Consider the following 70,739-nt stretch of genomic DNA (forward strand, 5'->3'; position numbering starts at 1 on the left):
TTTGTTGAACTATTTTTTTCCCTAGACACCGTATGTTTTTACAGGACAGATCCATACTACCCAAACTATTTTATAACTTGGTCTTTCTTATTTTTATTCTTAAAATTTTACCCTGGGTACGTGAAAAGAAACTTGTAGAGATTACGGCATGTTGTAGTACTGCAATGTTCAAAGACGCCATCTGTAGTGTGGTGTGTGCGCTCTGGTGGGAATCTTGCTAGGCCATACCAACCACTCTCCCGACCCAGAGACCTCTCCACATGCCCTTGGCGATCTGGGCCCAGCGGGAGTGCCAGGGCGGGGGAGTAAGCAGAGGGCGTTCAGGGTGACTGCGAGCACGAGATCCCCGCGCGGTCCAGATCTGCCCTGGGCGAGTCCCGCTGGCCCCCACCCCGGAGGGGACCGAGGGCGAGAGGGCAGTCCGCGTTGCGCACGGCTTGGGTCCAGACCTCTAGCCCCAGCCCCCAGGACTGGCGCCACTCTCGAGCGGAGGAGTGAGATAAAGTCCGGCAAGGTTCTGCATTTCCAAATCAGGGAGGCGCAACTCGGTTACCGGCGCCTCTGCCGGGTCTCCAGGCGTGTTTGTTCCAACTGTTTAAACTGTTTCAAAGCGCCCGAATCCGAGCGACCTTCGGCAAACAACTCTTAATCTCGCGGGCCGAAAGCCTAGGTTTTACTTGCGGGGGGAGAAGGGTTTGAGCTCAGGAGGCGGAGAGCTAATACAACCCTCTTCCGGGCACCCCGCCCGCCCGTGGCCACCCATGGCTGCCCCCGGCCACCCACGGCCGACCCCAAGGACACCCCCACCCCTCGCCACCCGCGGCCAGCGAGCTTCTTGCGTCAGCTGGAGCGGGGGTGGGGGATTTTCGGAAACTCGGCCTACGCCGCCAGCCCGGGAAGGAAGGACCCGGGCTCTCGCCCCGCCCTCGGGGGGGCGGGAGGCGGAGCGGGGCAACATCCCGACTGGCCTCTCGGGCCGTGTCGCGGAATAGCGAGTGCCGGGGATCCTGGAGGAGCTACGGCCGCTGCCGCCGCCGCCGCCGCCGCCGCCGCCCGGTCCGCGCCGCGCCTCGGCAACTGGGACACAGCCGCCGTCGGGAAGCGCCAGAGCACGGTCACCAGCTCATCATGATGGACTTGGAGCTACCGCCGCCCGGACTGCCGTCCCAGCAGGTGCTGCCCAGACCCTGGGAGCCCCGCGGTGGTGCCCGGACGGGGGCAGGGAAGTGAGGGAGCCGCGGACCGGGCGGGGACAGCCGCAGCCGGTGTCTCCCGTCTACCGCCGGAGTCCGGATTGCAGCGGCCGCACAGTAGAGCCGCTGCGTTTGCGCCGGGCCCGGGTCAGGAGAGGAGCGAGACCTCCGAGGGCCACGAGGACCCAAGGGGCAGCGAGGGGAGTAGGGGGTGCGGCCCCCGAAGGGTGGATGGGTGGAGGCCTGGAGGCTTCGTTCTCGGGCGTAGGGGCCTCGCTAGCCGCGCGTCCCCAGCTTCCGAAGCTGGGACTCCGGAGCCCCAGCTGGCCCCCGGAGTTAGAGGTGGCTGGGCTGGAGGAGGGGGCGGACGCCGGCGGTCTGAGCCGGCGCGGCCCGGCCCTTCCGGGGCTGCGCTGCTCCTCCGCCTCGGAGCCGGCAAAAATGTGCCTAGTCACGGGGCCGCTCTCGGGGGAGTTGAGGTCCCCTCCGGACTGGGACCCGGAGCCCCCGCTCTGCCGCCGCCCCCATCCACGGCCTCGGTGGGAGCGGACTGTGACGCTGCGCGCCCACTCGCTGAGCCGTCCAAGAGCGCTCCTTTCCAGAGCAATCCGTCGGTCTGTCTGTCGGATCGCTGGTAGGCAGCCTAGCGAGAAAGCCCAGCCCCCAGGGTGGGGGAGGGAAGAGGTCACAAAGTGCCGGGCGCGCTCTGATGCCCCGACGTGCGGCGGCCGTAGCGGCCCTGCGCGCTCGCTCGAGTAGTGGAAAAAGTTCGGACTCGCAGATCCGAGGTCATCCCCTGGCAACGGGGCGGTAAATGGGGGGCGAGGCGGCGGACTGAGGTCGGATGCCGCCGCGCCCCAGCTCGATCCCCGCGCGGTGCCTCCCAGTGGCGCACGCCGCGTGCGTGGACTCGGCCTCCATGAGAGTGGCCGGTTGGCTGTCACGGCGGCCCTTGGTTGGCCCTTTCCTGCTTTATAGCGTGCAAACCTTTCCGCGCCAGGGCCAAGGGACAAGTTGGAGCTGTTGATCTGTTGCGCAATTGTTATTTTCCCCAGGGCGGCTTTGTCTTTGGATTTAACGTTTCAGAATTGCAGTTACAAAATGTGTAAAGCAGGATATTCTGTTCTGTGCTGTCAAGGGTAAGAGTTTCAAGTGTAGATTAGAAATTCTCTTGATTTTAGGTTGTTAGTAAAATTTCTGCTATCATAAACTATTTCTTCCTTGGATGCTTTATGTAGTTTCTCTGTTTTTTAATAATTTGCCTCGATTTCTTAGCATGTTGCTTCTTTCGCTAAGGCAGAGGGAAGGGACACTTGTGTTTCATAGTGTTTTCCTAACAAGTTTTGTAAATTGTTGTAAAAGTGAAAAGTTTCTGTTCATACTTTGTAGGGACTTTTAAAGGAGTAGATAATTTATACTTGAAACTGTTTTTGGTAATTGGTTCCTTAGGAAAAAATACTTGGTTCAAGGAAATGTGTAACGTAAAAAGTGCAGTAAGAGCGTATGTTTATATTATTATCTGTGAAGCTTTACATTTATCTTGAAGATTTAAAGTAAGATTTTAAGTTTTTGATAATTTATTGTGCTTTTTTCTTTGAAGCTGTTTACCTTGAACTTTCTCCCAGTAATGATTAGGATCGTATTCCCCCAACTCCCACGAGTATGAAGTAAATTGTGCTTTTCAATTTAGCTACTATTCAACAGTATTCATATAGCTGTGTAGCCGTTTATATAGTAGTCTTCAGGATCAGAGGATATGAGGCTAATGGACTTTTGCTTTTCTAAACTGTAGCCTAGAGTCCTCTGTTATTCTTAAATAATGTGGTAAAGAACTGTGTGATTTAATATTCCACGCATACAAAAGCTCAAAAAGCATGTGTACTGCTTTCTCTTTTAAAAGTGAATATACAGTTTTATTTGATAAGGTAACTACTTTTCCACCTTTAATCAGACATAATTTTCATATCTGAAGGCTATGAAAAAAATGGAGTAAAATTTAGAATCTGTTTGATCTTAAATAATTTTTGGTATTCTGGAAAGATTTCCATGGAGTCAAAATAGATTCTGACCTCTGTCAAAGAAATTGCAGGTGTGAGGTGGTATTAGGATACAATCTCTCATTCTGGGAGGAGATGTTGATAAACAGGGTAGTATGGAGAGCCTTAGATTCTGTATTTCCATTAAGTGGAAGGAACCATCCATTACCCTTTCCAAGGGTGTCTTGGGGAGTTAAAGTACTTTTAAGAAGGGATGAAGTTGATCTTGGACTAGACTGATAAGATTATTTTTAAAAAGAAAAATAGGACAGGCCTCTCATCTGAATGAATGTTGAGCAAAGAACACCTTGACTTTTTAAAATACGACTTTTTAGACTTTTGAGAGATTATAAAAGCCGCATGTTGGAGAATAAATACACAGTTCACAATAGTTTTTCTGCATTAAAAATAACTTGGGCCTTTTGGCATGTTTCTTTCTCATTAACTTGGGTTTTTATAAACAATACTGAGAAAAAGAACTGTCTTTAAGATTACCGGGATGAGTTGAAAGCCAAATAGACTATTTTTTTTCAATACTGACTTTCATTCAGGATGAAATATCCTTCAGAGCTATGTAGAAAAGAACCCCTCTGTGGACTGTAAGCACATCTTTCTGGAAATTGCCTACCTACTGGCTGGGCATAATTTAAAGGGGGTTTTGCATAAATAATATTTTCTCTTTAATTTGTCCTTGATCTGGGGTTAATTTTTCAGTGCAAACTCCTGGGTGCAGGAAGAATTTGGCATTAAGATGATACTAGATGAATTATTGGGCACTTCGTTCGTGCCAGGCGCTGCAATAATTGCTTCACATGCATAATTCCGCACTAACCCCATGGGAAATACTATTATCTCAAGTTTCCAGGGGGAGTAAATGGGCCAAGAGTCCTGCTTAAAGTGCCCCAACTATTTTTTAAAATTAATTCATCTGTTTATTTACATAATCCCTGCTCCCAGTATGGGGCTCAAACTCATGATCCCGAAATCAAGAGTCACACGCTCCTCTGACTGAGCCAGCCAGACACCAGAGGTGCCCCAACTGTTATCGAGTGGTGAAGATGGGAATCAAACCTACATAGTCTGACTCCAGTGGCTTTTACTCACCGCTTCCAAAGTAGACCAGGACCACTTAAACTTTAAACAGAAGGAAAAGCTCCTACTTTATTTTAAAAGTGGATTAATTGAGGAAAAACCCAGGTAAGGAAAGGCAGGAATCAAAAAGATTGATCTCTGCACCTTTTCCACTTAACAAGAAATTCAGTAACTGTGTGTGTATTAGGGCAGGTGGACCTTAAATACAGTGAGAGTAAGTATAGCCTGTCAATGGAATTGCTGCATGGGGGCCTTTTAAGGAAGGTACAGTCCTAGAGGGGTTTAATTTAGAGAGGCAAGACCTTTTTGTTGTTGTTGTTGTTCTAGATTTATTTTTAAGTTCTCTCTGTGCTCAGCTTGGGGTCAAACTCAAAACTCCGGGCTCAAGAGTCTCATGCTATAGTGAACCAGCCAGGCACCCCAGGACCACCCCAAAATTCTGGGATCTCAGCAGTGTTCCAGATTAAGGATAGGATTGGCGTTAAGACATCACATTCTTCAGGGACCATTTTCCTTTTTCTTAACTAAACCTGTTAGCTCCAGACTTTTTGTTTACCTTTATTCGTCTAGTTAGTTGGTATATTCTCCTGTTCCATTGGCTTTTTTTGTTTTCAAGTAGTAGTCAAAAATAAATTTGATAGTGAAGATACATAGTATGGCGAAGAGTGGGAGAGACAGGGTTGAGCTAGGTTGAAGGTCAGTGGGTAGGATGGGGAGAATCTGAGTGGAAAATGTCTAGGAGAAACTTGTTGGCTCAAGTTAAGCACGGGTCTCTTGTTTGGGGCATTTCTGAACTGAAGCAAGCATAAGAGCTCCCATCTGTCTTGTTGAAGCTTAAATTAGGGTTTTGAGTTAGTACATTTCAAAATTAAATATATTATTTCTTAGTCTTTATTGTTAAACAAGGGACTTTCAGAATTATTGTCTTATTCATCTAATTAAGGATGCTGCTGCCATTGAGTGGATCATGGTCCAGGCACTATGAAGGTTTGCTGAAATCTGCTGCACACCAAGATACAGGAACAGAGGTTTCCTAAATGCAGTATTTGGCCTGCCTCCTTTACCTTTGGCTGTATGTTTGTTTTAAATTTACTGTAATATGGAGAAAAGAATTTATATTTTGGTAATACTATTTCTAGGGGTTACTAAGATTTCACTGCCACCTGCTTTTAGTTTTTTTTTTTTTAAGATTTTATTTATTTGACAGAGAGAGATCACAGGTAGGCAAAGCAGTAGGCAGGGGATGGGGAAGGGGAGGCGGGGAAGCAGGCTCCCTGCTGAGCAGAGAGCCTGATGTGGGGCTGGTTCCCAGGACTCTGAGATCATGACCTGAGCGGAAGGCAGAGCTTAACCCACTGGGCCACCCAGGCGCCCCTGTCACCTGCTTTTAAATATGCTCCAACAAATGTTTAAACAGCTCTAAGATACAGGCCAAGGCTTTTTCAATTGCTCAGTTGGTAATGGTATGTTTTCTTGTTTGAAACAAAAGCAAAAATACATTCAAGTTAATAATATTTACATTCTCAAACAGTATTGGAGGGGGTAAATGGTGTTCTTACACTAACCTCCCATACACATGGACACCCCCCTCAAAAAATCAAGACTGCTAAACAGAATTCCATTCTGCCTAAAGTTGGGAGTTTTCTGTGGGTCAGCCCCTGCTACAAAAAACTGTTTAACTATTAAAAATTTTAGGAAGAGGGCACCTGGCTGCCTCAGTTGGTAGAGCATACAACTCTGGCTCTCAGGGTCATGAGTTTGATCCCTACGTTGGGTGTAGAGATTACTTTATAAAAAAGAAGAAGAAGAAGAAGAAGATGAAGAAAAAGAAGGATTTTAGGAACTCTTAGTGTAGAAGGCACTTTTAACCAGTCATCTTTGTTGCATGTGACCTATAATACCTTTGTGTCATAAAGCCACATATATGAGAGTTGCTGTGTATGTAAGCATGTAAATTTATTTGGCCTAAACTCTGGTGGTAAAGAGAAATCTAGGACAGGAGAAGGATTTAGATCACCAAGTCCATCTTTCAATGGTCCTGTTGATAACTGACTCTTGAGACTCATTATAATCCCATCAAGAGCCTGTGTTCTGGAGGATTAAAAAAAATTCCTTGGCAAAGCTAAGTAGTCACTCCTTTCTCACAAGCCTGGAAATGGAGACTTTGGGGCCGGAGGAACAGTATAGTGGCCAGATCTGAGCTCTCCATTGCCTTTGTTTTATTTTGTTTTTTTTAAGTAAGTGAAGAATGATTGTATAAGAAAAGAAAAAAATCGAATCATTTTGGCTTTGAAGCCTGAACCTAGACTTCTTATTTTCTGTTAGCAATTTTATTAAATTGCTTTTAAAAATCTCTGATACTTGTCTTGACTGTGTTTCTTTTTCTTTCCCCTGTACACCTAGATTGTAAATTCATTAAAAGCTGGGCATAGAATTTATATTTGTGTCCTTTTTTTTTTTAAGAACAGCGTTTTGAGCTAGAATTCCCATGCCGTATATTCCACCCATTATAACAAATTCAGTGACTTAGTGTGTTCAGAGTTGTGGAGCCATCACCACAGTCAATTTTAGAACATTCTCATCACCCTAGAAAGAAAGCCTGTACTTACTAGCAGTAACTCCCCATTTCTCTTCAGCTCCCTTAGTCCCGGGTAACCATGCAGCCATCCCAGTCTCAGTGGAGTCGTCTATTCTGGATATAGCGTATAAATGAAATCATACCATTTTGTGTGATTGGCTTCTTTCAGTTGATGTGTTTATAAAGTCCGACCATGGGGTTGCACAGGACTTCATTTCTTTCTGTTGCAGAGTACTATTCTACTGTATGGATACCCCCCATTTAATTTATCTAATCATCAGTTGATGGGCTTTTGGGTTGTTTCTACTTTACCTGTTTCTTTTTGTTCCCTGCAACAGTGGTTCTTAAATTCTGTTGTCTGGTAGAATCACCATCAGTATTTCAAAATACTGACATCCAGGCCTTATCCCTCTTTTTTTTTTAAAAGATTTTATTTATTTATTTGACAGAGAGAGTTCACAGTAGACAGAGAGGCAGGCAGAGAGAGAGAGAGGGAAGCAGGCTCCCTGCTGAGCAGAGAGCCTGATGTGGGACCCTGAGATCATGACCTGAGCCGAAGGCAGCGGCTTAACCCACTGAGCCACCCAGGCGCCCCCAGGCCTTATCCCTCATTAAATGAAAAGTCTGTGATGATGGGACCCAGGCAGCAAGTTTTTGTTTCGTTTTTGTTTTTAAAGCTTCTGAAAAGGGATTCCAGTATGCAGTCAGGTTTATGAACCAATGCCCTAGAGCCCCAAGCTCAGGTCTTGGTACCCATCGAAGATAGGGTATTCGAATGTCTGTCTTAAATCCATGAAAAGAAGTGGTTTTATATTTGATCACTGACCTTCACAACCTAAGGTTACACCTAAATCTGGGAACTCTTTTAAGATGCCTGGCAAAATGTTTGAAATTCAGTATATATAACTTGAGCTCTTTAAGCTCTTGAAGTTGATTTGGGTGGCGATTTTGTTATCAAAACGTTTTCTCCAAGTGGGTCAGAATTTTCCTGTCCTTGGTGGGGAACGTGACCTGTGATTGGGACTCGCACAGAAAAGGCAGTGAGGGCTGTGTGCTTGGGTACATGCTGGGGAGCCTGGCGGTCAGGACAGACTTTGCTTTATTCCAGGAAGTTCCTTGCTCTGCATTCCTTGGCCTCATTATCCTATTTAAAAAGAACAAAAACCTTAAATCTACAAGGCAGCTTTTAGCAATTCATTTTTTTGACTCCCTGTGTTCTGCCTGGTGAAGTCTACTTTATATTTCTACCTCAGTGGCTGCAAGATGTACTTAGCTGAATAGCTTTCTGCTGTACGTCTTTGAAAACTGAGGCTAATTTCTGTATCATTTGCGAGTGTTAAATGGCACAGGAGTACCCCCTGGGAGAACTGAAGGTGGTTCGGGGCCTTCTGAAGCTGGCGTAGCCCCGCCTGGCGGACGGGGTGGGAACAGGCAGCGCGCTCCAGCCTCTGCACAAAATAACACACATGCATGTAGAAGCCGGCCTATTCCAGTCTGCGGAATTAGAATCCAGGGGAGAAGGAATATGGTGTTTTGTTGCTTTCTGTGAACAGAACTGGAACACAGGTATGACACACAGTGAACCGTAGTGTTCTGTAGAATGCTGCTGCTTCTATAGGAGCTTGAGGTTTGACCTTTTTGCTGCTCTGTTTTATAGTATTGAATTGATCGGGGAGTCTTGCTGCTGTGTCTGCAGTGTTGAGGAGCCTTGAATTTTTTGATACAGGGGAAAATAAAAAGTATTAACATTAAAATTCTGGTAATGAAAACCACCCAAAACAAAAACTGTATTTTTTAATTGAAGTAGGGAAAAATTTGAAGTTGTTTTTGTTCTTGGTAAGTCTCAATGAAACATAATTAAAATATACATTGAGAGAACAGCCCCAAAGGACAGGGGCTGGTTTACATTGTGCTAGCTGTGGGCCCTGGCCTGTGTGTTTTTCTGCTGGTTCCCAGGCTGAGATGAGGACCAAGAATAAGAACCATTCTGTGAATTCAGGCTTTTTTTTTTCCCCTCCTCCAGAGACAAAGGCTCACCCTGTGCTGGCAAATTCTTTTTTTTTTTTTTTTTTTTTAAGATTTTACCTATTCGACAGAGAGAGATCAAAAGCAGGCAGAGAGAGAGGAAAAAGCAGGCTCTCCCAGGAGCAGAGAGCCGGATGTGAGGCTCGATCCCAGGACCCTGGGATCATGACCTGAGCTGAAGGCAGAGGCTTTAACCCACTGAGCCACCCAGGCGCCCCCTGTGCTGGAAAATTCTTTACCCAGCTGCGTGTTTGAGAGAATCCTTGGGGCAGTGGATTGAGAATAGGATGATGACTCTGTGAAGGAAAATATCAGGTTCTATTTGACATGGGGGAAAGGTTCTATCATGAAAGGGAAAGAGATTGGGAGGAAAAAGAAAACTAGCTTAAGGGATTTCTTTTAATGAACCCAGGGAGAATATAATCCTTTTGGATTCTTCCTGAGGAATTTTTTTTTTTTTTTTTAAATTTATTTGACAGAGATCACAAGTAGGCAGAGAGGCCGACAGAGAGAGAGAGGAGGAAGTAGGCTCCCTGCCAAGTAGAGAGCCCGATGTGGGGCTCGATCCCAGGACCCCTGGGATCATGACCTTAGCCAAAGGCAGAGGCTTAACCCACTGAGCCACCCAGGCGTCCTGGACCTGGAATTTTTAACTGAAGATCTTCTAAATCTTACTACTTTGCAGCTTGCCCTTAGATTCTCTATGTGAGGACAGGGAGAGCATTTTCGAGTATTTACTTGTGCTGTTTACACTCATAACCTTTAGTTCTTGTAATGACCCTGATAATACAGGTTTGGGTCGTTCTTGAGAAAACTCTTTTTGGAGAAGTTAAGGAGTCCAGAGTTCAATTTAGGAAACCAGAAACCACATGATATTTCAAGCAGGGAATTTAATATAGGAAATTAGTTCTTTAGGTGATGGGCAGACAACCCAGAGATGAGCAGCCAGAAGTTGGCACCATGTCAGGAGCTGGCAGCCCTGAGATGAAAGCTCTCCCTCCCACCCCCCAGCACCCCTCCTGTACCCCTTCTAGTTAGCTGAGTGCACATATGTGACCACTGGGCAATTCAGTCATAATGTAGTCTTAGAAATTCCTGTGGAGGACAGACACAGTCTCCACTCAGGGAGTTCCCAGTTTGGGGGAGTGCCCCCATTGTTGCTGGGTCATGTGCTTCTTTCCCCTTTGAGGTGTCCCTGGGATGCAAGGGCAGGATAGATTACGCTTAGGGCTGCTTCTGGTGTTGCTGAAGGACTTTGGCCTCTGGGTCCTGAACTTGGGGAGTTCAGAAAGGAGGGGGAAAATATCTTGAGAGCTGGGGAACCTCACATCTTTTCTCATTGATCCTAATAAAGCCTTTTCTTGCGCAGAGAGATGGGAATAGAAATGACTCCCCTAGATAGCTCATCCTTCTCCCTTTCTTCAGCATTGCTGGTGAAGGTGGTAATGGGTGGGGGCGGGGAGGACAATTATTCTTTGCAGTTCGCCTTTTACCAACTCACTAACTCACTTCTGGTGTGAAAAAGAGTCAGCCTTTTGATGTTACAAGACATCTGAATAGAGACAGCTAGCGATTTTGTAGGGAAGGGAAGGAAGAGAAGCTAACGATCACTGAGCACCTGCTAGCACTGTAGTAAGTCTTGGGCATGTTCTCTTACTTGATCTTGACAATAAATCTATGGTGATAAGAGCCATTACCTCCATTTCACAGACGAGGAAACCTATTCAAAGAGGTTAATTAAGTAACTTCTCCAGGGCCATGGCCCTTCCAATGGCAGAACAGGAATTTAGAATGCCCATAGTCCCTGTCCTCCCCTCCCTGTTTTCCTCCTTCCTTCCATTTCTTCTTTGCTTGTCTAATGACTGTGAGTGTTGTGTTAGGTGCTCAAGAGTGAGGGGGACTCCTTTACAAAGATGAATCAAGGCAGTGTCCCTACCTCATGGATCTTGCTCAGTGTTTATCGGAAGGAGTGAGTGCTGCTGGCACAGGGGCTGGACTTCTCTTTGGTGTGGAGGACTGTCCCACATGCCAGGATGTTCAGCACCATTGTGACAACTAGAAAATCCGTTCTTCATCCCCATCCAGGATCAATTGCTCCACGGGGGTAGTCCCAGCCTCATTGGAACCACGGTGATCCGCCAACTTCTAGAGCTATTTTGAAGCTAGGACGTTACTGTTCCCAGGAAAGCTAAGGATATTACAGTAATCCCTTATTATCCGTGGGGATAAGTTCAGGACCCCCAGTGGATGCCTGAACCCAAGATAGTGCCAAACCCTATACATACTATGATTTTCCTATACCTACATACCTGGGACAAAGTTTAATTTATTATTTAGGCACAGTAAGAGATTAACAACAGCATGATATATGTGCTGCCGAAGCGAGCACGACAACAGCATGATAAAAATAGAACAATTGTAACAATGTAATGTAATAAAAGTTAAGAAGTGGTCTCTGAAAATACTATACTATACTCACTCTTCTTGTGAAGACGTCAGATGATAAAATGCCCACGTAATGAGATGAAATGAATGACGTAGGCCTTGCTATGGCTGCTGTTGACCCTGTGACAATACATCAAGAGAGGATCATCTGCCTCTGGACCTTGGTTGACTGCAGGTCACTGAAAGTGGTGGAGAATGAAACCGCGGATCAGGGGCCTCTCCATGGGTCCTTCCCTTGTTCTTTGTAGGGAAGCCCCCATCTCCTCAGATGGCAGCGTATTCACACCTTTTATTCCGAACTAGAAGGGAGTGATAGAGAAAGTGATGAAAGCTCCAGAAACGAGAAAGCCAAGTACATTTCATTTATTCCGGTCGAGTGTCGGGTCGAGTGTCGGGTCCAGTTCACTTAACACAGAGTTCAGTGTCATTTGATGCCCTAATCCTTCCCCTGCTGATAGTTACCATTTCTCAGGCCTACAGCTGCAGGGAACCTGTCCTCACAAGATAAACTACACATTGTTTCAAGTTTTCAAGATGAAGTTAAAGGTCATGTACCATTATCTCTCTGGGTCTTTACTGCCATTTCTACTGGGACTTCGTGAAGAAGTCTTGAATACTGCATATAGAATAGTTGAAGAGGTTAAGACCTTATGGTAATAGATCGATGCTTTGAAAAAAGTCAGAATATGGGGGCCAAGTGAGTTTGCCGTGTTTGACCGTCAGTCTGAGGGATATAACTGTTGTCCTGTAAGAACATACACTTAGCATTTATGTTGACTGATGTGTTACTCAGGTTGCAAGATTCTTTGGTGGATATTTGAAGATACTATCTTGTTGATTCCCACAAAAAATCAATTATATGGTTAACTTGAAGGGGGGAGGTGTTTATAGTTTTTAAGGTGTGATACATTGTTTTTAATAGAGCACCCAAGGAGTAATTTGAAGTATTGGTAACTATGAAGTGAATTTAATAATTAAATAATTTTTCTGTGGCTAGTAGTTGGGTCATAACTGATATCAAACATGGTATCTTTGTTATTTAATTATTTAAATAATTAGAATTCTTTGATCCCAGATGCCTTAGGTATTCAGTTAAAATACTGAATCCTGAGCCTAAATGAGTACTTAACTCATTCCACAAATATTTATTAGGTACTTACACACCCTAGGAACTTCCAGGGCATGAAATTAATAGATAATACAGTAAGATAATACCAAGATAATACAGCAAATGTGTTGTCTCTTCTTGAAGGACTTTTGCTGTTCAAATAGCCCTCCTCCCAATCAATCCCTTTGCTCTTTGTAAACCTAGATTGTACATGTTTCATATCCATGAGCATAAATTACTTTACATCTGTGTCCCCTCTGCTTATGGTATGACTTTCTCTAGGGCAGGGACAAAAAATGTGTGTTTGTTTGTTTGTTTAAGATTTTATTTATTTATTTGCCAGAGAGAGAGAGGGAGCGAGCACAGGCAGGCTGAGTGGCAGCAGAGGCAGAGGGAGAAGCAGGCTCCCTGCCGAGCAAGGAGCCCGATGTGGGACTCGATGTCAGGACGCTGGGATCATGACCTGAGCTGAAGGCAGCTGCTTAACCAACTGAGCCACCCAGGCATCCCAAAAAATGTTTTTTATTCATTTTTATAACTCTGGTGTCTGGCATCGTGCCTAGTGTCCATGTAGTAGTAGTTGCTCAGTAAAGTGAGGGCAAGCCTGTTCCTGCCCCCCATGAGCTTGGTATTTATACGAGCTCATGGTGACGTGTGACAGTTCTGTGACAGTACAGAGGAGAAAATGTTATTTCCAACTGGGGTACTCAGAGGCGACATCCTGGAGGAGGTAGCGTTTTAACTAGTTTTTGTTGTTTTAAGTCAGTCATATTTCTTTGGCTCACACTTCTGTTGGAAGCCTCAGGAAGGGTGCAGGCAGGAGCTATGCTCTGGCAACCGATTGGGTCACTAGGGGTGAAAAGGTTAATCTGGGGCTGACTGTAGAGAGTCCTACAGTTCCCACAGGTGCTGTTTCAGGTTTTTTGTACAGAGCTCAAAATCACAGGCTTTGAAAAGGGCAAGACACGTGAGTTGGATGTGGACAGGAAGTTGTTATGGCCCATGAATCAGAAGAGGGATGGGCTGGAGGCCCGTTTTTTTTTTTTTTCTGTTAAAGAGTTGCTTTATTAATACAAAACATACAAACTATTAAACGCTAAGTAGTTTAAATATCTAAGTCATAGCAAACAGGTGGCAATTCAACATCCAGGGTCGACAGAACATTTGGAGACTGCAACAGATTAGACTTCCATGGTGGAGAGGGTATCTTCAGAGGTGAAGGGGGGCCCAGGTGTAACAGCTTTTCAAGCTCCCTCTCCTCATCAAGGATCATGAGAGGCACTCCATTCAAGGGGAGGTGTGCAATCTGGTGTTCTTCAGGCAGGTCGAAACTCTCAAAATCTAAAGGATTGAAGGGAAAGAATTTTTCTATTTCTGGGTAGGTGTCATCAGAGGCAGGAACAGAGCTTTTTGCTTTGACAGTCTTCTCAGTCACCTTTTTGGCAGAGAAGGTTGGCTGCTTCTGTTTGAGAGGTCCACTAGTCTTTACTGAATTTTCTGTGGCTCTGTTGACCGTTCCCAAAGCCTTTCTGGCAACTCTAGGTACGGCTGCTTGAGCATCAAACATTTTGCCTACCCGTGGTGTTGAAACCTGAGATCTCCCATCTAAAGCTTTGACTGGAGGCCTCGACCCCAGCTTCAGCCCATCCTTGGGAGCCACACAGGTGCCTGGTTCTCCATTTTCCTTATCAACAAAGATCAGGGTAGCCATTCTGGACCAGCTTCCTCCTCGCGGGACCCGCGCGCCCAGCCAGTCACAAACCCATGGTCCACCCACGTCGGGACCAACAGCCAAACTCATCCAAACTCAAGCTCGCACACCCTGCTGTTCCAGTGTTGTAAGAGAAAGCGTTTGCCACTGTATTCATTCCCCTGATGGGAAGGGAGGGAGGAGGAGCCAGAAGTTGCAGCTTTGCTGGAGGGATGGCTCTGTTTTCTTCTCCAAGGTGGCACAGAGGGACTTTGTTTCTTCGGGCCCTCCTCTAAGATTGATTCACTCTTATGGCCTTTATTCAGCTGTTACAGTCTCATCCTTGGCTTCCAAGCCTAGTGATGAGCAGTAGTCACCCCAGAGAAGAAAAACAGACAATATCTTCCCTTTTGTCCTCCCCCCGCGTGTTTTGCTTGTGAGCCCCAAGCCAACAGAGGGGGCATCTAACAATACCAGTGGTGGCAGCTGCGGTCTTTCGGGCTCTCCCCAGTGCTGGGCAGGGTGCTCAAGCTTCAGCACACTGATCGCCTCCTGTGCACTCTTGATTCTGCCCTGTGAGGTGGACATGATCCCTGTCTTGCAGGCAGAGAACCGAGGCCTCAAGAGGCAAAGCTACGGGATATTCCAGTGGCACGTACTTCAGTTTCCTCATCAGTAGAACGGAGAGGACCCTGACCCTGGCGCTCTTACAGTTAAGCCAGAAAAGAACCAGCCCGAGAGCGAGCCCCCTGCACACCTTCAACAAACAGTGGCTGTGCTTGCTTACTGTTACCACGATTGTGTCTCTTCCCGGTCAGGGATGATTGATGTTGGGGGGGCTCAGATTTCTTGAGCACACCTGAAAGAAAAAAAAAAAAAACCCTCCTTGAATTCTAGCTGTGTAGTGGCATGAACATTCATGCCCCTTTTTGCTCTTTGCTGTAAACATTCTCCTGTGGTCTTCCTTGTGCATGTCCCTCATCTTGGGCACTGAAGTCTCAGAGACAGAAAACCAGTCCGTGGCAAGACCTCACAAGTGCCCTGGAACCATAGAGGGCCTCCTGCTGCCCTGGTCTCCCCTGGGGGACCCTGCAGCCTTTCTGCCAGATTCCCTGTAGTGATGCGGATAGATAAGCCATCTCATTGAACTCCTTGCCAGACCGACTCCTTCACTCGTGGCAGAATTGCTTACTCTGGGGTTCTGGGTCTGGAAAAGAAGCAGTGTCCACAGGCAAATTGAACGAACAGAAAGAGTTTGGGGAATAGAAGTGTATTAGTACAAGGCCATATGCAAACATGAACTGAGCTGATCCTGCAACCTTGTCCTCTTCCCAATCCTACTCCTTCTTTGAGTCTTTCAGGACTGAAATGTTGCTTTTGTAATAGCTACCCCTGAGTAACTGGCCTTAAGGAATAGAATGGTAAAGGGAAAGAAGACCTTCTAGAAAACCCTTGAGGGGAGATGACACAGCTGAAACTGTCTTATACTCACTACCCTTTGATGTTGCCATACAGATGTCTGTACATAAATAAATTATGACCTCACCTTCTATTTTTTATGTAGTAGTTAGACCCAGAAGCCTAAAAATTAGAGGCTTTTCATGTTCATTTGATATCGCAACAGGAGTTGAACTTATTAACAGCTTTAATGACTCAGCCCTGGTTGTCCTTTATATTTTTAAGGGGCATTACATACTTTTTTTTTTCTCCTACAGAAAACAACTCTGTGAGGCTAGTCTTAGTGTCCCAGTTACTCCTGATAGGGGTGGCACAGTGAGGCCAGGTGGCCAGGTCCAAGCTACTCTCTGCAGTTAGTTAACAGCAGAAGCCTAGCTTATTCTGACCTGGGTTGGATCTCATGGTCATCTAAGAGATGGGGGTCTTTTGCTTCAGTTTCCTTGCTCCAAAAGGGGATGATTATTATACTACCGACCTTGCAGCTTGGTGTGAGTAAATGAGATAATAGACACAAGTACTTGCAGAAGTGTCAAGTACATGGAAAGTGCACAGTAAAGGGTAGGCATCATCATTAGTATGACTTCGATTGCGTCATACCTCTCTTTATCTGGATTTGGAATCCTATGGCACAGTGATCTTTCATTCTCAAATCTTAATGTGGAGGCTCACCAGGTAACCCTTGACTTTACATATTCATTTAACAAGTTAATTGAAAAGATTTACATTAAGGAAGATAAAAGATTTCTGTACAGATCTTAAGAGCATGAAATAGGGTATGTACACTAATTACAATTTTTCTCCAAGAGGTCCAGCTTGCTGCCTGGCGGTTGGCAACAACAGTGGGTATTGTGCGTCCTCAAACGTTTGCATCTGAAAGTAGCTGAAATAGTTTGCCAGCTCAGCGGTAATTCATATCCTTAGTTGGAACAGATAGTGCTTCCCCATCACCTAAGCCCCCTGTGTCTCCCCCATTCTTCCGATGACCTTTGCAATAGTCTGGTATTTGTGTGGCATCTGGACTAGACAAGTGCTGAGGGACCATCAAGGTCCAGTCAGTCATTAAGAGCCCCGTTAGGCATTCAGAGTCACACTGGCGCTTGCAGGTCGCTGTAGTAGCTTTTTACAAATAATTGCTAGCGGCATAAGTACTACCTAGTGAAGTTTGGAAGACTTAATGCTCCCATTGTATCCTCAGGAAGAAATTTGCAAAACAGAAGAGTTGGCTCACTATAATTTTTCCCATAGGAGTGTGGAGGGCTGACTTTGTTAAGTTCCCTCTGAGCTGTGCCCCATCATTAACCAGCTTGTCACTTCTGAGCCCTTGAAATGGGACTAATGCAACGTAGAAACTGAATTTTTAATTTCAGTGGATTTTACTTTAAGCTTAACTAAAAAAAAAAATTTTAGAACAGAAATGGTGTTAAGATTTTTTGTTACTTTTATTCTGGGAGTGCACTACACGTGATGTGGTCATGACCATGAGATCTGTTGTAGTGGATATTGAGTGTGCTCTCCACGTCTGATACCTCACTGATAATTTTAAATTTTTGGTTATGTGTTAAAATGATTTTTTTAATTTATTGGATTAAATATCTTGTTAAAATTAAATTCACCTTTTTTTTTTGTCTTTTCACTAAGGCTACTAAAAATTTTTATTTTTTTTAATAAGATTCTTTTATTTATTTGACAGAGACAGATCACAAGTAGGCAGAGAGGCAGGCAGAGAGAGAGGGGGAAGCAGGCTTCCTGCTGAGCAGAGAGCCTGGATGCGGGGCTCTATCCCAGGACCCTGAGATCATGACCTGAGTTGAAGGCAGAGGCTTAACCCACTGAACTGCCCAGGTGCCCCCCCGCCGAGTTTTTAAATGATACAGGTGGCTTGCATTATTTTTCTGTTGGACAGTACTGCTTTAGAGCATCTATTACAGATAGCTAAAATTAGCTTGTCTTAAAATTCAAAATTAGATTTCAGACTTACATTTTGGACATCATACAGTCAGAGGTATTTAGAGGAAGGGATCTTAGGAGTTACCTAACCCAGGCTTGTCCTTTGTCAGAGGAAGAACCCGGGGCTAAAACATACGGTTAAATGGCAGGACTAGATGGGGACTGGAAACCGGTGTTCTTGATAGCCTACTTACTGCCTTGGGTCTGTGGTTTGGTTGGCCTTGGAAAGGGCTGCAAAGAACTTAAACTTCCCCAGCTGCAGTCTGAAGAAAAGGCTTTTCAGAAGAAATTATTTTCCATGGTAAGGAAAAATAATTTTTTTGCTTTGCCTACCAGTGGACAGGATGGTCGATTTCGGGTTTGACATGTGTTTTTGTTGGGCTGTATAATGATAGTCATGGGGGAATAGTAATAAGGTAAAAATAATTCCCATGCTTTGTGTGAACATTTACTTTGGAAACCTCCACACATCTAGCTTTCATACTTTAAGAAGTCCTGTTCCCAAAGCCAGAGGATTTTAAACCAGACCACAGCTTTTGTCCTTGAGAAAAAGGCTAAGAGCTTGACTTCATGTATTTATTCTTTAGGTAGGTTGTCTTAGGTCATTTGGTAAAAGTCTAGGTCTGTTTTATGGTATTGTTTTACAAGGGTAGAAAAACTGATTGAAAGAAAGAAGCCACCACAAACTACAAGGAACACTCTTAGAGCGAACCTGAATTTTATTTGTATTTTGAGGCATTATGATTTACCAGGTGGTGATTCGATTTATGAGTATGTCCATCAGATTAGAGGAGGCTGCTTCTGCCTAAAACACAGGTGACAAGTATGCAACCTTTGACATGCAGCCCTTCTCAACCTCAGTTTCTTCATCCCGCTGATGTTCACACAGAGTAACGTGAGGATTAAATGACGTAAGAACGCACGTGAGGGGTGCTTGGGAGACTCAGTTGGGGAGTCTTTCTGACTCTCGATTTCGGCTCCGGGTCATGATCTCAGGGCTGTGAGATCGAGAGCCCCGAGGTGGGCTCCACCCTGGGCATAGAGTCTGCTTAAGATTCTCCGTCTCCCTTTCCCTACCCCTTTGCCCCTCGCTGGCGTGCACATGTGCTCGTTCACTCACTCTCTCCCTCTTTGACATTAAAAAAAAAAAATGTTTGTGAAAGAGCTTTCTGATCTTAAAGCACTGTGTTATGGGCTGCTGTCTTCAATGGCTTTCTTTCTCATACATAGTATAGAACTAGCTCTTGGACTGCACTTGTTCTCAGTGAACCTTGATGATTCCATCAAGTTTGGAATGTGCATTTAGTGGGTCCATGGCCTTATCTCTGGGATTTGGGGATTTGGAACACTGTCCCCTCTGTCCACATTGATTCTGAGTTGCTTTTGTTGTGGTAGCAGAGACGATCTGCCTGAAGCGGCTTACCTCTCTTGTGTTGAACAGGGGCAGTCTTCAGGAAGCTATTTAGAGCTTGGGAGTGGCGGAAGGAAAGTCCTGCACAGAAAAAGGCATGTTAGACATTGGTCAAATAACAGGGTTTTATAGGCCATTAATTTGGCTGCATGAGTCAGTGCCACACAACAGTTTTGTGAAGGTCTGTTTTCAGAGTAATTCTTAATATTTCTTGTGTCCTAAGTAATAGACGTTGCAGTAGAAAGTCCCCCTTAAAATCTAATTTGTGTTAGGTTGACCATATGACCCCTCCTTGGTTCTGCTTCATCATATGAGACCTAGGGACAGTTACTCATTTAGCCTCTCATGGCTTCAGGAACCTCATTTATAAACCTGGGGTTTGGACTGTGGTCTCCCAAGATCACGGTCAGCTGTCCTTAGTCTGCGTACTCTAAATGTAATTTAATAACCAAGAAACCTCTGTTCCTGAGAGATTCATTCCAAGAAAGAATGCTTTCTCCTAGTCTTTAAGAACTTGGGAGAAGGGCAACTAGGCTGGACTTGCTTTTTTTCTTTGACATTTGCCTTGTCCATGAGAAAGGCAGAGGTTTCTTGTTCTGCCTGACCTGCTTGGTATTTCCGCTGTTGAGGCCTTGCCCGGCCTCTACCTTACCTGTGTGTACCGCTGGCCTCTCCTTCTCTTGCTCCTACAAATGTTCGCTAGCTCCAAAGGCAACAACCAAGGTTAAGTTGGCAGAAGCAAGGCTGGACCTAGACTGGTGGTTAGAGAAGATCTGCTTGCTGGTCAACCGACTGTGATGTTTATCCACTGTTAGCCTTAATTTCATTATTAAAAGGTGGGGGGGGGCTGGTCTTGAAATGGTTCTGGAGTTAACATAGGAGATCTCGTACAGTTAATACACGTTTATCGTGAGGGTACCACATACCAATATGATACAGGTACGCTGGACACGTGAGTGGGAGATGGGCACCCCACACAGTGTTGGGGGTAGTGTAAAAGGCACAGCTGCTGCGCAGAGCTGTCCGGCAGTATCTGACCTCATGACGGTGCCCGCGCAGTTAGTCCTTGAACAACACAGGTTTGAGCTGTGCTGGCCAGGTCTGCTTATACACAGATGTTTTTGGCTATTTTCTCTTTCTTCTGATTTTTCTTAATAATGTTTTTCTTTTCTCTAGCTTACTTTATTGTAAGAATATAATGTATAATGCATAGAACATACAAAACCAGTGTTAATCTACTGTTTGTTACTGGTGAGGCTTCTGGTCCAAAGTTACACATGGGTTTTTTTGTTGTTTTGTTTTGTTTTAGATTTTATTTATTTTTTAGACACAGAGAGAGAGAGAGAGAGAACACAAGTAGGCAAAGTGCAGGCAGAGGGAGAGAGAGAAGCAGGCTCTCTGCTGAGCAAGGAGCCCGATATGGGACTCGATCCCAGGACTCTGGGATCATGACCTGAGCCAAAGGCAGCCACTTAACCGACTGAGCCACCCAGGCGTCCCTACACATGGGTTTTTGACTGTGGGGAGGTTGGTGCCACTGACTTCCACGTCATTCAAGGGTCAGCTGTATTGTTTGACCCAGCAGTTCCACTTATAATTCTGTATTCCACGGGTGTCTTCACACACTTATGGAATGATTTCTGTACAAGGATATTCATTATAGTGTTATTTGTTGTAGTAAAAGATCCAAAAATCACTTCAAAACCCATTGAGGGACTAATGAAATGATTATATTATGAAATAATACATTATTCTTGTGCATCTTTATGGTGAAATACCGCTCAGCCATTAAAAATAATGGAACCAGGAGTCTGGCTGGCTTCATCAGTGAAGTGTGTGACTTGATCTCAGGGTCATAAGTTCAAGCTGCATGTTGGGTATAGAGATTACTTAAAAATAAAATCTTAAAAAATAATAATAATACTAGAACATCTCTATGCCCTGATTTAGAACTGTCTCCAAAATACATTAGAAAGCACAATGATAATACGCTATTTGTGTGTATTTAATAGACTATCTTCCTAAGAAAACACAAAAAATTGATGCCAGCAGTTGCCTTGGGGAAGGTAACTAGGTGATTACTTTTGCATCTTTTAAATTCTGTACCACAAACACATGTGTTATCTATTTGAAAAAGAACATTGTCCTGCCCTAAAGTCGTTCGCAGTTGAATCAGAGCATTTTAAGAGAACGCAGAGAGGACATAAGGAAGTATGGGGTAACTACTGTCTTTACGGGAAGGTAGAGTGAGATGTGGATGTCTCCTGGTACAGCTAAGTCCACCTGATTTGCCAGCAGTCACCAGGGCAGCAGGTCTGAGTGTAAAGAGAGTCAGCTTCCAAGTCTTCCTGGCCTGCCTGGGGAGGGGGCACTGGGGCTAAAGCAGTTTCCAGACCTTGTCCTGCTGGGGCGTGAATGCCAGGCAGCGGCCCCATGGCTTGGGAAGAGCTGGGCAGGCCCAGAGTCTGTTCTGAGTTGGAGTCCTGGCTCTGCTGCTTGCCAGATATGTGATTTGGGGCAGGGTTCCTTGGTGCCCAAAGCGCAAGTGTGTTCATCCCTAAATGAAGATAAACCAGCTCCCTGGGGCACTGCGGGGAGGTCGGAATGAGATCTTGCCCGCGAATAGCCCATGAGTGCTTGGCAAAGGCCAGCTGTAATAAGAGCCCACAGGCTGGCAAGTTAGAGCAAGAGAGGTTCATTTAAAAATTAAGATGGAGCAAAAATGTATCAGTGTATCTTTTCCCTTCTGCCAAATAACTTGGAAGAGTTGCAGAGTAGAGAAGTTGGTAGTTTGGGAATCCTTGACCTCTGACCTTGGGGCAAGTCATTTCATCCTCAGGCCTATTTCCCTGTTTGAAAAATGAACGGGGCGTCTGTGTGAGCTCTGTGGTCCCTTCCAGTTGCAGCATTCTGTGACCATGTGGCAGGAGCAGTAATGCCCAGCTCAGCTGACACGAGTCACGCTGACAGAGAAGTCCACATGGGGAGGAAGTCTCTGCATCGGAGAATTGTCCTTGTTCTGGAGAAGCCGCGCCCCTGTGGGGAGAATGGGCGGGCACACACTACCACCACCAAGAGAGGAGACCAGGAATGCCTAAAGTAAGCGGAGTGGTGAGGTGTTCATCCTTCTCTGTTCTCTCCACCTCCATTACCTCCTTTGCTTTCAGATGTTCGCTTGGAGTAGACCTTTGCAGACCAGGCGTAACCCTTGTTTATCGAGTGGGACATTCACGTCCACATAATTGTGACTCTGTTGGTTGTGACCTCGCTGAGGTCTGTCTGTGCAGTTTAGTGATACTTGCCTTCATGCTGCCTTGGCTTCTGTGTGCCGCTCAGCGTGTCCGAACTAAGATCAGAGACTGTCTTTGTTTACGGTCCCCCCGGGCCCCTTGCACAGTTGCTGGTGTCTGAGAGGTGCTCTGTACACACGTGTTAGATGGGGAGGCGGAGTGATCCGTGTACGGTAGTTACAGGCACAAGTCTTGTTGCTCTTGACCCACCCCCCTTATTATAACTCCCACCATCCCAGTAAAATGAGGTTTTAGCCATCAGCAGCTCATTTTTTTTTTTTCAGGAAATAACTTCATACTCAGAAGACGGCATGTTAAAAAAAAAAAGCTAAAAAGCAGACCCCTTAGAATGTATTTTAACAAACCTACAATTTAAAAAGGAAAGCAAAACTTAGTGTTTTAGGTAGTTTCTATGTATTACCACATTTCCTGTGTCTGTATTTAATATTCAGCATGCACCCTCGCCCTGGCAAACAAGGTCTCTGGCTAGTGGCCGTCACCTACCACATAGTGCTTACTCAGCCTCCCAGCCTGGTTGACTGACTCCCCTGATTCTTACTTCTTTTTTTTTTTTTTTTTTTTTTTTTTTTAAGATTTTTATTTATTTATTTGACAGACAGAGATTATAAGTAGGCAGAGAGGCAGGCAGAGAGAGAGAAGAGGAAGCAGGCTCCCTGCTGAGCAGAGAGCCCCATGCAGGGTTCAATCCCAAGACCCTGGGATCATGACCTAAGCCAAAGGCAGAGGCTTTAACCCACTGAGCCACCCAGGCGCCCCTGATTCTTACTACTTAAAGCTAATAGTAGACAGTTAAATCTGAAAAGGAGCTTTAAGCTTGAAATAAATAATTTCTTTTTATAAATGCATGACCCTGGGGCACCTGGTTGGCTCAGATGGTTAAGCATCTGCCTTTGGCTTAGGTCTTGATACAGGGTCCTGGGATCCAGCCCCTCATCAGGCTCCCTGCTCAGCAGGGAGCCTGCCTCTCCCTCCGCCTGCCACTCCCCCTGCTTGTTCTCTATCTCTCTCTTTCTGACAAATGAGTAAGTAAAATCTTAAAAAAAAAAAAAAAAAATGCAGGACCCAAAGAGGGTGAAGGATCACACAGGGTGTTTAGAAGTAGCAGAAGTGGCTGTAAAGAGCCCAGCCTTTGAGTTGTGCTAGAGCACTGCTCCTCCCTCCTGGCGGCCACCCTGTTGGAGGAAGGCACACCAGGATGGGCAGACAGCGCTGTTGGACCTCAGCGTGGATGGGTGAGCCAAAAACAAATGCAAAAGAGGGGTGCCTGGGTGGCTCAGTGGGTTAAGCCTCTGCCTTAGGGTCAGGTCATGGTCCCAGGGTCCCCACATCAGGCTCACTGCTCAGTGGAGCCTGCCTCTCTGCCTACTTATGAACTCTGTCTGTCAAATAAATAAAATCTTTTTTTAAATAATGCAAAAGAGGGGCACCTGGGTGGCTCATTGGGTTAATCCTCTGCCTTCGGCTCGGGTCATGATCTCAGGGTCCTGGGATCGAGCTGCACATCCAGCTCTCTGCTCAGCAGGGGGCCTGCTTCCTCCTCTCTGCCTGTGTCTCTGCCTCTTATGATCTCTGTCTGTCAAATAAATAAATAAAATCTTTAAAAAAATAAAAAAATTAAAAATGCAAAAGAGTTTATAAAAATGTATCATCAAGTTTGCTTATCAAACCAAGCCATTCTCCTGGCAAACTCAGGGTAAGCTGTCGTCCTAGAAGCCCTCCCAGGCCTGGCAGCCCCATCCACCCAAATACCCAGAAGAAGTCTGTTGGGACACAGGTGTGAAACTTCTCATGGAAGAGTTGGATCTGTATACTTTTTGCAGCAGGTGGGCTCACCGACCCTTTTGGAAATGCAGTGTCCTTTCCGACTTCTTTTTGGCTAAACACGTACATGCCTCCTGAGCAAACCAGCAGTCCAAGTTCCTATTCTGTTCACTGTCTGGTTTTGCTTTATCTTTGTATTGTGTTTGCAGCTTGTAGACAAGCATAATGGGTGAGAGTTCCAGTAAACCGGCTGGATCATATTTCTTAGACTGAGTCATTGCTGAGAAACTTGTTTGTGAACAGGAAGCAGCCCATGAAAATGTCTGTGCATAGTAACACGCCATACTCGGGAAACTGGACCGTTTTCCAGTTGCGAGACAGAAAGTTGGGAAGGATGGTTCTAGTCCTCAGGGAAGAGCAAACTTGTGATCTTGGTATATGTGAGAGAATATTTATTGTTAGAAATCGCTGGTTGTTGAAGATTGGGGAAGTAATCGTCTGTAAGATTTCTCTAAAAGGAAAACTTGGACTAGTGGTAACTATTACTACTTACTAGGAGCCTCTGCAGACATAGAACTTTGTTAGGCCAGTTATTTTTAAAAATGGAGCTGTAGTTACACAGAAGTTAACTCAGTGACATCTGTACTTGACCTAGATGGCTGAAAGGCCCCTTCCACACCTAACATTCTGTGGTTTTACATATGAGCATACACACACACACACACACACACACACACACACATACACACACACACACCACTTTGTGACTCTTATCTACTTCACAGTTACTGTAGCAAATATATTTAAATGTTAGCCCACCAGACCAGTAGAACCAACAGTGCAAGAATAACCTGTCATCTGCCTTCTCTAGAATGCTCACTGAAAAAACAATTGGCATTGTGTTGTCTATCTTCTACCTTTTTTTTTAAATTAATTTAATTATTTGTGAGAGTGAGCACAAGCAGGGGGAGCAGCAGGCAGAGGGAGAAGCAGGCTCCCCAGCGTATTACTCAGTCCTAGAACCCTGGGATCACAATCTGAGCCGAAGGCAGAGGCTTAACCAGCTGAGCCACCCAAGTGTCCCTGTTGTGTATCGTCTTGTAATGAAGCAGTGGAAGAGAAGCTAAGAGAAATGAATGGGCAGATAATTATTTATGAAATATAATAGTCTTCAGTGAAAAATATTTTAAAACCACACCTGCTTGTTGTCATTTTTTTTTTATATATTTTATTTATTTATTTGATAGAGACAACAAGAAAGATAACAGAAGCAGCACTCCCCTGCTCAGCGGGCAGCCCGATGTGGGGCTTAGTCCCAGGACCCTGGGATCATGACCTGAGCCAAAGGCAGATGCCCGACGATTGAGCCACCCAGGCGCCCCTTCATTTTACTTGATTTATTAAGGACTGTGACTTGTGAGTCAAGAAGAGATTTGTTGTTTTATCATTCCTTCAGAATTTGAGCAGACCCTTGGTTGTGTTGTAGCCCACTTGGCTCTTCATGTCCGATAGCAGGATAGGACTTGTTCCATCTGGTTTTGATAAAAAATATTTGAGTATCTTCTGTCAAAAAAATACTAACCCAGATACCCAGATTTCATTTTCAGATGAATAATGTAACCACCTGGGCATAATCGAAAGACTGACATGAATGGGGATCTTGGACTCTGAATGCCAGTAATTAATATTTGGATGAAGGAGAGATCTCAAGGAGAATAGACTTTAAAAGCCTCATTTATTACTTTCTTAATGGAAATACATGATTTTTAGGAGTAGCTGGAGACATGGTTTCATGCTTACACAGTAAAATAGAAAGTGAGGAGTTTTCATTTTCTGTTCACAAGCTTCGTACTCTACAGAGTTAATTTTTTAAGTTGATTGGTGATTTGTTTTTAGAAGCAAACTTCCCACTGCCTTCCCATCTTCAAGACAATAAAGTACGGGAGAGGGAGGGGAGGGCAGTGGGTTGGGAGGTGCAAGTCTCATTTACATGTGTGAATATATTATAGAAGCCATTTTATTTTTCATTTCAGATATTTTCCCAGAGCTTCAGATTACAGAATTTCTTAAGAGGAGATGATGCTATCTTGCCTTATCTTTTTTAATTTTTTGGATCATCTGAGTATGAAAAATGCTGACTTGTTCAAGGCCTTTCTCCTTTCTTTATCCTGGAACAGAGATGTTTGTTTTGAAGTGGTATAAGTTAATAATCCAACTTCAGATTCCCCGTAAAATGTGTAATAGATTACACAGATGGCAAATGATGATATATACATTTTAAATATGAAGAATTCCTTTGGACCAGATGGTGATTTAATGCGAATTGTCAAACATTTATGTTTCTTATTAAATTGTCATCTTTTGTGTAAGCCAAGCTAGTAGCATAATTTGCAACACACCCAGGAATCACTAAAGGACAACAACAAAAAAATTCACGATGCTGAGCGGCTCCATATGGCGTGTGAAGGCTCGCAGCCAGCTCTTTGCCTAGTCCGAAGGAATACCTGTTGGAATGCCGCGGGAGCTGTCCCCCTGCTTCCCGCTCCTTCCCCAGACTCGACTGAGCTGCCATTTAGCGTGGTGGCCTTCCTCTTCAGGGGCTTGGGAAGGGATTAGAAGCTCTTCTTTCTCAGGGCCAGGGATTTATGTGCCTTACAGCAGTTTTAGCTTTTCCTCAGGCATTTCCCTTCCCCACTGTCCGGTGTCCTGTTCTTGTTTGTTGATGGGCTCCACCCGGACGCCTTCCTCTCAGATGTAGCACGAGTGTCGCAGGGATGGGTCATTTGTGGAAGAAGTCATGTGCCAGTCATGGGGCTCCTTGCAGGAAGTGCTCCCTGCCCGCGAGGGTAGCAAAGAACAGTCCTGAGGCCATGGGGCTCCCCAGTGGCAAGTCTTGGGTGGACACAGTTCTCATTTGCAACATAGAGCTTTGAGGATTTCAAACAATATCAAATCCCCAAAGGTGTGTTCTTTTGAAAATGATGTGGAAATGTGAGTAACACAGAGGATAATACATGAATGCCAGGACAGGAAACCCATTGTTGCTTCATTATAAATTTGATCAGAACATCTGCTTTAAGGAATTCGAGGTGGTTAAGTCTACCCTTGCTTTTATTTTTAAGCAGAAGGTTTCTTTTAGAGATTTTTCATAGCAACAATAAACACTACGTCAAAATAAACTTTAAAACACAGAGGAAAAACCCTCTGAGGACACTTTGAAACCTGTTTTGGGCCCACTGTGACCTCACTGAAGGCTGCCCAGTCTGCATTAAGAACAAGTAGATGTTGTCACTTGAAACCTCTTTTGGTGGCATTCCTGGTAGAGACCGTATGCTCCGGCTGAGGGGCTGTTCTGCCTCCCTGGGCCGTGCATTGTTTCAGGTCCGAGAACAGGATATTCAAGAGCTGGGCGGGGTGATGCTTTGTGATCTGTGTTGTTGTCCTGTGTTGATAAAGTTCCGTCAAGGTGTCCTTTTCTGAGCATGTTAGGGAAATGCTTAAAAATTGAATCAGTCAAGCTGTGCATTGAAGGGTAGTCCTGTCAGGAATCTAACGACAGTTGAATGGGTGTGGGTGGGTGTGTACATGAAAATAAACACAAAAGTGTGTGTTATGTGTTTTGGTTTTCAATGCATGTTGCACAAGCCCATGAGTCTGTTTCAGACCCTCCCCAAAGGAGGAGGAACCAAGTAGCTTCGTCGCTGAAGGTTGTCACGGTCTCCTGCTACACTTAGGCCCACAGCTTCATGATCATCCATTTGCCCCAAGTGCGATCTCACTCCTATGACAGCGAGTACTAGAACCATCGCTGCCAGTGGCGACATTCGCATAGACTTCACATGTAAAGAGCCGATTTCTTTCACGTCTCACTTGATCTACCAACATCTGCGGGAGGGGTGGGATAGAACAATTAGGTCGTGAACGTGGAGCTAAACCATCTGAACCCACTCAAGACAGCTCATCTGGAGAAGGAAAGGAAGGAATAGAGTTGTATCAACTCTTGGTGTGACCGCCACTGATAATTTTCGAGTGAATTACAGTAGAAATTTTCTTTCAGCCCATAGAACTGGGTTTTGGGGATACTCTGGAATATTGTGAGCAGGTATTTGCAGCAAAAACTGCTTCAGTGTCTTTTCAGTTCTTTCAGGAACAAATCAAAACTGGGTGTTCTTTTGATCCTGGGATCGCTTGACAAGGAGAAGCCCCCGCCTGGGCATTCTGGGGAAGTGAGGGAGGGATGCGCCAGAGTGACCCCCAGCTGCAGGGACACGTGTGCGCATTTCTCTTCTGTTGCTCTGAAGAGCTTAGCACGCAGTCTGCATCCATTTTTGAGAGGGACTGGAGTTCAGCTGAGACTGTGTGACCGTGCATTCTTTTAATTTTCAGCGCTGGCTTTTAGTGGATGTAAATAGTCTGAAGACCTCAGTAGCTTGGTGCCTTAGTCCAGTTCTCCGAGCTGGATGGGCTACTTGGCTGCATCTGAACCTACTGAGAAGCTACGACCTAACCAGATCAGAATTTTTTTTTTTTTCCAGATCAGAAGTGTAAAGATTTTTTTTTTTTTTTAATTTATTTATTTGACAGAGAACGCTCACAAGTAGGTAGAGCAGCAGGCAGAGAGAGGGGGGGAAGCAGGCTCCCCGCTGAGCAGAGAGCCCAATGTGGGGCTCTCTCCCAGGACACTGAGATCATTACCAGAGCCGAAAGCAGAGGTTTAACCCACTGAGCTACCCAGGCACCCCAAGATCAGAATTTTGAAGTAGCTTTCTCTCTGCCTTTGGATAAAACATGTCCATTAAAATGGAAACCCATCATTTTTAACCTGGAAATGATTTTCGTGCTTACTGTTTGTGGGGAGCTTCCTGAGGAACTAGCCACGTATGAATAAATGCTCTGTGGTTGCTGTGTTCTTGTCATGGCCAGGAAGATGACTTGAGTGGATGTGCTCAATCCAGCCTTCCGTACACTGGCCACTTTTTCACACTGCCAAGATGTTAAAGTGTGTGTGTGTGTATGTGTGTGTGTGTGACAGTGGATTTTATATCCTGCCCACTGGTCAATGATCAGATTTTATACATTTTAGTGTAACCTGTGGTTTAAGACAGCACAAGTCCAAGTTTGGGCCTGCCCAGGACATATCCCTGTACACTTTCTAGCAGTCTCCCTTTGTTCTAAACCTTGGTATTTTCATCTGTAAAATAAGAATGTTGTCTGCATATGGTCGTCTTGTGGATCTCTTTGTATATAGAGTACTTCAAATGATGCTTGACATGTAGAAAGCCTTTGACAGACGTTGGCTGTAGTTCAGAAGAGCTACAGCTGTTCTAACTGTACCTGCCGTGTGTGGGGGACACTTTTTAACCCTGCTCAAGGCTAGAAGGATGATAAGCCCCAGGAGCAGTATTTCGTGGTGTTTAGGATTCTCCCACCAAGACTATAATGGCCTCTGCTGTCCATGTCGCTGTGCTGCGTTTAGGCTGGGTGGCCTGCTCCTCCTTTGTCGGGAAAAATAGCCTGACTGCTCAGTGAAGCAATAACCGTTATTTTTGTCCTTGGAGGTGGAAAGCAATAGAGTCCAGACACATGGGGCAACCTAGTGCGGCCCGCCATCACCGGGACCAAAAATGTCGGTGTTGGTTGTGCACACTGTGTCTACCCTGCCTTCGGACCCCAACTCCCTTCCCCCATGTCTTGATTTTTCTGGTCTCAATCTCATTATATTATTTTCAGTATAGATGACTTTCTTCAGTGGAGAGTGATTTAAATTTCCTATCTGTGTAGACTTCCCCAAAACGAAAGGTATAAATCAGAAAACTGCTTTTAACACATGGTTAGTAAAGTCTGGACATGGAACCAAGGCCTAGCTTTGTTACAGAAATCAAAATAACCATCCCTCATTGTAAGATTTTTGGTAACTTCCATCCTTCCCTGGAGCCATGGTTTTTTGTTTTTCATTTTGTGTTATTTTCTTAAGGCTGCTTGTGATTTCTCAGAAGCGAAACTAGTGAGCACTACCTCTTTCTCAAGGCAGCCTCTTGCTTCACCTATGGGTCACAAGATCACCATTAGCTAGGACTTTTCTTTACTAATTTGTTCACGCCTCAGGAGCTAAAACTCAAGTCAAGAGGAAATTGTTTTAATAAATGAGTCATGGGGACAAGAATAGCAAGAAATGATGGGGGGAAATAACTTCATGTAGGAAATACCAAAAGAAGGTGAAATTTCACAGCTGCTGGATTGACATTTAACAAGGGTCCCATTCCCCACCTTCCCTCCAGCTGTAAAATGGGTTTAGAAAAAATTCCACATATTTGAGCATGTTTTCCAAATTCCATTTCTCGTAAGAAACCAGTGACTTGGAGTCCTGGCTATAATTTCTGTATTCCATTAAACAAGTGTGGGATTTTTTTTAAAATTCAAGAACTTTAATGTGCAGCATGTTACTTTGCTCTTTGGTGAACTCTGCCATCATCCAGTCGTTAATAATCAAGTAATAAGTGGTTAGAATGGATGGCTGTGTTTGTAGGTTGTTGTTTCTTTTAATGAATGGATTCATTGAATGGAATTAACTGTGCCCTTCCAGAACACTGGATCTGTGTTCCCTTTCAGATGGTCATTACCCTACCCCCATCAACAATGGCATAATGTAAATTATATGGTACCTGTCGTTTTAAAAACCATCTTAACCGTGGCTTTTTTTTTTTTTTTTTTTTTTTTTTTTTTTTTTTTTTAACACAGGACATGGATTTGATTGACATACTTTGGAGGCAAGATATAGATCTTGGGGTAAGTCGAGAAGTATTTGACTTTAGTCAACGACGGAAGGAGCACGAGCTGGAAAAACAGAAAAAACTTGAAAAGGAAAGACAAGAACAACTCCAAAAGGAGCAAGAGAAAGCCTTTTTTGCTCAGTTACAACTAGATGAAGAAACAGGTGAATTCCTCCCAATTCAGCCAGCCCAACACATCCCATCAGAAACCAGCAGCTCTGCCAACTACTCCCAGGTACAAAAAACTCAGTTCTTGGGAAGGTGTCAGGGTTTAAGGAAGAGATACTGGCCCAAGAGTTAAAACATCTGGATTTGCATTCCAGCTTTGCCTTTTTTATTGTCTTCATGACCAAATCAAGTCAGCTTCCCAACCTCAGCCTCCTGACGAGTTCAAACCTGACTGACTGCCCTCACAGAGTTGTAAGGAGTGCGAGGGCGTACGTTACATTGACAGTGCTTTGTAAGCTGTGGGAACAGAACGTGAGGATCTAGCAGTAGTAAAACTACTAGTACAGATTGCTAGCATTTTGTTTATAGATGAGCAGTTGAAGCTCAGAGCACTCAAGAAATGGGGGAAGCCAAGATTGGAACCCAGATGGTCTTGGTGGTTTGATTCTGTGCTCTATACTAAACTGATCTCTAAAGAAGATAAGTGTTTGGTTAACTGTATTGTAAACATTGTCTGACACTGAGCAGTCTTTTTCTTCTTTGATATCCCCTTCCCTTTTATCAAGGTTGCCGACATTCCCAAACCAGACGCTTTGTACTTTGATGACTGCATGCAGCTTTTGGCAGAGACATTCCCGTTTGTCGATGACAATGAGGTATAGCATTTGACTAACACTGAAGCTCCCCAACTAAATTTAATATGTCCTATAAGTGTGTCTCCATTAAAAAAAATATTTTAGGAGGAAATTTTGTCGAAGAAAACTTAGCCTACAGTTAACTTCACAATTAAAAAAAAAAAAAAGGCAAAAAAATCAAATCCCTACACAATACCAAACCAAAACCACTTACCCTGCATACCTAGAAGCATGGATCTGCATAACCATGGAAACAAATAATCCACTGGTTATAGGTACTTAGAAATAAATTTTGGTGGGGCGCCTGGGTGGCCCAGTGGGTTAAGCCACTGCCTTCGGCTCAGGTCATGATCTCAGGGTCCTGCGATCAAACCCCACATCGGGCTCTCTGCTCTGCGAGGAGCCTGCTTCCTCCTCTCTGCCTGCCTGTCTGCCTACTTGTGATCTCTGTCTGTCAAATAAATAAATAAAATCTTAAAAAAAAAAAAAAAAGAAATTTTGGTGAGTAAAAAGCAAACCTGGTAATAAACCAAGACTTGCTCAGTTAACAGTTTAATAGTGTATGTGATTGAAGCCCTGTACTAGGTATTTTTACCGAGAGATACAAGTTAAAACTTCAAGATTGTTACTTATTTTGAAATTTACCTTCAAATGCATAGCATAAAAGAGTTAAACTAGTAAATGAGTCCATCTGGAGTCAGTTGGGCAGGGGAGAAAAGATGTGTTTTCGTTATGTAGAAATAGGGGTCATAAGTGGTTCTAACTAGAGAAGCACAGAACTGTTAGCCAGGTCCAGTGTAAGGTGTTGTGATGGGGCCTGGGAGTTCTTCTTCAGTGTTGCCCGCAGACTCACGTAGATACATGCTTGGTCAATTTTAGGTTTCTTCAGCTGCGTTTCAGTCACTTGTTCCTGATATTCCCAGTCAAATGGAGACTCCCGTCTTCGTTGCTTCTAATCAGGCTCAGTCATCCCCGACTCTCCTCGTTCAGTCAGTCATTGCTGATCTAGACAATATGCAGCAGGACATTGAGCAAGTTTGGGAGGAGCTATTATCCATTCCAGAATTGCAGGTAACTAAGATCTACTGTTAGAAAACGCCAAAGACACTCTCATATTCAGTGCCTTTAAACTAATTACTGCAGTTATTTACATGTCACCGACTTAGGGGAAGGATTGGAGGGGGCTTTTAAATCCGTCGTAGGAGGGCCGCCCAGTTCCCTACAGCATGTGACTTTCGGGGTTGGGAGTCTGAGCCCCACGCTGGGTGTAGAGGTTACTTAAATAAATTTAGTCACAAGGGCTGTTCGTGCTCACTTCCATGCACTTTAATTAAGTGGACTGATGTCTTGAGGAAAGATCTGGTCTTTGTAGGACAGAAGTCTGATCTAGGAACTCTGAAAATAATACGTATGCTTAGATATAAGAATCTGTCAAAAATGGGAATTGTCTGAATTACAGAAGAGCCTGGAAAGAATGGGGGTGGGGAGAGAGTTTACCATCAGATGCAGATTATCCGCTATTAAAAATATTTGCCATTAGGAGCATCTAGACGGCTCATCACTGGAGCGTGTGAATCTTGGATCATGGGGTTGTGCTGTTCAAGCCCGATATTGGGGGTAGAAATTACTTCAGAATAAAATCCTTTAAAAATAAATAAATAATAAATATTTGCCATGAGATATAGATTATTAGCTATTAAAATATTTAACCTGATTTACATTTAGTAAAAATTTCTTTTCCAGTGTCTTAATATTCAAAATGACAAACTGGTTGAGACTAGCACAGTTCCAAGTCCAGAAACCAAAGTGACAGAAATCGACAACAGTTACCATTTCTACTCATCAGTGCCCTCACTGGAAAAAGAAGTAGGTAACTGTAGTCCACATTTTCTAAGTGCTTTCGAGGATTCCTTCAGCAGCATCCTCTCCACAGAAGATTCCAGCCAGTTGACCGTGAACTCATTAAATTCAGATGCCACAATAAACACAGATTTTGGTGATGAATTTTATTCTGCTTTCATAGCAGAACCCAGTAGTAGCAACAGCGTGCCCTCCTCTGCTACATTAAGCCAGTCACTCTCTGAACTTCTTAATGGGCCAATTGATGTTTCAGATCTATCACTCTGTAAAGCCTTCAATCAGAACCAGCCTGAAAGCACAGAATTCAATGATTCTGACTCTGGCATTTCACTCAACACAAGTCCTGGCATGGCATCACCAGAACACTCGGTGGAATCTTCAGTCTATGGAGACACACCACTTGGCTTCAGTGATTCAGAAATGGAAGAGATAGATAGTGCTCCTGGAAGTGTTAAACAGAATGGTCCTAAAACACAGCCAGTACAGTCTGCTGGAGATACAGCCCAACCCCTGTCACCATCTCCAGGGCACAGCGCTCCTGTACGTGATACCCAGTGCGAAAACACGCCAAAGAAGGAATTGCCTGTAAGCCCTGGTCATCGGAAAACCCCATTCACAAAAGATAAACATTCGAGCCGCTTAGAGGCTCATCTCACAAGAGATGAGCTAAGGGCAAAAGCTCTCCATATCCCATTCCCTGTTGAAAAGATCATTAACCTCCCTGTTGATGACTTCAATGAAATGATGTCCAAGGAGCAGTTCAATGAGGCTCAGTTGGCATTAATTCGAGATATTCGCAGGAGGGGTAAGAATAAAGTGGCTGCTCAGAATTGCAGAAAAAGAAAACTGGAAAATATAGTGGAACTGGAACAAGATTTGGATCATTTAAAAGATGAAAAAGAAAAATTGCTCAAAGAAAAAGGGGAGAATGACAAAAGCCTCCATCTACTGAAAAAACAACTCAGCACCTTGTATCTCGAAGTGTTCAGCATGCTCCGTGATGAAGATGGAAAACCTTACTCCCCTAGTGAGTACTCCCTGCAGCAGACAAGAGATGGCAATGTATTCCTTGTGCCCAAAAGTAAGAAGCCAGATATGAAGAAAAACTAGATTTGGGAAGATCTGACCTTTTCTGAGCTCTAGTGGGCTGTTTGGGGGGGGGGGGGGGGGGTTTGGTTTTGTTTTTGTACTGTTATACTAAAAGCTCCTACTGTGATGTGAAATGCAAAAATATACTTTATAAGTAATTCTATGCAAAACTGTAGTCAAAACTAGTATAGAAAATAATACAGACTTTAAAAAGCATTAAAATAATTCATCAGTATGCTGAATCAGTAGTTTCACTTTAACTGCAAACTTCATTTCTTAGAACACCATTTGGGCTAGTTTCTGTATAAGTGTAAATACTACAAAAACTTCTTATTTATACTGTTCTTATCTAATTTGTTACATTCATAGATTTATATGATATCTGGCTAAAAGCAAATTGTTGTAAAACTAACCACTATGTACTTTTTTTATAAATACTGTATGAACAAAAGCATTTTTTTTATATTAAATTGTTTAGCTCTGGCAAACCAATTTAGTTGAAAAGCTGGTACTAATAAAGGAATATTACCGTTAAGTTCTTTGGAATTCATTTGCATTTATTTACAGTTATTTTCCAGAACAGTAACACACTTAACATATTCAGGCATTTTGCATTTTCAAAATGTTTCCAGTCAGTGAAAATATGACAAGTATTTTATACTAAACTTCTGGTTCCAGAGATTATAAAGTATATCAAGAAGGTATTTTCTTTCAATAGCAAGTACCTCTCAACCAAGGAAAATTTACTCATACCAGTGCATGTTTGCCTACCATGTGCTAGATATTTTTTAAAATACAAAGGACACAGTGGAAATCCGTTTTGTTTTGTTTTTTTAAGGTTTTTATTTGATAGAGACACAGTAGGAGAGGGAATACAAGCGGAGGGAGTGGGAGATAGAGAAGCAGGCTCCCTGCTGAGCAAGGAGCCTGATGTGGGGCTCAATCCCAGGACCTTGAGATCATGACTTGAGCAGAAGGCAGACACTTAATGACTGAGCCACCCAGGTGCCCCAAAATCTGTTTTTGAAGACAGCAAACTTTACACATGCCAGGATTGGGAAGGCCAGTAGAAAGGATGCATTGCGATTTAAAATAGGGTTGGAGGGGCATCAGGATGGCTCAGTCAAGTGGTGTCTGACAGCATTTCGACTCAGGTCATGATCTTAGGGTCAGGAGATCAAGCCCTGTGTCAGGCTCTGCACTGGGGCATGGAGCCTGCCTATGATTCTCTCTCCCTCTCCCTCTGCCCCCATGCTAGAATAAATAGGGTTGCAAAGAAGAAAGGCCTTACTGAGATGGCAACATCTGAAGGTGAGGGAAACCCATTCTATTAGCTAAAAAGAGACGGCAGACAAGACACCAAAGTCCAAAGGCTCTGAAGCCTATTTGAGACAGAAAAAGGACTACATGGCTGAAAATGGAGAGGGGAGAGAGAGGGCAGGTAGAGTGTAATGTGGCACAGAACCCCTAACACCTTCATGATGGCTTTGGCTTTTACAAAATGGGGAGCTATTGTGTTACGTTTTCTTACCCTTATGTGTTGAAAATTAGTCTAGAGGGTGAAGATGGGAGCAGTTAGATGAATGTGGGGAAGCTGTGAAATAACTCACGTAGGAGGGATAGTTTTGTCTTGGTCTAGGGTGGTGATAGCTGGAATGACAAGGCACTGGATTTGGTAGGTTTCAAAGGTAAAGAATTTTCTGATAGAATGGATGTTGGGTGAAGGTGCACTCAAGGACCTGAACATATTTAAGAACTGAGTTGCCCCGAGATGAAGACTGGTTAGAAGGGAAGTCTAGGTGGGAAAGTTCATTCACTTTAGGACATACTGAAAGATTAAACATAAGACAAAGTTAAGGCCCCACAAAACTATCTGCAGGCTGTCCAGTAGACCACTCAGCATTGATTCACTGTTTCTTCATCTAATCTGTCTTACGTTTTTATTGTGGGGAAACTGCATCTCAAGATTCATCTTGAGTTATGTACATTTAGAGTTAAGTACATGTGGATTATTCACTGAATCCTATTAATCCCTTAGGAGTGATACATGTAGAGGTCCGCAGGCCCTAAAGCCAGATTGGCTGAGCTTGCTGCCACCATTTTCCTGGAATGATCTCCAGTAACTCAAAGCACATAGGCTCACTTCCTCATCTGTAGGGCAAGTATTGAGTTACTACACAGAAAGTACTGTGCCTAGTTCATTAAGCACTCTGCAAATGGGTGTTTTATTTTCCTTATTAGCCTTACTAGAATGCCTTTTAGCTGCTAGTGAAAGAAACTGAAGTCAGATTAGCAAATTAGAGAATCTGACTCAAAGGTCAAAGCTCAGGGTTGAAAGTGAATTCAAGAACTAATGGGTGTATCTTAATACTCATTCAGATTCTGCCCTGGTCCTCCTCCTGCAGTCAAGTATCTCCTGTAAGTGGTGGTGTTGAGATCCTGGAAACCTTTTTTCCAAACTCAACAAAATAAATCTCAGGATCTTGACAAAAGTGCCCCACCCTTAGACAAAATTACAGGTGTGTGAGCATGTTGAGAATGTGGCAGGAGTCCAAAACCAGCAGTCCCACCTGGAACACCTGGAACGGGCTGGCACTTAACAGGAGTGAAAAGCACTGCCAGGCAGACTGCAACAGACTTCTAGCCAGAGAGCAGTTCATTAATTCAAGTAACCATAGTTCTTTACAGTACCTGAAAAACTGATTTTGAAGTACTAACCATACTATGCAGAGTTAGAAACCCCAATTTTAAATACAGCAAATCCTAACCTCATGACAAAATGAAGCCAAGTGTTCCTCTCCTCATCTGGACTTGAGTCCACCTGGACTTTTTAGTGTCCTCAGATTAAGTATGGCAATCCAATTGTTGAAATATTAGACTCGTTTTAAAATCTGTACCTATGCCTTTTACACTGACATACGTCAAGCATTCTTAGAAACCTTAGCTGAAAGATACTGCATTTATTATGCAAAGAAACATCTTGCTGAGATTTCTCAAGGCCAGGATTTTTAGGGAAGGGGTGGCTGCTCAACTTGTACTTCTCATACCATACTTGTTTCTCAGCCTCAAAACATACGCAGAATAATTCTCATTCCTATTTTAAAAATACTTACCAGGACAAGTTCAGTCTTCAGTTGCATTTTATACTTTTTGAGAGCTGGAGAAGAATTTAAAGATCTCAAAAACTTTCACCGTTTGTGGAGGAAAAAAAACCTCCTTAAGACATTGGCATAACAGGGAACCCCCTGGGTGGCTCAGTCAAGGTCAAGCATCTGTTTTCCACTAGGGTCATGATCCCAGTGTGCTGGGACAGAGCCAAGTCTCATTGGGGAGACTGATTCTCTCTCCTCCCCACTCGTGCCCCCTATTTCTCTTGCTCTCAAATCTTTAAAAAAAAAAAAAAAAGGCATAATTAACCTTGTCCATTAAAATTTTAACTATGCTTGAAGATATTAAGACCGTACCCATAATTATTACCGAAAGTATCTTTAGGGACCATGGGCCAGGTAACAGATTAAGTTCTTTAAACCCACTATCAGATTTAACCTTCAGGCTTAACGAGGGTAGGTATAATCTCCATTTCATAAACAAGAACAAAAAATTAGGTCAAACCAGCCACTAATCTGGACAGGATGTCAGAGAATTTTGAACCAAGTTATTGACATTTAATGAAATTGAACATTTCCTTCAATATTAGAGAGAACAAATCACACTGGTGCTTTAACGGTTATTAAAAATCCTTACCAGCTGCCTATTTCAGAATACCATTTATGCATCACAATCTCAAAATCCAAAGTCAAACCCCCTAGCCTCATTTAATACTTGAAGCATATCCTACCAAGTTAAACTTCGTATATTTTGATTACTCCTGGGGAGAGGGGAGGCATCTTACGCAAGCTCCAGGCCGAGCAGAGCCCAGTACAGAGCCCAACAATGGGGCTTACCTCTCAACCTGAGCTGCAATCAGTTTGATGCCCAACCAACCGAGCTACCCGGGTGTCCCTTGATTACTATTTTCAATGTAATGCTTAATTCTACATATTTAATGTATATAAAACCACCATTCCTAGGGGTCTGTTGGCATCACCTAACTGCCTAAGTGTAGCATGCATAAAAAAGAAACCCCAAGTAAACTTGCCAAAGCTCACAAAAACAACTTCTGTATTGAAGTATTTTACTGTTAAACTTGATTCCAAGAAACAAAAACCTAACTGAATTTTCTAACCTATAAGGATGTAAGAGACAAATGAGATTAAACCCAAATAGAGCACCTATCAGTTCTTTTCCTAAGTATTTTGAAAAGCAAAAATTATTCAACATTTCTGTCAACAATGCAGACTAACGATGTATTTTGACGTCTAGTGTAACGTTACACTTGATTTGCCCTTGTGATTATAGGCCCTTGTAACAACAATGGCTATATACATGGATTAGGTGACACTTAACCATTTCATACCTTAAAGCTGCCAACACCTTGTACTTAACTTTACCTAAATTTATCAGTAAATTGTTCAAGTTGAGTATCTTGGGCAAATTCCTATTTCCTAATTAGCTTTCAGTATGGTGTTCACTTAACCTTTATCGCTTGAAAGGCAGTTCAATACAATCTGTAATTACTGGTCTTTGAAAAAAATTAACCAAAAATAGCATCTTTTGCCTATTAATCTTAACCCCTTCCCAATCCTTGGTACTTTCTATACAATCCTAACTTAAATCAACTATAACATAGGTCCAGTTTTTGCAAAACACTCATCTCTAAGATTTAGTCTATGAATACATGGAAGATTCCAATGTTTTGTTGCCTGAATATCATTTTCACTCTGAAAGACAAATTTACTTCTTTTGGTAGAAATTAAGTCCACCCTTGCTGAATTACTTTGGAAGTCAAATATTAAAACAGGATTATAAAGTACTTAAAGCTGCAAAATATGAAACCACTGCATATATTGCGTTGTGATCAAAATGTGTTGCAATCCTAACAGCTCAAATTCCTCACACAGCTTCAACTGTATTTAATATGCTATTATTAACACTAAGAATCTAAATACTTGTGCTATAGTTTTCCTAAAAGTCACAATTCTCAAAGCCGTTACAGTTGATCACTTTGCTCTTATCACCTTTATTAAAATGCACCACTGCAGTCTGACAAAATTTCATGCTTTTTCCTCCCAGCCCATCATACCATAGTAGACTCAAGCAATCCACTGCCTTGGATAGGGCTGGGGAGGGGAATTCATCCAACATCTGAAACCCTGTCCCCATCTCTTCCCGAGTGTCCATAACTTTGTATTTTTTCTCCAGAAGTTCAGATTCCTCATCACCCCAACATCTCACCTATTGGTATTCAAGACTTATATCCTTAAATAATATGCTTTTGGTTTATTTTTCTAACATGTATTTCTAGTGTCGTGTATTCATTTTCCACTGAATAGAATCCATGATCTTTAACTGCTATATAAAGGATCATTCCAAGTTTCCTGTTATTTTACTAATGTAATATTCACCTAGTGTTTAAATCACATCAACACTGAAGCAACAAAACAACACACACATTTCTAAAAATATTTTAATGAAAAAGTTATCTTTCTGTAAACATCTCATTATACTACAAATGAAACATTTGAATCCATTACAGACCACCTCTTAAGTCTTAAAAATCAGGATAAAACATTGAATTTAGAAGTAATCTTGAATATTATATAGGCTAACAATCCTTACTTCACCCCTGCATTAACTTGCAAATCATTCAACTACTTGTGACATCAATTACTAGAACTTTGAGAGACTGTCCATAACTAGAAATGTTTCAAGTTGTTTAACTTACACAGTGGAACTCTTAAACAGGCTCATTTCAGTTGTTCAGATCCTTAAATGACCTGTATTACCCAATTTTCTTCAAGAGTTGTGTATCAGGTTTGTTGTTTTTGAAAAAATGTAGCGTGGGAAGCAGTAACATGTGAGATGGCTTGACAAGATTGATTGAAATGTTTTCCTCAACCATTTCCCCCTCCTTAGAACTTCCTTTTTTTTTTTTTTAAACTGCTACTATGATTGAAGAGCACATTTTCAGGAATGACAATGGAACATTTAAATAAAATCAATTTATTTTGCAAGAAATGAGATGGACTGTAAAGAAAGAACAATGCCTTTTTAAAAAAATGTTTCCTATCTTAATGTCACACTACAACCACTTAGTAAAAAAAAAATCATCAAAATACTATTACCTTCTTCAACACTTCTGTGTAGAAATTCAATCCTGATTTAGGTACAGATAGAGCCAACCAGTCATTTTCCAAGAATAAACTCTGGCAAACTAAATCTACTACGTATTTACTTTATAATTTAGAAACTGCTTTAAACCTGCCCAAGTGTTTGCCCAAAACAGGGCTTGAACTCATAAACCCAAGCAAGAGCTGCATGCTCAACTCTTACCAACTGAGCCTGCCAGGTACCCCTCAAATCTCAAATTTTAGTAAGCCCTTTTGGGGCAGCAATAGCCCTTATGAATAATCACTAACTGATATGAATAGTAACTGAGGAATATTTTAACTGTTCTTTGGGAAATCTTTTTAAAAGGGAATAGCATAATTAGGCCCCTACTACTTCTGGCTAACTGGTTAAAAAGAACCAAAAATGCACCCTATTCAAGTAATTCCCTGAATTTACATGCAAGAGAATTGGAGGCCACTTGAATGAAGACCATTTTTCAGTCTGTATCGCCTGGCAATTTTGGAAGTTCATTCTAAGGGGTTTTTCATAGAATGAGGATTGGCAGCTTAATACTTCTTTTACAAGTGTCCTGCTTATTACCTTACTCCTCTTACCAAAAACTAACTTTATCCTAAAGACACCAAGAATAAATCATATACATGGAGCCATAGCTGACTCAAGATACTCATGGTTGTTGCCAGGGCCTAAAACTGTTTTTAAAATGTGTTGGATGTGGTTCTCGATGTTATCAGCTGAATAATTTTGCTAGTGTACCTAAGTTTGAAAATATGTAATATGTGTTTGTAGGGAACAAATGGTGTCATCAGCTTTTACTGTGAGCTACAAACCTTACCCAGCCAGAAACCTTCGTATTTAAGATGGTAGGAAAGACATTCCTCATTTAGGCAAGAAGGGTTCTCATTCAACCTGCAAATCAAAAAGATTACTCTTACCTTGCTTTACAAAAAATTACTCTTTAATTAGTGAAAAAATTCAAATTCAAGCCTTACCTAATGCTTATTGCCCTTCCTTGCAGGTCTAAATGCTAGACCTAGTGACTGTGGCAACTATCTCTCATTGATGTTCCAATAGGCGAAGAGCTCCTTCCTGCTAGACTTTCTTCGATATTTCAGTTGTAATAAGCAGATTTAACTAGCTTTTGGAAAGTTGCTCACTATCACCATAGTATCTTATGCCTTCACTTCTCTGTAGTTGAAGCTCTTGCTGCTGCCTTGTCATTCTTTATTTATGCTGACTTGTCCATACTCAAAAGGCTGCTGAAGTCCTGTCTTAGTGAGTCTCCTTTGATCCAGACTGTGCTTAAAATGCACACCTTAGGTCCTTTAAAGCTGGTTAAATCGCTCTCCTCATGGCTTACTTTTCCACACTGTTCACAAGAACTAAGCTAATACAACTTATAAACAGGTCACATACACAGATTTCACCTGCTTATAGGTTGCAAACATCAACTTACTGAAAATATTTTCACTATTAAACTAGTTCCAGAACATAAAAAGGTTGTTAACAGTACAATTAACCTCATATGCCATTAAAGGATACTGTCAAGGTTGTGTCAAACAATTTCACAAACATAGCAACAGGAAATGTTAATCTCCCCCATTCCTTCAACCTTTATTATATGAATAAAAGAACTTGAGACAATTTAGCTCAATTTTAATAAAATGTTTCCCAAGCAGTACTTTGACCAGGTACCCAGGTTTAAGTTATGAACATTGACAGTGTCCATTTATATAACCACATTTGAAGTTGTTAAAGACTTAACCATTTTCTAATATTAGCCTATTTTCTACACTGCTTATTCACATATGTCCATTAACAAATGGAATGTTGTCTGTTACATTTATTGGTTTGTGAGTGTTTTCTGGAAAACTGCAGTATCTGTGAAGACCGATTTCCATGCTGGCATTGCATGCATCCAAATATTAATAATGCACAGAGGCACAGAATTAGAGCAACAAGAGAGCATATTCAAACACTAGCACGCCCCATTCCCCTTTTTATTGCTTGTTTTGCTTAGTACTTCTGAAAACAAAAATAATCTTGAATTCAACGTTCAACTGCCAAAGAAAGGTAACAGCAGAGCACATAACTTAGGGCTCGAATGAGATCGTAAGCACTAGCTGGCGCGAAACAGTAGACATTGGTGTTTATATATGACCTTATCTGAAACTCTTCTCAACCAAGGTCTTCCAAACCAAACTGTTAACTCATACCGACACGATTCAGGTTCAACCATACACATGGAGTAACAGTGTGTTCTTTTAGATTTTAAGTGAGCAAGAACTCAGACTATTCAACTTTGAATTCAGGTGGGAGAGTGAGAAGCTTGTACTAAGCAACTGTGCTACACTTCTACTGCAGTGAAGTCATTTATGATTTTATCTAGACTGTCCTTGGTTTTCTCCAATAGAGAGGGTACAAACAGGAAAGCATGCCAGCCAGTTAAGGGTTCAACAACGCATGATTTTTATTCTCTTGCTTCTGAAAGCTTGTATCAAAAAAATATATATATTAAACCAAGGAAAATAACCAAAGATTTATGGGCCTCTTGTGCTTTGAAAACGGGAAGGGGAAAAAAAATGGTAGCCACTAATTTGCTCAGACACAGCACGCTTAGTGGTCTTGTATTTTTAAATTTTTAAGAATGGTTTTTAAGTGAAAGGGAAAACATCCACTGCCCCTTTCCAGAATTTAAACAAAGGGCAGTAGACATTCTTTACACCCAAATAAAACTATGGCAGTTCACATGTGACCAAGGTGAATGTAGAATGGAGATGCTCTAAACATGGCTAGGACTCTTAGCAAAACTAATACACTAAAATCATATGATTACATTTTGAAAGAAAATGCACAAAAACCAAATAGAAATTTTGAGATTTTTTTCATTTGAAGGTAAATCTTAATGCTATTAAATTCACAAGTATGCTAATTTAAATACCCAATTCTATTTATCTAAAACACACATTGCAAACATACAAATTATCTATTCTCTCCACATGTCAGAGCCCATTCATTTCATGGTTTGGAAATGCAGAGAATAGATTCCCCTTAAACTGCAAGTCAGCAGGTGTTTCTTTACAGTTAACTTTAGCAAAATTCATACAAAATAGTAATTAACAATGATCTTCTTTACTTGTTAACTCACAAGGAAACACCTTCAAAACTGCATTTTGTTAAAGTTTCTGTACTAAAATGTAGAAAAACTGAACTACACAAATATTGAAAAGTTAAAAATTCCTTAATTTTTTATTCCTGGTACCACTACCACAATTTACAGGGCAATATACCTGATGTAATGAAAAGAAAAAGAAAAAGACAAAGCTACAACAGATAAAAGACCTCAGGAATGTACATCTAATTGACACTACATTGCATTAATCAATAGCTGCACTTTTTGCAAACTGTGGCTATGACAGTCCTGAACAAGAAGGGTTTCCTGTTTAAGCTGCAGTAACTTTTCTGACTATGGATCATCGTTCCTTCTGTGGCAGATTTTTACAGTTCCTCTAATGCATTTGGGACGACTGTCTCAAAGTAACCTGCAGCTTTCCTGACAACTCCTCGCTCTCTCTCCTGCTAAGAACTGTAGCCTGTTGAATAATACAGGATAAAAAAATTATTACACTCAGTGAACAGTTCCACATATTCTTTATCATCATGATAAAATTTTAAAGATACCTACCCTTTTCTTCTGAAAATTTTTTAGAACCTTCTGCTACCATATCCACCACTTCCACCACCAGAGCCATAACCACCTAGAAATACACAGGTTTTTAAAAAAATGTATTGTAAGTTTTTAATTAAGAAATCAGCAAAAATTTTTAACCAAAAGGGGTAGGGGTGGGGAGGCGAAGAAAAGTACTTACCACCATAGGGACTGCCCGAGCTTCTTCCACCAAAACTGCCCCCCTTCATGGGTCCATAATTTGATTGCTGTTGTCCACTATAATTTCCAAAATCATTATAGTTCCCACCACCACCATAGTTACCTGAAATTACAAAAGTTTTATTGTGGTTAACCTACACAATTATTTTCTTCTTTTTAATATACTGATTATTACCTTTCCACAATCATGACATCACTCTATTACAAGGTGACCCTTTGAAAACCATATACAGAGGTACTGACTCCAAAAGAGTACCACTAGCAGACCTCAGGCATTAAGTAGGAAGAGAGGATATAAAAAGATGGTCCAGGAAAAGCATATATACAGATAAGTGCCATCTTTTGTCCATATCAGATGCCAACACCCTAGCACACATTCTTGCCTTCATACCACTATCATCAACTATACCTGACCTGCTCTAATTAGGACTAGCTCAACTTTTCAGTCAGTGACAAAGAAGGTATTCTAAATTGGCTGTTAAGAAAATTTTTCTAGGGGTGCCTGGCTGACTCAGTGGGTAGAGCATGCAACACTTGATTTGGGGGTCATGAGTTCAATCCCCACGTGGGGCATATAGCTTAAAGATAAATGTACCTAAGGGGGCACCTGGGTGGCTCAGTGAGTTAAAGCCTCTGCCTTCGGCTCAACTCATGAGCTCGGGGTCCTGGGATCGAGCCCCACATCGGGCTCTCTGCTCAGCAAGGAGCCTGCTTCCCTTCCTTTTTCTGCCTGCCTCTCTGCCTACTTGTGATCTGTTAAATACGTAAATAAAATCTTTAAAAAAAAATTTTTTTTAAATAAAATGTACCTAGGACATTAAAATTCCAAGTACTTCTGTCCCGAACTCCAGACCACTCTATTCATTTCAATGTGTCTGCACATTCAATTTACTGTTCCCATTTGTCCAATTTAAAAGTGCGCAGAATCAAAATTCTAGCAATAAATAAATTACTGAGAAACATCCATTCAATTACATAAAAACGTTGAAAAATTGGAAAGATGTTGAAAAATTACATAAAAATATATGAACATAAAAAGTATGTTCATATTTTACCAATTTGCTAAACAGCCAGCAAAGCAAAAAAATTCAGTTTAATCATTCATCTTTTTAGTATTTTCTAGTATTACTATTTGACCAAATGTTGCATTTTAACACATTTTGAAATGTTATGAACTATAAACATCTTGAACATATAAAACAAATGAAAGCTTACCACCTCCAAAATTTCCTCCTTCATTGTAACCATCATATCCTCCACCACCACCTCCATATCCACCTCCTTGGTTTCCATATCCTGGTCCACCACCACCATAGCCTCCTCTACTACTATAACCAGGACCACCACCATAGTTGCCACCTAAGAAAAATGGAAGTCACACAAAAACATCAATGTGTTAAGTTACTGAACTCTAATTTATATTACAATTGGTCAACTTGGAAATAAACCAATGACTTAATTTAACACTCAAGACTAGTTAACACCTCATTAACAGAGCATCAAAAACCTGGGCTGAGGACGCCTGGGTGGCTCAGTTGGTTAAGCCGCTGCCTTCAGCTCAGGTCATGATCCCAGGGTCCTGGGATCAAGTCCCACATCGGGCTCCTTGCTGGGCAGGGAGCCTGCTTCTCTCGCTGCCTCTGCCTGCCACTCTGTCTGCTTGTGTGTACTCTCTCTCTCTGACAAATAAGTAAAATCTTAAAAAAAAAAAAAAAAAAAACCCTGGGCTGGGGCACCTGAGTGACTGACTCTGTTAAGTGGCTGCCTTCCACTCAGGTCATGATCCCAGGGTCCTGGGACTGAGCCCTACATGGGATCCCTGCTCAGTGGGGAACTGCTTCTCCACTTCCCCTGCCTGTGCAGTCCAAAGCAGCAGCAACAGCGGCAGCTGTGGGACAGAGTTTAAGACGAATGCTTAAGTATCTTTCCATACTTTAAAAAAAAAAAAAAATTCTAGTTTTTTGAACTTTTAAGTTCACTAATAAAGAAAATGGTAAACTATCTCGCAAGACACAATTCAGCTCAAATGCTAGTACAGTAAATGCTACTGGCCAAAAAAGGAACTAGCTAATGTTATGAGTTTAAGGGGGGAAAGTCTACTTTAATGTAGTCAAGCCATGCCAATTATAACTGAAATTAAAAATATAAACAAATACGTAACTTTCCATTTAGTATAGAAACAAAATCAAAATATCAAATACCCATTAAAAACTTACCATCACCTCCAAATCCATTATATCCACCATCACCTCCTCCATAACTACCTCTGCTGCCACCACCACCACCACCGTAGCCTCCTGAGGAAAAACAAGGTATGAATTAAAACCAAACATACAACTTACCAATAACTTCAGGTAGACACAATCACCCTCTTACCTCTTCCACCAAAGTTCCCACCACGGCCAAAGTTACCACCACCTCCAAAGTTCCCTCCACGACCCATGAAGTTGCCAGATCCACCTCCACGACCTTTAAACAAGAGAAAGGGAGAGCTTTAAAAACCTTACAAATGCCACCCATACCTATTCTATGTGTATTTATTGTACTACTCACCTCTTTGTGATCCAGCAGACTGCATTTCTTGTTTAGAAAGGGCCTTTTTCACTTCACAATTATGCCCATTAATAGTGTGGTATTTCTGAACTAAAAATTTTTTTAATCAAACAAACAAACAGAAGTTATTTGATGTTTGGAAAAACACATCACTACATAACTTATTAAATATCAAGAAAGTAGTCACTTCAAGAATGAGGGAGTGTTCCAGAATGTCATTTATGAAAACTGAACCACATGCTTTATAGGCTATTAAATGCAATACAAAATGATAACGCAATCTGGCAAATCTAACATAGCACAAAGGGAACTTTTCTGTTTTCTCATTCAAGTTCCAGTAAGTTTCTACTTACCAACAATTTTATCAACTGTATCATGATCATCAAAAGTTACAAAAGCAAATCCTCTCTTTTTTCCACTCTGCCTGTCTTCCATAACTTCTATGGTTTCAATCTTGCCATACTTTTCAAAGTAGTCTCTCAAATTATACTCTTCTGTATCTTCTTTAATACCACCAACAAAAATTTTCTTCACTGTTAGATGGGCACCAGGCTTTACAGAATCCTACAGATTAAAAAATTAGTCAAAAACCAAATTCTCCAACTATCTCACATATTACACAGCGTAATATTATGAAAATACCTCTCTAGAAACAGCTCTCTTTGGTTCCACTACACGCCCATCAACCTTGTGTGGTCGGGCACACATTGCTGCATCCACCTCTTCAACACAAGAATAAGTCACAAAACCAAAACCCCTGGAACGTTTTGTTTGGGGGTCTCTCATCACCTATAAAACAAAATTTTAAAGTACTGAAATACATCTGTACAGGCCCTACACCCCCAGCCTTTTTTTGTTCCTTTAGTAACTCACCACACAATCTGTAAGTGTACCCCATTTTTCAAAATGTTCTCTTAAACTATCATCTGTAGTTTCAAAGCTCAAACCACCAATAAACAGTTTTCTCAACTGCTCTGGTTCCTTTGGATCATGGCCCTAAGGAAACAAATATATTTCAATTATTTCTTTTACCAGGTAAATTGCTGAGATACACAATTCTTTAATCTGCTACAAATATTTAATAAACTCAGTATCAGATTCCTGTACCATTAGCACTGTCCAATTAAAAACTGGAGTAAGACCACACACCGACTGATGAAAGGTACCCAAATACCAAAAAAAAATCTACACAGCCTTACAAATGCCAATATCACTCCAACTACATTTAAGTCCAAGAAAATTCTACAATCAAAAATCCCTTAACTTTGGACTACAACTAAAGCATCTGGGGACAAATTTTTTTAGAAGTTGCTACTGACAAACTGCTCTTTAAGTAAGAAAACAAAGTGCTGTAAAAGTAGTGTTCCATCCATACCATTTTTCATGTATTCCCTCATCAGTCTACACTTCAAACATTTAATGTTAAACCACAAAACTGAAGTATGTAACTTAAAGGTTCTGAGCAGCAAATTTTTAAAAAATCCATCTCTTTCAAGCATATCAAGGTTAAAACAGGTATTCCTCAATTCAAGGCTAAACCAGCACTCTTCCCCCACCCCCCAAAATTACAAAAAGACACCGACCAGTATCTTGATAGCTTTCTGTAACCAATTTGTTTTAGAGTATATACTGTAAAGTTACCTATTTGCACTTGTATCACATGGCAAAAATTTCAAAAATACACGGTCACAAACAGGGCAAGCTGCACTTATATTAAATATAGTATATGCTTTTTGACAATAATGGAGCACGAGAAACAGACTTTTAAAAATTAAGATACGGCCTGAATTGTTTTGCAACTGAATTAGCTCCTCAGTAAATTAGCTGCCATTTAATGCATGCATTAAGTATAGTTCATCCAAAGTCCTTAAATAAAGGGGCTCACATTTACATTCTAATGTCTTCCTGTGTCTTCCAAAGTAGAGATGTTAAGGCATTTAATATGAAAACACTGTGACATGCTAGAAAAAAATGTTAAATGATTAATAGCCTAAAGCATCAATTCACCTGGTCTCATCGTTTCAAATCTTGGTTACTTGTAATTAATCGACAGAACACAGAGATGACAGAATACAATTATAACCCACATAAAATTATCTCTAACATGAAAAATTCAACTGTGGTTGCAGTCCTCTCAAACAAAAATCCAAGAAACTACAACCAGAGCCGACCCGCACGACGCGAAGATACGTGTAATTCTAAATAGTTGAGAAAGAATGGCAGAAAAGAAGTATTTTAAGGCAGCAAACTTTTTAAAAAATTTCGTACTGTGAACTGGGTACTGAGAAGAAAAAAACAGGAGAATTAAAATTCTCGTCGCCTCAGAGATCTACAAGGACTAGAAACGCGCCGGCATTAACTTCAGCGAAAGCAGTAGGCCGCATGATCCGAAGCCATTTGTGGCATTTTCTGCCGGGCCGCCTCCTCCCGCTTCCTTCCAATCCCGCGCTCTCTTTCCGGGCGGCGGAGCGAGGCGGCGGCCATTGCGGCCCAATGCGCCATTTCGTAACGCGGCAGCGGATGAATGTCAATGTGGCCGCCGCCCGCCTGCTCGCTCGCCCGGATGTGACTGCTCGTCCCCTCCCCTCCCCCACCGCCTCCTCCCAACCGCTCCCGCCGGGGCCCGCCATGCCGCCCTCGGCCTCGAATCCGAGGCCGCGCGGCCGGCGGGCCGGGTCCCCTCCGGAGGTCTCCCGAACCACGCAGAGCCTCCGAAGGGCCATTTGTGCAGCCGAAGAAGAAGGCGAGGAAGGCGAGGGGCCCCAAGGCGACCTCTGAGGCCCGCTCCCCTCCCCCCAACCGCCCGTCTCAACGCAGAGCGCGGGACGGCCGATCCGGTCCACCCGGCCTCCCCGCTCCCACCGACCTAGGTCCCCCATGCCGGCCACTACCCATCAACCCCCCGCTCTCCCCCTAATACCTCCTCCCCCCGGCGGCGGCGGCGACGGCCGGAGTCGGGCTGGGGGCGACCGGGCGGCGGTTTTACCTCCATTTTGAGACCGGACTCGCCTCTTCCAACTCGAGTTCAATATGGGACCGAGAGGAAGAGGCGGGGCTAGTCATCACGTGACGCGCTTTCCGCGCGCCGCCGTGCTGGTGGGGGAGGGGCGAGTTGGGAAGGGGGCGTGGCCAACTGGGCGCGAAAAGAGAATGGACAAGCGGGTTGGCCGGCAGAGAGCGGGGGCGGGCCGGGGCGCGGGAGCGCGCGCGCCTCGCCAACTTCCAGTGCGGTGCCGCCCTTTCCGCCGTTCGCGCCCGGGCTGCTGCGGTGACGTCATCTCGGACTCAGCGAATGGTGAGCGCCCACGTCTGGAGTACGCCTTGTGACCGCTCGTCACTGGAGAAAAAGGCCTTTCTCTTTCTTCTGGCCTTTTTTTCCCCTCCCCCACGTAGGCCTCTCGGTATTCATTTTCGAATTCATTTCTTTCCAGTGCCTGAATAAAACCCCACTTTTCTCTTTTGTACTGAAAGGTTGCAGAAAAGCCCTTTAGGCTTCTCGGCATCTCACACGTTTCCGGATGCCAGAGAACATTTTCTTTGCGACGCCCACTGTGAGGGCTGCCCTGAACGTTCTTGGCGACCCCGACTTACATGAATCAATTGGCACCTTGGAAAGGCCTCGAAAACGCGGCTGACAGTGAAATTTCACCCTTAATGAGCTAAGGCCGACCTGGTCGAGGTCAGTTCAAGTACTCACCGAACTCAAGAAATCTGTCGCCACTGTTTACTAACTCACGGTTACTGTGGCAAGAGCTGAAGCAGCAGTCTCGCGGATTTAATATAAGGAACGATTCACAAGATTTCTAAAAGATGGACAGATAGGCTCCCTTTGCGCGAGTGGGTTTTACTTTAATGTTTCCAACTCGGTCTCGAAGTATAAGGAACGAGATAAAGAGTTAAAAAGCAGAGATCTAATAATCCTTGATCTAACCAAGTAATTTTAAGTTATTCGGTCTCGCTGAGCTTTAGTTTGCGTTTTTGTTTTTTTTTTTTAATGAAAATGGGAGTGAAATTAGGTGATCGCCGACACCTGTGAGAACTGTAAATTAATAATCCAGGGATTCATGTTTAAACAAAGGTACTGATTAAAGTGACCACAATTTACAAGTCTTCCCTGCTCTGCTTAGAAATGCCCTGTATTTTAATGTAGCAGTTTGTAAGAGCAGCTTCTTTAGATTTGATCAAGCCCTCCCTTGGAAAGATTAGAAATAAATTCATAAATATTATAAATTGCTTGAAAAAGTTTGTGTTAAGTGGAGAATGGAAAAACAAACAAACAAAAAACCAAATGGGGAACGGTCAGTTTGGAGTTTGGAAAAGGGAAAACAGAGTAAGAATTTGTTGATGTTCATCTATCACTGCCAAGCGGAACAGGTGTTTTCTTTGGGAGACATGAACAAAAAGTACTCTGTTCTGCGGCCGAAACCAGTCACCAGGCCTTAATATAACTTGAATGAAATAACCCTCCAAACCAGACTCCTCTTGTTACTATGATTCCAAATCACAAGCGAACCATTAAGTATTCTTATCTGGTACTCCTGATAGCCACAAACAGTAGTTAAGACTTTCAGAAAAAAGTATACCCTTAGTGATTTGTTTATACATCAAGGCTTTGTGAGTTTGATTACTGTGAAATAGTCATGTGTAACTTAATCAATACTGAGTACCTAGGAAAACACAAAGTTAAAGACCTTAGGAAGATGGTATCCACACCAAGGTACCTAAGAGGTGCTTCAGAGGTGATCAAGCAGTCTGATCCTTTGACTTCACTATAGGGAATGTTTGTCTAGATGTTTCCTAACTAAGTTATTCCTAATCAATAATAACAATCATAATTTGCTATAATTCTTTCTTTCTTGAATTGTATTAAATTCTTTTTTTTTAAGATTTTATTTACTTATTTGACATATAGAGATCACAAGTAGACAGAGAGGCAGGCAGAGAGAGAGGAGGAAGCAGGCCCCTTGCCGAGCAGAGAGCCGGATGCAGGGCTCGATCCCAGGACCCTGGGATCATGACCTGAGCCGAAGGCAGAGGCTTTAACCCACTGAGCCACCCAGGCGCCCCAATTCTTTTTTTCTTTTTTTTTTTTAAGATTTTATTTATTAGAGAAGGAGGAGAGGGAGAAGCAGACTCCCCACTGAGCAGGGAGCCTGGTGTGAGGTTTCATCCCAGGACCCTAGGATCATGACCTGAGCGGAAGGCAGATGCTTTACCGACTGAGCCACTGAGACATCCCTGAACTGTATTAAATTCTTATATTCATATGAGAAATGATGGGAGATGTGATAATAAGTACTTCATCCAGGAATGGTATGTCAGTCCATTTATTCTCCTCTTTTGTCCTTCAGTAAATATAGATTCCTCTCTCTGGATTTGTCCAGGTTTGTTGTTCATCCAGACTTTGTGATTTTTAGACATGAGCTATTTTTTATGTTTTTGTCTAAACTTGCCCTCCAGCCCTGCAGCGACATGGTATCTCATACAAATAGCCATGCTGGAGTTCTTGACCTTGTTGGATACAGACTTGAACCTTGGCTGCTATCTATCCCTGTAATATATGAGGGGGAGGCAGGGGACAAGGGCCCTAGGGTGAGATGACATGGCAGACACACTTAATAAATAAATTATATCAGGGCCTCTCTGCTTCTTCCATATCACAACACATACAAAAAATGATAATTTTTGCATAGCACCCTAGGTTACATAAACAAGATTTGGAAGCATCTAAGTAATGGTAAAAAAAAAAAAAAAAAAAAAAAAAAAAAAAAAAATTCATAGCATTATCTTTAAATTACATAGTTATAAAATAAATTACAGTGTGCTAGAGAAGATATTAAAAATTACGTTTGAATAAATCAAATTTTTCCACATTTTTTAATGATCAACTTGAACTTGTTTCTGTGAATATATTTTCATACTAGGTTCTATGGTTGAAGTGACTTTACGTAGTTTCTGATCTAAACTTTTTTTTTAAGATTTTATTTATTTATTTGAGAGAGAGAGAATGAGAGAGAGAGAGTATAACGGGGGCGAGGGGTTGGTTGGGGGGGGAGGGTCAGAGGAAGAAGTACACTCCCCTCTGAGCAGGGAGCCAGATGCGGGACTCAATCCTGGGACTCCAGGATCCTGACCTGAGCTGAAGACAGTTGCTTAACCAACTGAGCCACACAGGTGCCCCAGCTTTTTTTTTTTAAAGATTTTATTTATCTATTAGAGAGAGAGAAAGAGCACAAGTGAGGGGAACAGGCAGAGGGAGAAACAGGTGCCAGGTTGTGCAGGGAGCCCCATGTGGAGCTGGACTCCAGGGACCTGGAATCATGACCCAAGCCAGAGGCAGACGCTCAATCAACTGAGCCAGTCAGGTGTCCCTGATCTAAACTTCTTAATGATAAATTTATCATATTCCAAATAGTAATTATCAGTGAGGGACTCTGATCACATAAGTGGGTGATAAAATATTTCAAACTATTTTATATAAACATTCAGAATTTACAATTAAATTTAAAGAATAACAACTCTTCCTTTTCTTTTACATGTAATATTGCAATTTCATAAGATAATGCAAAAAGATTTGGAACCCAATAGTATTTTTTTTATATCTGGATTTCCACATTAAAACTAGCCTTCAGAACATGCATGCATTGTCAACAGCTAGCCAAAAAAAGAGTGCATTGCTACAAATGGTAGAAATAGCCACTATATGTTAAGAAAAATATTAAGGGCATTGCCTAGAGTTGAGCCCTCTGGAAACCCCACTCTGCCCAGGCTCCTCTTTTATCCTCTAACAGACTGCTGTTGAGACTGTGTGCTCTGCCCCTTGGATATCTGGATCACACACTCAAGAATTGGCTCCACATCTCTCTGGTCCATGATGGGCAGTGAAGTGCTTTGCATATGGATGCCCATGTGACAGACATCTCCTTGGCCATGCACATTCACCAGGACTGTAAGTGCTGGTTGTTGTCCACAGTGCTTGCTGCTGGTTTGGCATATATCCCAGACTGCTCTGCACAGGCTGCTCTAAGGAGACCTAAACAAGGTGGCTCATGGCTAGAGGTACTGACCTAGGGAACTCTGGCTCTCCCTGACCCCTCTCAACTGCCCCATTGCAGGAGAGGTCAGTTCCTTAATCCACATTCAGGACACCAGCATGCCAAATTTCAGTAGTTGTAAAGCACTACCTAGACCGTGTGCCTCATTTTATGAAGAAGCTGTTCTGCAGACCAAGATTTTTTCTAAGATTAATAGCAAATTATGCCAGAGTCAGAACTTAAAGAGAATGGAAATTGAAAATATTTTGGAAGGAGGAAGGTAATTCTTAGGAGGAATTGTGGTATACTCTAAGTTTTGTTATCCACCACTATATTCTGAATGTAATAATAGCTTTATTTTCCTAAAATCTTGGTTTTTAAATAAGGAGTATATAAAGTAAAACATAAAACAAAATTCCATTTATATTTCTCTAGACCTAATGAGTGCATTAAAAATATATGAATGTGTATGGGGCATCCCATACTGGCTCAGTCAGTTCAATGCCTGCCTTCAGCTCACTCAGGTTATGGTCCCGGGGTTTTGGGATAAGGCCCTACTCAAGGCTCCCTGATCAGCAGGAGTCTATTTCTCCTTCTTCCTCTACCCCTCCCCTTGCTCGTGTGTACCCCGTGTAGAATGTCTTGTCATACACACCCATGAGGCTAACCCTGGTGCCTAGCGTAGTGCTCTGTCTAGAGTAGGCTCTCAGTCTCTTAAGCAATTTGTTCACTTTTCATTTTGTGATGTATCTACACTTCCTCATCAGCCCCTCGGTTCTTATGTGGGTTCATGCCTCAGGCTATAGAAATTCTTTCTTCAAAGTCATAAATGATTATCTAACCATCGAATTAATTTATCTTGTCTCAGTCTTAATCTTTTTTACTTAGTTTAGGCTGCTTTAACAAAATACCACAGACTGGGAGAATTTTAAAAAAACATTTATTTTTTACTGTTTTAGACTGGGAACTCTATCAAGGGTGCCAGCCAGTATACTTGGGTTCTTGTGAGAGCCCTCTTCCTAACTTCAGATGGCTGCCTTCTTTCTGTGTCCTTACACCAGAGAGAGAAAAAGAGAGATAGCTCGTGTGTTTCTTCTTTATAGAAGGACGCTAAACGCATCATGAAGCCTCTACCCTAATGACTTGTCTCCAAAAGGCCTCATCTCCAAGTACCAACACATTGGGGATTAAGGTTCCACATGAATTTGGGGGCAATACACATAATCAATCCATAGCATATCTCCCTAACCCGGGGATTGACGATACTGGCTATCCCTCCTTTTGGTAGTCTCCTACCTTGTCTTAATAAAGGACATTGATTCTCCCCTTCACTCTTCTCTCTGCTCCCTTCTGGATCCTTTCCTCCCTTTCCTTCTCCCTCTGTTTCCATGAGATTTGTAACACAGAATCCTCAGGGAATCTATCTGTACATGCTTCTCAGGTTAAAGTAGTGGTCAGTTCTGATAAGTGTGTTGAAAGGATGGGATAGATCACAACACCCTCCTCCCCAACACACACACACACAAACACACTCCCCACAGGTGGGTGAGTTAAAGGATGAGGAAATTTGATACTGAAAGTAATGAGAAATGCACACTGATTATGCTCTCTCCCAGACAGGTCCCAACTTGGAAGTTTGAAAAGGATAAAAGTCTATCCTTGTAATAGGTCTTTTACAAACATTCCCTGCACTTCCCTTGTCACATCTTGTGTAATGGATATCTGTGATTTCACCTGCCTAGCGTCTAGTTTCTTTCTAGTAATTGCACTCTGATTTTCTTATGGAACTACCCACTTCTCATTCTTAGACTACAGGGTTCAGGGGGAGCTAGCTGATCCCAACCCTGACCACAGAAAGCCCTTTTGACTTAGGCCTGGCCAATTGGAACACTATATATATCCCTTTGTAACTTAACTAAAGAGTTTGCTCCTTGCTGAGTTACAAATAAAGAACTACACCAAATGGAGTTGTCCACAAAGGAAACTTTATCTGCAGCAAGTAAGGAGATCACAGGAAATAACTTCCAAAGCTGTGACTCCCCAGGCAAGAGTGAGTGGGTTCTTTTTATTTAGGGTTGGGGTAAACATTTAGAAAGGGGAGTTTTGTCATCATATGCAGAGACGAGCATAAGGTTATACATGCATACTTAGGAAACATGCCTATACTGGTGTTGCATGTCACGTTAACAAGGTTTGTACTCCTTGTTTGGAGATTTTAACGTAGTGAGGGAGAGGTAACTAACTGTCCAACACACCAGGGCCCACTTGCAGGGTTCATCTGTGTAGGTGTGAGTCACTGGTTGAGTTCAAACTGGTCTACGCCAGCAGGAACTCTTCCTGTTGTTTGCCTCTAAAAGATAAGGTTAACATTCTTATGAAGAAGGGGGTTGTTGGGGATCTTGCTGGTGGCACCTCTAAGCTAGGGTCAATTAACTATGGTCAATCCTATGGTTTAGGATTGGGCAAGTGATTTATCATTCATTGGTTATTTATTCACTCAGAAAATACTTATTGAGCACCAACCATGTGCCTGAAAATGTTTTAGGTGCTAGGGATATGGAGGGGGAAAAAGAAGAAAGACAACATGCATGGAGCTTACATTCAAACCGAGGGAGGCAGACAATAAAACTAAATAAATTATATAGGAATAGAAAATAGCAAGTGCAGAGACCCTTGTTAAAAAGCAATATTCAACTGAGTAAATTTTATTTTATTTTGTATTTATTCTTTTTAAAGATTTTATTTCTTTATTTGACAGAGACACAGCGAGAGAGAGAACACAAGCAGGGGCTGTGGGAGAGGGAAAAGCAGGCTCCCCACTGAGCAGGGAGCCCAACGCAGTGGGATTCGGGGCTCGATCCCAGGACTCTGGGATCATGACCTGAGCCGAAGGCAGATACATAATGACTGAGCCACCCAGGCGCCCCTCAAGTGAGTAAATTTTAAAGGTCAAATTGGCTTTATTAAACAATTTGTGAATTAGGGAGCATCCCACCTAGCAAATAGAGGGACCTCCTGTGAAGAGTTGTACAAAATGGAAGGCTTTTATAGAAAGAAGGGTAGGGTAAGAAGTTATAAAAAAGATGAAAGAAAGGATTGTTTCAGGCAAGGACCTTCCCCTATGGGGAAGAATTCAGGGGAAAAGTGTCTTATTAGGTCAATTACCTCATCTTCCTTTAGGGTGGGTGGAGAGGGCCCAGGTGACAGATTACCTCTGTGGTGCTACCAGAAAATTCCAGATTTTGGCTTAAGATTCCACTCCTGGAGACGTTTTGAAACTGCAATTAAGCCTTGATTTGCTGTGGTGGGGCAAGTGACTCCATCTTGGGCCCATGGCTTTCTTTTTAACATCCCGAAGCTGTGTCTTGTTGGGAATATTTGAGCCCGGAAGTTCATTTGGTGGAGGCAAAGTGAGTGAGGCGGAACAGAACTGAAGAAAGATTAGAGATAATGGGATATGTGATCATGCAGGACTTGTAGGACATTGTAAGAATTTTGGGTTTTACTGTGACAGGAGAAACCGTTGGATAGTTTTGAAGCTTCGGTTTTTACAGGATTGCTCTGAACTCTAGCAGGTAAAGCACTTATTATCTTTGTTCCATTAAGTTCTGTTTCTGGGGTTTTCTCTTGTACTCTTTTTTTTTGGGGGGGGACATATTTCTCTGTTTCTTCCTTTTTTTTTTTTTTAGATTTAGTTTATTTGAGTGAGAGAGAGAGAGAGAGCACATGCATGAGCAGTGGGGAGGGGCAGAGGGAGAGAAGAAGCAGACTTCCTGCTGAACAGGGACCCTGATACAGGACTCTATCCCAGGACCATGGGATCATGACCTGGGCTGAAGACCGACACTTAACTAACTGACTGAGCCACCGAGGCACACCTGTTTCTTCATTTTCCTTAAGTCTCTGTCATCTCTTCCAGTCTTGAGGGAATAGTCTTATATAGGAGGTGAACTTTATCATTCATCCCTGCCCTGGCTCTTGATCCTCTTTCAGGTTTTTGTTATTGTCCAAATGTGAGCCAGATGTTAGAGTCAGGGAAATTGAAACCTGAGTGATAGGTTAGTTAGAGATGGACACTGGATTTATCCCTGATGGCAGTAGGGCTGGAATAGAGAAGGAAACTGTACTAGAAACAAGAGCCAGGTGTTAGTGATGTAGTTTTTGAATATAGGGGAGCTTTGGTGGGCTCCAGAGCCAATGGACAAGAAAGAATTCTTGGGTCATCTTTGGTGCATCTTAAATTAACATAGGGAAGTGAGAAAACATCTTGGCTAGAGATAAAATATAAGGAGAAAATAAGATGACCTTTTGTCGAATTTGATGCTAGGTAGTTGAAAGAAGATGAAAGGTAAACTTTTGAGTTAGCAGAACCACTTCTACTACTTAGTAGCTGTGGGAATAGTGATATATTCTTTAAGGGTTGAATGAGATAATATGCAGGAGTGTCCTTATAACACAACACAATGTCTACTTGGTATTCCACTAGAGGGGAGGGATTTGGAAAGCCTCGGGTCCTCAATGGTGACAAAAACCCAGTAGAGTGTTGGTATTCATCTCTGATCAATGAACGCAACTCAAATCCCGCCCAGCACGATGGTAGTGCATGATAGGTAGAACTGAAATGACCTGGGGCTAGAGGGACTCAGAACTGGTGAAGTTGAGGGTGAGCTGTCAAATCCAGTCCTCAGAGCTAACTAAGGTTAGACTTTGGAATGAAACTGAGAGGAATTGAGCATGAAGTAAGAGCCAGGTGTTAGTGATGTAGGTTTGTGGGTTCTTTTTTTTGTTGTTGTTGTTTTTAAAGATTTTATTGATTTATTTGACAGAGAGAGACACACACAGAGAGGGGGAATAAAAGCAGGGGGAGTGGAAGAGTGAGAAACAGGCTTCTAGCTGTGCAGGGAGCCCCATGTAGGGCTGGATCCCGGGACCCTGGATCATGACCCGAGCCAAAGGCAGATGTAATTTTTGAATATAGGTGAGGTTTGGTGGGGTCTAGGAGCCAATAGCCAAGAAAGAATTCTTGAGAGGTCTTCGGTGCATAATGGTGGCTTTTACTAAAGTGTGGGGACAGGACTCGTGGGCAGAACAAACTGCTGCCCCATGCTGCCCCAGGATTGTGGGAAGCAACTGATTATTATACTTTGGGGTTGGTGGGAGGTAAAGGTGAAGGAAGTTCCAAGAGGATTTTTCTATGTTAAAAGAAGACTCCTGAAATCTGAGGCTGTTACTGTCAAGCCAAGGCTGTTTTTCCCACTAGCAAGGCATTAACACGAAGACAGCTGGGAGCCTCCTGGAGGAACGTTAAACTCTACAGGCCAGAAGTATCTGTCCATGGGCTGCAGGTTATATGGACATTTAATTTCATCTACATTTCCTTTTGCCTTTGTTTCCCATATCATGAGGAGGGAGCCAGGCAGATGAAGTAAGAGGAAAGGAGATGGAACTCCTAGAAGAGGGATTGATTTAATTTTGGTGGACGGTTTCCCCAGCTCAGGATTACTTCCCTCCAATGGGCAGTGCTCTATGTAACCACCCTGACATGGTATCTTGGTAGTTCTGCATAGCCAGCCCTCAGTTTTATCTTAATTTCTGAACTTCAACAGTTTTCTACCACCAGCACCACTACTATTCCCTGCCCATCAAAACCCTACTTTTGATTTAGTTATGTTAGTTTTAACATTAGGTACCAACCTGGCTTCTTTGTGGATGAGAAATATCCGTGCACACACTGAAAATAGAATGAAGTTTTAGTCTCTGAAGAAAAAATTGGGTGGTGTCACTGTCAGTACAGTTGGTCTCAGCTATTGTTAGGAAGAAAGTAATCTGATTGAAAAAATGAGATTAACATCCAAATTGACTGACAGACCTTAAATTCTCTCAGAGCTACTTTTTTTTCTATTTTAATTATAAAATTTTTTTTAAATACAGAAAAATGGAAAGAACTGTACAAAAACCACATTTATACCTACCAATCAGATTCAACAATTGATGAACATTTGCCACATATTTCGTGTTTCTCTATGGAAATACATTGCAAACATCATGACGCTTTTCCACCTAATACTTTAGCTTGCATAACCTAAGAAGGACATCCTTTTCTATAATCACATTGCCGTGGGTTTTTAATTTCTTTTTCTAATTTAATTTTATTTATTTATTTGACAGAGATCACAAGCAGAGAGGCAGGCAGAGAGAGAGGGGGAAGCAGGCTCCCTGCTGAGCAGAGAGCCCCATGTGTGGCTCAATCCCAGGACCCTGGGATCATGACCTGAGCTGAAGGCAGAGGCTTTAACCCACTGAGCCACCCAGGTGCCCTGGGTTTTTTATTTCTTAAATGTTTTATAATCAATTGCAGTGATTATTCCTTTTGCTATGTAAATTGCCCCAAATTTGTCTTCTATGTCCTTGTGTCATGCCCCACTATTTTTTTTTAAGATTTTTTTATTTTTGAGTAATCTCTACACTCAGCATGGTGCTCAAACTCACAACCCAAGATCAAGAGTCACATGCTATACCAACTGAGCCAGCCAGGCATCCCATGCACCCATTAGCCTTAAAAAGTTTTATTGAACTCTCTCTCAGGTGCACTTGAATTTTATTAATCAAAACAAACAGTAGATGGTGGAATTTTAGGCAGTGTGTGGAAAGATTGGGAGATGAGGAAAGGGAGAAAGTGGCCTATAGATATGTAAGCCAGTAAGATTGTCTTTAGAGTCTCCTGGCCTAGACTCATCTTGACCTGAGGAATCTTCCCTTCCTTCACATTCACAGCCCAAGATTCACCAAAGGCTCCATTGTTTTTCAGAATCTTTTGGCAGCGGGAGGCTGAAATTATTATATGAATGTTTCACTTGTTTGTAAATTAAAAACTGCCTACATATCAGTGTAGAAGAGTCAAGATAACATGACCCAAATATAATTAATTAAAATAAAAGAGGGGGGTTCCTGATTGGCTTAGTCAGTACAACATGCAACTCTTGATCACATTGGGGTGCTGGGTTTGAGCCTCACATTGGGTGTAGAGATTACTTAAATACATAAATAAACACTAATTTTAAAAAAATTTAAGGGAAATACTCATCAGTAGTAATATGGGACCTTAAATGAGGAAAGCACGTAGTTAAAAATAAGAGAATGAATCTAAAATGGATTCATTTAGGCTAAGTCCTACATCACTAATCTAAGACTCAATCGCAGTTTCACTCACCCAAAAATGGACTCCTAAACCTGTCAGTCAGGAATCACCTGATCAGCACTATTTATAGGTCCTATGACTGACAGGCTCCAGCCATCCCCTAAATGAAAGTAATCTTGTGATAACCAACAGGCTCTTTTGCCCAGCATAACTTCCCCATGGCTGCTCCCTTCTGCCTATAGAAGTCTTTGATTTTGTACAGCTCCTTGAAATGCTGTTCTGTCTACTCAATCAGATGTTGCCCTATTTGAATTGATTTTGCTCAAATAAACTCAAAATTTTTAATATGCCTGTGTGTTTTCTAACACATGTTAATGTGTACAGTGATGAGGGACTTCTGACTGAAACACTGAAACAGCATACTTTTGGGCCGTCTATTCACAGAAATCTGGCTGCCTAGCACCTTTTTCCTTCATGGCCTTCTGAGCTCTCACACTGACAACAAATCCCACAGCTTTGCATTACCATAGCTATCCCAAGGGAAAGCCATGTCTTAAGAAAACTTCTTGTGGCAATAATACCTTAACCCAAAGGAAACATTTTCAAAGGGTGGGAATGGGGTCACTGAGAAGTCAGTGGAGGAATTTGATTTTGGAGGGAGGCTCTTTTCGTAAGTCACACCATCATAGCTACTTCCTGTTCTGCTACCTATCTCTCGCCCTGCCTACAATCTTATCATTTTATGGCTGTGAACATGCAGAAGATAGAGAAGATTAAATTACCCTGAGATATTCAATCTCCTTTCTTACAGAAGGAAGGACAAATGCTTTCCTATTGCTGCGAATATAGTAATGCTCAAGACATATTTAATGTAGGAAATTTAAATAACTCTCTGTGAAGAATGGAAGAGACACTTAGGACTGCCAATCCTTTCAATAATCCCGCCACCTCTTTCATTCTGTTTACTTGGATCCCTACATAGATTTTAAAATACTTATGCTTTATGTGCTGACCTTCATTTCCCTGTGTTTCCCTTTCTTCTGGTTCATCAGGTCCTTTTACTATCATTGCCTTAGTTAATATCCTGGGATCTAGTGTAATGTGCTTCCCATCAAGAATGTTATTATAGGGGTGCCTGGGTGGCTCAGTGGGTTAAAGCCTCTGCCTTTGGCTCAGGTCATGATCTCAGGGTCCTGGGATCGAGCCCCGCATCGGGCTCTCTGCTCAGCGGAGAGCCTGCTTCCTCCTTTCTCTCTGCCTGCCTCTCTGCATACTTGTGATCTGTCTCTCTGTATCAAATAAATAAATAAAATCTTTAAAAAGAATAAGAAGAAGAAGAGGAAGAAGAAGAGGAGGAGGAGGAGGAGGAGGAGTATCCTCTCTGTATACCACAGTAACAAAAATACTCCAGGTAAAAGTAAACGAGAAAGAAGTTTGTTTCTCCATCATATTTCAGAAATTGTTGTGTTGTGTTTTTTTTGTTTTGTTTTGTTTTTTTGAATTCATGAGGTTGTACAAATTTGGCATGGCATTCATTAAGACTTGGAGACTTAGACTCCTCAGTCTTCCTATCTGCTATGTTTCACACAGAAATTTAATCTACATTGCACCCAGTAAGCAGAAGGAGAGGGGAGTGAAGGGTACATCACCTTCATTTAAGGACGTTTGCTGCAAACTGCATATACACTGTGTGTTCTTATCCCATTGGCAAAACTTTGTCACATGGCCTTAACTGACTGCACGGGAGCCAGGAAGTGGGAGCTCTGTCATTATGGGAGAAGGCACATACAGATATTGGGGAATAACTAGCACTTTATGCAACAGAAAGAAAGGTAGTTTGAAGAATGAGTCTTCCAATGTGGAGGGCAGTACTGAGTTGAAGGCCATGATCAGAGGTCTGGGCAGCCGAAAGGCAACCCTGTAGGAAGGAATGGAGTGTCAAACGTAGGTTAGGTCTGAATACGTCCAGAGGCTGGAAAGTGGGTTTTGTTAGCTGAGAAAGTAGCAAATGTTCCCTATCTTATCGTTTTGGCTATAACTAGTCCTGTTCAGTCTTTACTACAAATTATATGTGAGAAGACTGCTTCGGAAAATGCATCCCAGGAGGGAAGGGAGCCTGGTGGCTATCTCTTTCATTACGCTACCTCAAGAGCCTGGAGGTAGGGTTAAGGCTAGGAGGAAAGACCTTAATCAGAACGTGGAAGACAGGGCCTGACCTCTGGCCTGCTGCAGGAGCTGGCTCTGGGGAGCAGTGGCGGGGGAACAGCGTATATTTTGGGATGCACACAGCTCTGATGCCTTTTGTTTGTGAGGGGACTCCACTTTGCTCTGCCATTTAATTTATGCCACATGAGCACAGAGGCCACATATATAGTGATTTACAGTGAGGATTTGGGAGCCAGACTATATGATTTTGAACCCCAGCACTACCCCTTGCTATGTCTGTAACTTTCCTATATGAAAGGAAGTGCTACATACGAATACCTTCCTCATACTCCATGACTACAGGATGTAACCAAGACCACAGGTATGTTATCATTGTAAAGTTCCGTATGCTTGGTCGGACCAAACTGAGATTATTTGCTTGTATCTAAGTACAAGAGCAACATCTGAGATTCTCTTTTCTCCCTACAGCTCTGTTAGCATCTGTCCTATTATGTCAGAGTTCTTACAAGTGGTCCTGTTTTGGTTTTTTAACAAGGTTTTTAGAAGTTTCTTGTAAGAATTGATTTAATTAAAACATGATATGTAGAAAAACTAAAAAAAAGATAGCTAGTATGTATTATTATGTCTCAGAACAAAATGGAGAAAATCGCCGAAAATATGGAAGTTATTTATTTTAAAAGATCTTATTTATTTACTTGTCAGAAAGAGAGCACAGGGCACCTGGGTGGCTCAGTGGGTTAAGCCGCTGCCTTCGGCTCAGGTCATGATCTCAGGGTCCTGGGATCGAGTCCCACATCGGGCTCTCTGCTCAGCAGGGAGCCTGCTTCCCTCTCTCTCTCTCTGCCTGCCTCTCCGTCTACTTGTGATTTCTCTCTATCAAATAAATAAATAAAATCTTTAAAAAAAAAAAAAAAAGAAAGAAAGAGAGCACAAAGAGGGGGAGCAGCAGAGGGAAAAGGAGAAGCAGGCTCCCTGCTGAGCAGTGAGCCCAATGTGGGTCTCGATCCCAGGACCCTGGAATCATGACCTGAGCCCAAGGCAGACATTTAACAACTGAGCCTCTCAGCCATCCCCAAAATGGAAGGTTTTTAAAAAGGAGTTTCCATAGGCTCCGGATATAGGTTTTTATTGATTTTCATCAACGTTGATATAGTGTGATGTAGATGGTGATAACCTATAATCCTTGCAAAAGTTAGTAGAGGAATAAATAATACTTTCAGTTGCATCATCAATTCATGCAACAGAAATTACCTTAAATCCATAAGATATGATAGGCACGAATGGGGTGAAAACTGATTATATCACAGATGTGTGCTTTCGGTTGGTCCCTTATAGCAATTATGACAATCACAAAACTGCAAGTAGAAAACAAAGTCCTGGGGTGCCTGGGTGGCTGAGTTGGTTAAGTGTCTGTGTTCGGCTCGGGTCATGATACCAGGGTTCTGGGATCGAGTCCCACATCAGGCTCCCTGCTCCACGGGAGCCTGCTACACCACCCCCACCCCCACCGCTTGTTCTCTCTCTGTCAAATAAATTAATAAAATCTTCAAAAAAAAGAAGAAGAAAACAAAGTGCAATTCAGATTGTTCTCAGGAGGAAACATAAGAGAACAAAGCTAGACCCCCAGTACAACTCAGGCATTATAAGAAATACACTGTAAAGATTGTCGGGATAAAGTAAATACAACCCTGAATGTCTTCTCTTTTTCCCCTCTTTCCTTTTGCAAGATATAAGGAAACTCCATTTAGTAGGACTAACCATGTGGAACTTCTAATGATAATACATCTGTGGATTTGTTTATATCCTGTAGCTTATTCACAGAGCATGCCAACCATTATGCACTGTGTATTTATTTCAAGCTTACAATATCAATGGTGAATTCTGTTCAGTTCAAGTACTGCCATGTTCTTGTAAAGTTGTAGTTGTATTATCTTAAATACTATTAGATGCATTAGGAAAGCCAGATTAATTATTTTCAGTTTATATCTTAGATTTCTTCAATTTTTATTATTTTAATTATCTATATATTGTAATTACATTTCTGCTATACTTTTTTTTCCAGTAGGTTAATTATGTCTTGGTGAAATGTCCCTTAAATGAGATGATATCATATGAACCATATAAAAAGAATAATTGTAATATTCTAATATGCAGTGATTTAGATTTAAAGCAGTTTTAATGAGGTCTAGAAATAAAATTTATATATCACTTCATTAATATTGTTTTAAGTTTGGATTTCTCTTAAACATTAAATACTTCTATTAGGTATAAGACAATTTAAAAAGCAGAAACTTATTGTTATTAAATAATAGAGCAATAAAAATGTTTTTGGGGGGAGGAGGAAGAGAAAGGTGTTTTGAAAACACCTTATCAGTGACCTAAACAGCTTAATAAATCATTTGGCATGAAGCACCTCAAAATGTGTTAACATGTTCAGAACACTTAATTCCACATATCTGAGGGAGAATATCACATATTTTGATTCCCCAATTTGAAATGATTTTGAGTTTTTTGTCTTTTTGGCTAAAAAATGACCTCAATTTCTCAAATTTGGAATTACACATTCCTTAGCCTAAACCTTATAATAGTAATGAAGACAAACCAGTGACATCCTGGTGTAACTGCTAAAGTTAGAACTGTCAATAATCAGAGTTAAATCTCTAAGAAATAGAAAACTAACTCTCCTTCAGTGAGTGTTGTTGTTTACTGAGAGGTAGAATATGGTAGAGAGGTAGAATATGGTATAGCTAATGGGGTGGGTAAGCACGCCTCCAGCTGCCTGGTGGTCCTTGCTTCTCCAGTCTCCTTGGGTGTCCCAGTCTGTCTTCAGGAAGCACTTCGGGTCAGTTAATTCCAGGCCAGGCACTCATATCCTTGTTCCCAGTAAACTAGCAATATAAAACATTATAAACCAAGACCTCAGATGGTCCATGAAGTCCTTTTAAGTGCTGCTTTCTGTTTAACTCCCTATCACAGGCGAGCCAGTGCTACAGGCAGTCACTGGGCTATATCCCCAGTTGTCTTAGCTTCTTCTCTTTTTGTAAGTAAGGAACAGAAATCTAATTAATTCAAATAAAAGGGGTCGGGATGCATGATAGCAAAGATCTCACAAAATCAAATGCAGTCAGACTTCATGGGAAATAAGGCTGAAACTGAAGCTATCAGGAACCAAGGAATCTATATTCTTCCTTTTGCATCCTCACTGGGGCCAACTGGTGTCTCCTTTCCCTTTCTCTTAGCACATTTTCTCCACTTTCCTCTTTCATGTTGCTGGCACATTAACGCACCTGTTCCCGAAATGGCAGGCAGTCTCCAAGTCTGACCTACCAGCATAGCTTCCTTCAGGCTTTCAGTGGCTGTTCAAAGTATTTGAGAGGAGTGGTGGTGAGGGGAGAGAGACAGAATATGATTTGATACAGGGAAGCCAGGGATTGGACTAGTTCTACCTCAGATAGCGGTCTTTGAGCCACCAGCCAAAAAAACAGGCGTTGTAGGACTCCTGGATGTTTAAGATCAGTCTTATCCATCACAGCAAATAAAACGGAAGATGAAATGCAAAGCTAACTGGAAGATCAATGACATCTGAAAATAGTAACAATTACTACATTTTCATCCTCCTTGATATTTTCTCTTAGTATGCTAGCTAGATTTTATGATATTCAGTTGGCAAGAGCGTAAACACTTCATAGGAGCAGTATTGACACAGGAGAGATGGTCTGTCTTTCTCTGTGTGGTGAGGAGACAGCAATATTGCCACCATCCTCTCACCAGACACCAGATCTGCTGGAACCTGGATCTTGGGCTTCCCAGCCTCCAGAACCATAAAAAATGAATGTCTGTTGTTTAAGTCATCTACTCTGTAATATTTGTTGTAGTAGCCCAAACTAAGATAGGCAAATAAGATCTAATAAAGTTATTTAAAGATTTTTCTCTTGATGTTTGATAAATTTTAACAATCGTGCCCTGGAGTGACACTAACTGTGAGTGTGTTGCTTACTGTCTAGGGACTTCACTTCTTTGGAGTTATTATAATTCAGTTCATAATAATGAAGTTCCAGGTATATTCAACCCATCAAGAAAGCATTGCCTGATTGGATTTCAAAGGATTCTACACCTCAGGTATTTCATGATTATGATATTATTCACCTCTAACTTTCTTTATATTTATGAAATTTTAGTATAATAAGTCTTAGTATATTAGACCTGGAAGAAATGTTAGAAATTATGTAGTCCAACTCCCTCATTCATTAATACCATATTTTTTCCTTCTAATTATAGATAAACTATTGAGGTAGCAAAAAGGAATTAGAAAAATCTGGAACTACATCAGATGAAGTGCTTTTTTTTTTTTTTTTTAAGATTTTATTTATTTCTTTGACACTGAGAGAGATCACAAGTAGGCAGAGTGGCAGGCAGAGAGAGAGGGTGAGCAGCTCCCTGAGGAGCAGAGAGCCCGATGTGGGGCTCCATCCCAGAACACTGGGATCATGCCCGGAGCCAAAGGCAGAGGCTTTAACCCACTGAGCCACCCAGGCGCCCCTGAAGTGCTTTTTGGAAAGGAAACAAAACTCAGATGAGGCCTTTATCTTTATCAATAAAGCTTTACTCATTTACCACATAATTATTAACTGATGGATTTTTAAAATTTGAAATAATTGTAGTATTCACAGTTATGAAGTAAGGTGGCCATGTTTATGGTTTCTGTTACGGGAAAGGAAACCAACTTTTAGGTGATTCTCCCAAATTCATAATTATCAGAGCCTCAAATATACATAGACGTTAAATAATAATAAATAATCTCAGATGCTGAGATTTTTCTACATAGACAAATTTGAAAAACTTACTGTAGTCTTATAATACATTTTGAATGGCGTGCTATTTGACAATGAAAAGTTATTTCTATATTTATTAATATCTGTAGTGCTCTGATGGAGAAGGCACCATCTCAGCTTTAAGAAGCATGTGTTCTAAAGTCCTCAAGCTAAAGTCTTCAGGCCCAAACATGTCAGTTTTGTTTGTGTTTTAGTGACCACACACCTCTGAGAACTGAAAAGAGTCTTTCGGCATAGCAATGGAAAGGACAGACAGCTAGGCTATTTTTAGTTGCAAAGAACATCACATTCTAGCCAATACATTTTTTACATGATAGTGTCAGCCAAGTCTGAGGGTGTCATTAAAGTATCCCTTAAAGTGTGGAGCAAAGATTGTTTCTAAAAAGTGTTCATAAAGTCAAACTCCTAAATAGTTAAAAAAATAAATAAATAGAAAGATATCTAAAATTTAGAAAAATTCTTGCTTATTCCTTTGAGAACTTGCTTCACTAGAGTTAAATAATTCTTAGGTAAAAACAGTACAGTCAGTTCCCCCACCCCTGGCTCTCTGTCGATTTTGACACTAGATTTTGTGCTATTTCTTGCGCTATGAGTTTGAATTTCTAGGCAATAAAGATAACAAGGTAGGAACAGTGTGGTTCCTCCTTTCTACCTATATTTAAAAGATAGGAGGTAGCTGGAAACTTACATGTAAAGAGCCCACTAGTGGGGCATTTGAGGCTCAGTCAGTTAAGTGTCTGCCTTTGGCTCAGGTCATGATCCTGGAGTCCCAGGATTGGACTCCACATCTGGCTCACCGGTCAATGGGGAGTCTACCCCTCCCCCTGCTCCTCTCTCTTGCTCACTCTCTTTCAAATAAATAAATAAAATCTTAAAAAAAAAAAAGAAAAGAAAAAAGAGCCCACTAATTACCAAAGGTGTTTGCAAATTGTTTCAGTGAATCCTTTTATTGGCCATGGTAGGTCAATTATCTCCATTTTAGAGAGTAGGTCGCTATGGGTCAGAGACGCTTAGTAATTTGCCTAAGGTCATTTGGTGAATAGAAGTGACTGAAAGAGAACATGTCTGAGCAGAAACAGAGATAGCATGAGATGAATGTCTCACTCAGTAAGCCACTCACCCTTGTCTCTCTCCACTGGCTTCCCCAGACAGTCGAAGCAGTAATAGCTTTGGCTGTTCTGGGCCTCTGTGCAGAATGAAGGCAACTGCCATCCTGTAGAAGCTCTAAGTTCTAAAATAAAGACCATAACCTGCTGAGTATATTTGTAGTAAGATGCCATAAAAATGGAAGGTATGATATTGAATTGCTTCTTTTATTAGCAGTTTTGTAGTGAAAATTCTCCATAAGGAGTTGGTATAGCTTACCATGCAGGGTGATGTAGGATACCTGTACCAAAGCTTTCTCTTCTGGTCACCTCAAATAAACTGCAGAGGCTTGTTTTTGTGCTTTCAAATCTTTCCTCCTTTGGTTCTTTCAATTTAGGGGCAATTCATTTCTTAAGACTCAGAATTGGCTTTCAGTAAAGACCTTTTTTTTCTTTCCAAAGTGGTGTGAAATTTAGATGCTAATTGTATTTTGTTCGTTTAACTAGATGTGTAAGTTAAGGGGTATAAGATAAGCAACTAACTACTTTATCACAAGATACAATAAATTTCCGAGATTAAAGAACAAAATGGCATAAATTGTAATCAAAATGGTGTCTGATGTCAGGGCATCTGGCTGCCTCAGTTGGTAAAGCATGAGACTCTTGATCTCGGGGTTGTGAGTTTGAGCCCCATGTTGGGCGTAGAGTTCACTTTAAAAAAAAATGGTGTATGATATCATTTCATGCAAGAAAATGAGTGATTTCCAAGCGCTCTCCCTGAGAAATTAGGTTGAGAGACTGGCTAAATCCTCAAATCCTCCCTACCTCCTCATCCACAAGAGAAACAAAGCAGGTATTTTGCAACACACATTTTAAAGTGAAGCTGTAATTATCACCCAGTAATCTCTCCTCATCTAGTTCCTAACATCTTCACCCCATTCTGCTTTGGCAATTCTCTACGCAAAATAAATCTGGCACTGTAAACTGTTGAACGTCAATAATCAATTCCTTGGCTAGATTTACATAATAGAATAACAAAACAAAAATGGCTGCATAACAAACAAAGCCTGTAATCTCTCTGAAGAAAGATATGCAGCCACTCACACCAACCGCCCGCCCGTGCAGGTAACTGCAGAAAACGAGCAGTGCCGATGTGGCAGACAGGCAACACTTGGGAAGGCTTCCAGGCCCAAACCAAGCAGATCCAGTCTGCTGCTCTCAACTACCTGCAGAAAGA

The 70,739-nt window shown here is 42.1% G+C and overlaps 3 protein-coding genes across 11 annotated transcripts; 1 reads left to right on the top strand and 2 right to left on the bottom strand.

The window, feature by feature from the left end:
• Positions 1-964: 964 nt before the first annotated feature.
• Positions 965-35,112, top strand: NFE2L2 (NFE2 like bZIP transcription factor 2). 5 transcript variants are annotated; one of them, XM_059166949.1, is made up of 6 exons: positions 966-1,173; positions 21,884-22,082; positions 30,794-31,060; positions 31,560-31,649; positions 32,508-32,699; positions 33,372-35,112. In XM_059166949.1, exons 2-6 carry the CDS (start codon positions 22,074-22,076, stop codon positions 34,596-34,598), a joined length of 1,785 nt encoding a protein of 594 aa, XP_059022932.1. In that variant the 5' UTR covers positions 966-1,173; positions 21,884-22,073; the 3' UTR covers positions 34,599-35,112. The 5 variants fall into 5 exon arrangements, with proteins under 5 accessions (XP_059022930.1, XP_059022932.1, XP_059022935.1 ...); XM_059166950.1 differs by lacking the exon at positions 966-1,173 and adding an exon at positions 2,203-2,332; XM_059166947.1 differs by lacking the exon at positions 21,884-22,082 and having other exon boundaries at positions 965-1,173.
• Positions 13,566-14,299, bottom strand: LOC131827052 (securin-like). Its single transcript, XM_059166958.1, has 2 exons — positions 14,240-14,299; positions 13,566-14,198 (listed from the first exon to the last, which is right to left on the bottom strand). The coding sequence occupies exon 2, from the start codon at positions 14,186-14,188 to the stop codon at positions 13,583-13,585; it is 606 nt and encodes a 201-aa protein (XP_059022941.1). The 5' UTR covers positions 14,189-14,198; positions 14,240-14,299; the 3' UTR covers positions 13,566-13,582.
• HNRNPA3 (heterogeneous nuclear ribonucleoprotein A3) lies at positions 32,165-50,323 on the bottom strand. Of its 5 annotated transcripts, XR_009351866.1 has the most exons (12): positions 50,168-50,322; positions 48,121-48,243; positions 47,890-48,036; positions 47,601-47,811; positions 47,248-47,337; positions 47,071-47,163; positions 46,911-46,991; positions 45,910-46,053; positions 44,675-44,797; positions 44,491-44,563; positions 33,126-33,270; positions 32,165-32,633 (listed from the first exon to the last, which is right to left on the bottom strand). XR_009351866.1 is itself a non-coding variant. In XM_059166956.1 (11 exons), exons 1-10 carry the CDS (start codon positions 50,237-50,239, stop codon positions 44,511-44,513), a joined length of 1,071 nt encoding a protein of 356 aa, XP_059022939.1. In that variant the 5' UTR covers positions 50,240-50,323; the 3' UTR covers positions 40,664-44,398; positions 44,491-44,510. The 5 variants fall into 5 exon arrangements, 4 of the variants coding, with proteins under 4 accessions (XP_059022939.1, XP_059022938.1, XP_059022937.1 ...); XM_059166956.1 differs by lacking the exons at positions 32,165-32,633; positions 33,126-33,270 and adding an exon at positions 40,664-44,398 and having other exon boundaries at positions 50,234-50,323; XM_059166955.1 differs by lacking the exons at positions 32,165-32,633; positions 33,126-33,270 and adding an exon at positions 40,664-44,398 and having other exon boundaries at positions 45,913-46,053.
• Positions 50,324-70,739: the final 20,416 nt, after the last annotated feature.

This window comes from Mustela lutreola, chromosome 3, assembly GCF_030435805.1.
Source record: "Mustela lutreola isolate mMusLut2 chromosome 3, mMusLut2.pri, whole genome shotgun sequence".
NCBI lineage: Eukaryota > Metazoa > Chordata > Mammalia > Carnivora > Mustelidae > Mustela > Mustela lutreola.

Excerpts from the sequence above, each read along its gene's own strand:
- NFE2L2 (XM_059166947.1), top strand. The coding sequence starts at position 1,129 with ATGATGGACTTGGAGCTACCGCCGCCCGGACTGCCGTCCCAGCAG. Across the intron at positions 1,174-30,793 it reads CCGGACTGCCGTCCCAGCAG|GACATGGATTTGATTGACAT; the intron begins GTGCTGCCCAGA and ends TTTTTAACACAG. Across the intron at positions 31,061-31,559 it reads GCTCTGCCAACTACTCCCAG|GTTGCCGACATTCCCAAACC; the intron begins GTACAAAAAACT and ends CCTTTTATCAAG.
- LOC131827052 (XM_059166958.1), bottom strand. The coding sequence starts at position 14,188 with ATGGCTACCCTGATCTTTGTTGATAAGGAAAATGGAGAACCAGGCACC.
- HNRNPA3 (XM_059166954.1), bottom strand. The coding sequence starts at position 50,239 with ATGGAGGTAAAACCGCCGCCCGGTCGCCCCCAGCCCGACTCCGGCCGT. Across the intron at positions 48,244-50,167 it reads GCCGCCGCCGGGGGGAGGAG|GGCCATGATCCAAAGGAACC; the intron begins GTATTAGGGGGA and ends TTGTTTCCTTAG. Across the intron at positions 46,992-47,070 it reads TGGGAACTTTGGTGGAAGAG|GAGGCTACGGTGGTGGTGGT; the intron begins GTAAGAGGGTGA and ends GTTTTTCCTCAG.